The sequence below is a fragment of the Balearica regulorum genome, chromosome W (genome assembly GCF_011004875.1).
Source record: "Balearica regulorum gibbericeps isolate bBalReg1 chromosome W, bBalReg1.pri, whole genome shotgun sequence".
Taxonomy (NCBI): domain Eukaryota; kingdom Metazoa; phylum Chordata; class Aves; order Gruiformes; family Gruidae; genus Balearica; species Balearica regulorum.
The window spans coordinates 18,274,631-18,346,719 of NC_046219.1; the positions used below are offsets into that span (position 1 = coordinate 18,274,631).

Below are 72,089 nucleotides of genomic sequence, written 5' to 3' on the forward strand. Positions count from 1 at the left end.
AAGATGGATGGTTTTATGTTCCAGATGGATGAATAATAGTACCCTCTAATTTGTTATGGAAATTAGTTTTAGATGAACATAAGAAAACACATTGGGGTACAGATGCTTTATATAAACAATTAAACCAGAAGCTAGTAAGTCGAAATTTGTACACTACTGTGAAACAAGTAACCCAAAGGTGCGAAATTTGTTTAAAGAATAACCCGAATACCTCAAACAAGATTCAGATGGGTGTAATAGGAAAAGGTAATAGTCCGGGGCAACGTTGGCAAATAGACTTTTCCGAACTCCCCAGAAAAGGGGGATACAGATATGTGTTGGTGTTAACAGATACCTTCTCAGGCTGGCCAGAGGCATTTCTCTGTAGAACCAACAAGGCTAGAGAGGTAACAAAAACGTTACTAAATGAAGTAATACCACGATTTGGGGTACCCGCAACAATAATTGATTGGCAATTACACACCCCTCACAGACCACAAGCTAGTGGCCAAGTGGAAAAAATGAACCATTTGATCAAACAATAACTAGCTAAGATTTGTCAAGAAACAAACTTGCAATGGAATCAAGCCCTCCCATTAGCCCTACTAAGAATTCGGACAAAACCGAGATCTAAAGAAAATAGCCCCTTTGAAATTTTATATGGGAGGCCATATCAATTGCAATATTCAGGGGAAGATCTTACCTAATTTGGTGAAGGATACCTGTATCAGTACCTAATTAGTTTACAGAGACAGTTAAATATAATCGAACAAACTGTTCTAGCGACATGAGTTAGAGGATTAGATCAACCCGTACATCCTTTTAAACCCGGAGACTGGGTTTATGTTAAGAATTTCACAGGTAAACCATTGGAAGAGAAGTGGAATGGACCATTTCAAGTGCTCTTGACTACCTTCACTGCAATCAACATCAAAAAACAACCCACGTGGATTCATTATTCAAGGATCAAGAAGGCCCCTGCATCATGGACTGTGGAACCACAATGACCCCTTAAGATAAAAATAAAAAGGACATTATGATCAATTGGACACTACTCGTGATAATAATAATAGTCCTGAGCCATGTCAATCAGGTAGAAGGATGGAATCAAAATCTACACTTCTCTCTAGTCCAAAACATCACCCAAATCTTACATAAGAATGATTGTTGGATCTGCACCCAGATGCCTAAATATTCCAGCCACGAAATATCCTTAATAGGAGTTCCGCTTCCATCTAATGTCTCCCGGACAAATCCGGTTTATTAGGCCAACACCACCCTTAGAAAAGATTCCCAATCCAAATGGAACAAGGAATGGAAGGTAGATGTGATAGCGAATTATACCTTGAGTAATAGCTGTTTGGTAAGTTCAGGAAAGGGCACCTTTGTAGGAGAATATTCAAAATGTAACAAGTCCATTTCTTTAAATATAACATTGATTGATCCTGTTTTTCAAAGGTTGAACTATACTGGACTCCCGGTCCCATTAGGAATGGGATGGTATTGGCTATGTGGTACATTGGCTTTGAAGATATTGCCCCTAGGATGGAAAGGAGCTTGTACTCTTGGAGCTTTAGTTCCTAACATTACCATTGTTGACAAACTATACCCACAGGATGAAAGAACAACAACTTCCCTCAAAAGGATAAAGAAAACTCATAATGCTATAGCAGATAGGTTTACTAAGTTCCATAGTTTTGTAAGGTGGTTTCTCCCACGGCTAGGGGTAAGTGAACTAGAAAAAACTATAGTGAACATTTCAGCAGTAATAGAAAACATTGAGAACAAAACCATTGATGCAATACAGGCCTTGCAAATTGAAATAACTAGTCTGTCAAAAGAAGTGATTCAAAACCGAATGGCCCTTGATTTATTATTAGCTTCACAAGGTGGTGTTTGTGCAACCATAAATATAAGCTGTTGTATGTACATAGACCAAAGCGGTAGAATCTCCACAGATTTAGACGAAATCCGTAGACAAAGCAAAGTATTGCATAAAATAACTAAAGATGATACCTCATGGGGTTTTGAAGAAATTTGGCACAAGTTAACTTCGTGGCTACCTAATTCGACCTGGCTCTGGGAGCTATTTGGTTTTGTCCTGCTTATAGGACTGATGATAATCCTGACTTGTATATTAATACAATGTGCATTTTGGTGTAGCAGGCGAACTTCAGGAGAATATGAGAACTGGAAACAAAATAAGATAAGACACGCAGTAGAGTCAGGGAAATACTTTAAGAGAACATCGCAAAAAGATAATGTATTGTAGGCCTTCTTGCGAAAGAATTCACAACTTTAATGAAAAGGGGGGAATGAATAGGGGAATCTAATTAGCGTAGAACAATTTAAAAACAAATCAGAATATAACTTGGCAATACTTGAGTCAGGCCCCACAAACTCAGGCTTCGCCTGTCTCATGCTCCAGTACAAAAGAAAACAATTAGTAAAATAGTTGGAATGCAGAAACAGGATAAGAGAAGCCGTAAATTAGGGAATAGTCCTTGCGTATGAACTAGAAGAAGACACAAAGTTTGAGGCAACCCGATAAAGGGAGGCCCAACATGCCAACAAGCCTGGGACCACCTGGGCAGGATGGATAACAAGGTTGCTGAGCTTGCAAAATGGAGATAATGAAGAAGAGGTCACCCAACTCTGTACACTGAAGAAGAGGAGAAAGAGGAAGATTTGAGGAGGACGACCCCTGACGACCACCTGAAAAAGAAACTATGCAGACGTATCAGGACATTAGCATATATTCAGGAGTTCCCGGAATAATAATGAATATGTATTAAATTTATCAGAAACCTAATGAATATGTAAACTCTTTTGTAATATAAATCACGAACAATTTGTTTCTCGTTGAGACGCACGTTCATGGAAATATCCCGGTGCGACTCCCAGCGCTGCAATAAAGGATACCTGCTTAATAGTCACATTGGCTATTGAGTGAATTTTTTTGATTCAGTTAGATGAACTAACTCCATTAGCATAGTAAAACCACACCTCTAGAGGAAAAAAAGCCCCCCTACTCACATAAACCCACCCCTTACTGAGCATGTGTAGTAAAAAAATAGGATGCTCTAGCTTTAAACAGAGATGGGACCTAGCAAGGACCAATAAAAACAAGGGTAACTAAGTGTGATTGTAAAAGTAGTTACGAAAGTGCTGATAACGGTTACTTGAAATGTATAAATGCTTACCGTGTGATAACCAAGGTATGTTAGCTTTGTGGAGTGACCACCTAGCACCCATCTCTGTGCAGACATGAAATAAACAAATATCTTGGCTCTGTGTGTTATTGGCTCTTTGCACAGGGGGTAAAGAACCCTGTTTTGGGACAACATGGTCACATTTGTAGACTTTATCTTACCAGGAAGAGAATGAAAAGCTTACATTAATGTGGAAAAGAAAGTTGAGATTCTCAATCACTGGTCTCAGGATCCTGAGGCTTTAAGAAAGTCATCATTATATACTGGCATTACTCTTAAATATGCCAGTCTTTCAAGAAAACAAATCTCATTCTTTAAGTTATATACCTATGAAGAATTAAATGTCTCAGGTTATCATTATTGAACCAGATAACTTTTTACCTTTGGTCATAAATGTGATTTCACTTAGCAGACATTCTTTATTATCTTAATTTAATGACTGCTTGGCAACTATTTACTGTGTAGAGCGGAATGTGATCGCAGATCCATCTTTTAATTACAGATGCACTACTGAAGTTTGCATGAGAGTAGTTGTGTTTGGTTAGGAACCCAGTTTCTCCTCCCCAATGTAGACACCTAAAAAAATCTTTCAGGCAGTTAAATCCAAAATTACAATCCCCAAATACTACCTACAATAGTCAACCCCTTTAGACAATGCCTAAAAATCTGCTTAGAATGTTCTGGCCTGAATAGCTGAGGTCCTGTAAATTACTTCAATCCTCTGAGATCAAACAGCATAAAACTTGAGATAGCTAAGCTAGCATGACATATCCTAAGCACCCAATAACTGGATTAAAACTTTCATCAAATGTAGTTATGACCACTTATAAATATCCACTAGAGGAGTTACTTGCTTTATCCTGTGTTACCTAATAGTCTAAAACTTAATTCAGAAGCAATACTGCACACACCTGCAGTACCCAGTGCTGAGAAACCACAAACTGCAACTTTGTCACTATTCAGAACACAAGCACTTTTACATGTCTGGGTTTTTTTTATGCTGACAAAATATTTCTAATTAGAAAGATGGAGAGGGCTGGTTCTACCTTTAAAACAGAATATATTATTAATAATTGGAATTATATTGATCCTTATCATACTCATGAGGCATGTTGTCACACTAGTCAATGGTTACCGAGCCCAAAACACAAAGCACATATTAGAACATAAGCCGTAACTCTAAATGGAATCTTTCTCACAAATTTATTTAAAAGTGTAGCAAAAAGATAGGCCTGTAACGAAGGCCTACTTATATGTGATAAGAAACTATTCATTGTTACTTTAGGAAGAAGGCTAACAATTCTTAGAATGAGCACCTGCTACACATCATGATAAAAAGGAGGAGCTATAAGACACTTCAAGGTCCTTATATACATACTTTTCAGACAGGGAGGACACTAATTGCCTCCAGGAGCATCCTTATCTTCCTGAGGCATATAGCAAACAATTACCAACACCGAAGTATTGAGAAACTAGGGGAAAGGTAACTTGGGCCAGGGTCCCCACAACCACTGACCCATAAGCCCCCTACCCAAATGATACCCCCTACTCAAAAGATAGAGGCGGAGAAAGGAACCGAGCATGTGTTCTAGTTTGCACACTAGGTGAAGAAATAGGAACCAATTATTGTAATAGGGAGTGTACCACTTTGTAATCTTTGTAACATTTGTGTATAAATATGACAAGAGAACCAGCGTTAGGTGTGCCTGATTAGAGGAACTATCCTCCTGACACCCAGCGCTGCAATAAAAGGAAATGCCTGCTTCTTAATGCTAAATTGGTGTTAAGGAGTTTTCTTTTATTCCCCAGTTTCGGTGACAAAAGCATGGTAGTCTCCTGAACATTTAGTAGTAGGGCATCCTATTAATCACTCTGAGACTCACATTTTCAGTGCTTAACTTCACTTCTAGTCATAGTTCACCAGTTGTGAGCCTGGAAGCTGCATGACACCATAAAATGCCTCAGGCAAAGCATATTTTGCATAAACAGTTGCATAGATGTAAATAAAAAAGCACCTAATTTATACCGAGAAATTATAGATTGCGTGAAATAGGACAACATATACAAGCAATAGTGTAGGCAACCTGACAAGCTGTTCTCTGTAAACTGTCTCTTTAATAGCACGTTCTCTTTATCGATTTATATATTAGTATTTATACAGTTGCAAGAATTCCTCTTTCTTTTATCCTCCCGTATTGTAGAGAGCCGCCGGTCTACCCCTCCCCTGCACGCGAGGGCGCTTGAAGCATGAGCATGAGCCGCTGGTGGCACGCTGATGCCACGTGACGGGCACCCCCACCGCCCCTTTCCAGAGCGGGGAGGGAGATGCCGCACGACCTGTCCGCTCCGACCTCCGCGTTCCCCTCGCTCCTTCCAGGTTTGCGGGCAGGGGGCCGAGTCCGCCCGCCCGCCCGCCCCAAGGTCGGTCGGTCGGTCGGTCGGTCGGTCGGTCAGTCCCGCAATAGGGTTGTTGAGTGTGTTGCTTTTGTGGTGCGGCGGGGTGTGTGTGGAACGGGCACTTTCACTTTTTCCTGGTACAGGCGAGGAAACGCTCCTGGCCGTTGTTGAGGAGAAGACTGTAGTGTTTCACTTTCGCAGCACCCAGGGAGCGGCGGAAACGAAGGGTAGGCAGGCGTGTGGAGAAGGTAGGCGGTGCGGAGAGAGACCCCTGGGAGCGCTCCCAGGTAGGGGGTGGAGAGGTCGCGTGGCTCTGGGCTTCCTCCTGAGCGGGCGTGATGGCTGCCGGCCGTTGCGGCTGTGAGGAGCGGCTGAGGGTGAACTGCCTACCTAAGGTGAGTTAGTGGCCGTGGGCTATAAATAGCGGCGGGAGTGAAACGGGGCTGCCGCCGCCTGTGGGCCGAGTTGGCGGGGAGCGGTGGGCCGCCGCCGTCGTCGTGAACCGTGGGGAGGGGAGGGGAGGGGCGGGGCGGCACGGCACGGCACGGCACAGCACAGCACAGCACAGCGCGTTAGTGCCTCCATAAACTTGGTGGGATTATGGGTGAAGAACCCTTCCTTCCGCCGGTAGTCAGTAACCACCTGCTAGCGAGGGCGGCCTGGCAGCTGGCGGGGAGCGTGAACCAGCTTCTCTGCCTGGCGCTCTGCTTTTCCCGGTGGTGCCTTTCCCACTCCGAGTGCTTGCTTTGGTATGTCTGACATTTGTAAGCTGCTGTCCTGCTCAGGGTGACTCCTTTGGGAGCTCTGGCTGGGGTTTGGATTGTTTGTCTGGTTCCTTTGGGTGCAGGAGACTTTAACTTGTTAGAGTTGCTTGTTAAAGCAATGGTGTAGAGAGAGTCACAGAACTATTAATCTGTAGGTCAACTTATAATGTTAGTTCTCTCATGGGCTTACTGCTTTAGTTTGATATTTGCCTTACTCAGTTTGGAAAAATAGTAGGGTTTTTTGTTTTTTTTTTTTTTTTTTAAGCTGAAAAGAAAAGGTAGGGAGAAATGCTCATCTTGTTGCTAGTGTCAGTTGACTGGACTTAAGCTGCTGAGTTTACATACCTTCTGTCTTGTATCATTAATAATTCTTGCTTTGTTTTTACATGTGCAGCAGGAATTCTATATGTGGCAAGGAGTCTGTTGTGAGGTCTGGGTGAAACGGCGAGCCTTCTGTGTGTTGCTGTTAGTGGGTACTCAACTACTGTTTTTGGCAGTGTGTTACCACCTAAGGTGCATTCTGCAAAGATGCCGTGTTTACGAATGTTTAAAACCCACCAGATGCTCAGGTCTCAGGCAGCTCCAAAGCCAGGTAAATTGATGAAACTATTGTAAATAATTTTTTATTTTAAAACTTGAAGATAGCCTGAATTTTTCTTTCAGATATGTGTTAGTACAGAAAAGACTTAAAATAAAAAGAACACTCCTAAATGATGTCAGCAGCTTACTTGAGTCAGTCAGTTGCAGTACAATTTTACACTGGTTTTAAAGGGCTTATGCAGAAGGTGTTTGTGTTTATTATGAATATTTTGGATCCAAATAACCTTTCAGGGTAGGTGGTCAGAGCTCCTGCTGGCACCTTGCTTGAAGGGAGTATTTAAACAAATGCTTTTCTTAGTTAAAAGCCTGAGTTCCCCACAAGTTTTGGTAGTGTAACTCTTTGTGTGCATGCAGGGGAAAATAGAGCCCTCACAGAGAGCATATGCAAGCATGACTATATGTAGATGTAATTATCCCATAAAAAAAACCCCAACTTTGTTCAGGAAACTTCTATGTTGTACCACATCGACGAACTTTTGATCTGCATCTTTACATGTAGGGTGTGTTGGTATATTTGTACTGATTACATTTTAGTGCAGATAATGGACAGGTTCAGGTATGTCGTGTTTCAGCCCCAGCTGGCTGCTGAACACCATGCGGCTGCTCACTCACCCCTCCCCTCCATGGCGGGATAGGGAGGAGAATGGGAAGACAAAGGTAAACCTTGTGGGTTAGGATAAGGACAATTTACTGGGACAGCAAAGGGAGAGGGAAATAACAACACTACTTATAACAGAATATACAAAATGGGTGATAACACAAGGCAATTTACCGACCTGATGACCGATCAGATGCTCAGACTGTCCTGGAGCTGGGCAAAAAAAAAGCCTCTCCCTGACTTGCCCCCTTCTATGGTGAGCATGATGTCACATGGTATGGAATACCCCTTTGGCCAGCTTGGGTCACCTGTCTTGGCTCTTTGTGAAAATTAACTCTATCCCAGCTGAAAACCAAGATGTTATCCACCCCTTTCTCTATACCATCTACATCATGCCCAGATCTACACTTCCAATTAATCACTACCACTTTTGCTATCTTTTATTTATATAGAGAGATATATATACACACACATATGCATGCACAGATATCATTCCCTTAGTCTATGGGCCATCCCTCTAAAATGTCCGTTGAGTTCATTTAGTCCATGGCTTTGGGCTCCATCTGTCATGACAGTCTCTCAGGGCAGGAGTGATGTGTGCTGTTTGATTTTGTTGCATGCCGCGTACGGAGCTTGCGGCTGGTGTATCTGGCGTTGTCCACGCTTGCAGCCTGTGCATTGAAAATGTTGATTTCAAGGAAGTTGCTGGGTGCTGGTTGCTAAAGTCAGTTCTGGTTCCATCATTGCTGCACTTTGCTCAGTTTGATCAAAGTTCATCCTTTGTTAATTTGGGTGATTCTTACTCTAATACCATTGACACAGCATATAGCAATTGTAGCAATGCTGGCATGCAATGGCAGGGTAATTTAGCAATTAACATTATACAATTTAATTTAATGGCTATTTTCACCCAAAATCAAATCCCCTTGAGGTACACATTGGACTTGCCCATCCTTTTGCATCACCCACCAAGTGCATTTGGGTCCCTGAGCAAAAGCAGTCCTGCAGATGGGTTTTCCTTTGCCTGAAGCAGGGATAACACAGACCGTCTTCCCCAAGGTGTTTTTCATGCGCAATATGGGAACTTTATCCCTTTATACAGCATGTGAAAGTTTTGATTAGGCATGGCCAGCTCGATTGATAGACCTCCTAGTGTTGACTAACCAGGTGGAATTCGCTAAACGTGTAGCCCAATGTTTGAGGGTCCCACCACCCATTGCTCTCAGAGTAGGCTTTAGCAGTCCATTGTATTGTTGAATTTTCCCAGAGGCTGGTGCGTGATAGGGGATGTGATACACCCACTCAATGGCTTGCTCTTTGGCCCAGGTGTCCATGAGGTTGTTCCAAAAATGAGTCCCGTTGTCTGACTCAATTGTCTCTGGGGTGCCATGTTGCCACAGGATTTGCTTTTCAAGACTCAGGATAGTGTTCTGGGTAGTGGCATGGGGCACAGGATATGTTTCAAAGCAACCACCGGGTGGCTGGACCATCATAAGCATATGTTGCTTGCCTTGGCGGGTTTGTGGGAGTGTGATGTAGTCAATCTGCCAGGCCTCCCCATATTTATATTTCAGCCATTGTCCTCAATACCAGAGAGGCTTTAATCGCTTGGCTTGCTTGATTGCAGCGCATGTTTCGCAATCATGGATGACCTGTGAGGTGGTGTCCATGGTCAAGTCCACCCCTCGATCATGGGCCCATCTATATGTTGCATCTCTTCCTTGATGGCCTGAGGTGTCATGGACACACCATGAGCTATAAATAATTCACCTTGATGTTGCCAATCCAAGACCACCCGAGCCACTTGAATCTTAGCAGCCTGATCCACCTGCTGATTATTTTGACTCTTGGATACATGAGCATCTACATGACATACTTTGATAACCGGCTTTTCTAGCCGGGCAGCAATATCTTGCCACAATAAGGCAGCTCAATTGGGTTTGCCTCTGCGTTGCCAGTTTTCCGCTTCCATTGCTGTAACCACCCCCACAGGGCATTTGCCACCATCCATCAGTCAGTATATAGGTCAAGCACTGGCCAGTTTTCTCGTCACTGTCTCAAGCCAGCTGCATGGCTTTCACCTCTGCAAACTGGCTCGATTCACCTGCTCCTTCAGCAGCTTCTGTGACTCGCCGTGTAGGACTCCATACAGCAGACTTCCACCTTCGATGCTTTCCCACAGTGCGACAGGACCCATCAGTGAAGAGGGCATATGGCTTCTCATTTTCTGCCTGTTTATTATACAGTGGGGATTCTTCAGCATGCATCATCTCCTCTGGCGACATTCTGAAATCTTTCCCTTCTGGCCAGTCCATGATCACTTCCAGAATTCCTAGACGATTGGGGTTTCCTATTTGAGCCCGCTGTGTAATCAGTGCAACCCACTTACTCCATGTAGCATCAGTTGCATGATGTATAGAGAGGGCCCTCTCTTTGAACATCCAGCCCAGCACTGGCAGTCGGGGTGCCAGGAGGAGCTGTGCTTCAGTGCCAATCACCTCTGAAGCAGCTCGAACCCCTTCGTAGGCTGCCCATATCTCCTTTTCCGTTGGAGTGTAGTGGGACTCGGATCCTCTGTGTCCCTGACTCCAAAAAACCTTAGGGGTTGACCTTGAGTCTCCCCTGGTGCTTTCTGCCAGAGACTCCAGGTAGGGCTATTCTTCCCGGCTGCACTATAGAGCATGCTTTTTGCATCTCGTCCTGCCCGGACTGACCCAAGGGCTGCTGCATGAACTATTTCTTGTTTAATTTGTTCAAAGGCTTGTCGTTACTCAGGGCCCCATTTGAAACTGTTCTTCTTCCGGGTCATCTGATGGAGAGGCCTCACGAGACTATCATTTGGAATATGTATCCTCCAAAAACCCACAACATCTAGGAAAGCCTGTGTTTCCTTTTTGTTGGTTGGTGGAGACATGGCTGTTGTGTTTTTTTTTTTTTTTTTTTATCACATCCATTGGGATCTTATGATGCTCATCTTGCCATCTTATTCCTAAAAACTGGATGTCCTGTGCAGGCCCCTTAATCTTACTTCCTTTTATGGCGAAGCCAGCTTTCAGAAGAATTTGGACTATGTTCTTCCCTTCCTCAGAGACTTCCTCTGCTGAGTTGCCCCATACAATGATGTCATCAATGTATTGCAGGTGCTCTGGAGATTCACCCTTTTCCAGTGCAGTCTGGATCAGTCCTTGGCAAATGCTGGGGCTGTGTTTCCACCCCTGGGGCAGTCGATTCCAGGTATACTAGATGCCCCTCCAAGTGAAGGCAAACTGTGGCCTGCACTCTGCTGCCAAAGGGATGGAGAAAAATGCATTAGCTATATCAATTGTGGCATACCACTTGGCTGCCTTTGACTCCAGTTCATATTGAAGTTCCAGCATGTCTGGCACAGCAGCACTCATGGGCAGTGTGACTTCATTCAGGCCACGATAGTCTACTGTCAGCCTCCACTCTCCATTGGACTTCCGCATTGGCCATATAGGACTGTTAAAGGGTGAGGGGGTTCTGCTGATCACTCCTTGACTCTCCAGTTGACTAATTAGCTTGTGGATGGGAACCAGGGAGTCTCTGTTAGTGCGGTATTGCTGCCATTGCACTGTTGTGGTAGCAATTGGCACCTGTTGCTCTTCAACCTTCAGCAACCCCACAACAGAAGGGTCCTCTGAGAGACCAGGCAGACTAGACAATGGTTCAATTTCCTCCATCTCCAAGGCAGCTATTCCAAAAGCCCACCTGTAACCTTTTGGGTCCTTGAAATACTACTTTCGGAGAGGGGTTTACGCCAAGGATGTGCAGAGCCTCTGGCCCAGTCACAATGGGGTGCTTTTCCCGCTCATTCCCAGTTAAACTCACTTCAGCCTCCAACAGAGTCAACTGGTGGGATCCCCCTGTCACTCCAGAAATAGCTCGATGGCATTGAAGTACACTGTGCACCCGTGTCCACTAGGGCCTTATACTCCTGTGGATCTGATGTGCCAGGCCATCAGATCCAAACAGTCCAATAAACCCTATTGTCCCTTTCCTCCACCTGGCTGGAGGCAGGGCCCCTCTAATCCTGCTCATCATATTCGCTACTCACTTCTTGCAAAAAGGACTTAGAGGTCCCTTCAAGAGGATCAGAAGTGTGATCTGGCCTTCCACTTGGTCTGGGGGGCTGCCCGGTGGAAACAGGAGTGGCATTTTTCCTGGAAGAATCCCCTTTTGTGACTGTTTTGCCTTGCAGCTCACATACTCATGCCTCTAGGGTCAAGGTAGGTTTTTCCATCCCATTTCCTCATGTCTTCTCTGTGGTCACGCAGATAAAACCACAGGATACCTTGTGGTGTGTATGCTCTATATCCCCTCTCCGGAGCAGAGGAACGCTTCCTCCTAATAGCTGAAATACTGGTCTGTAGAGGTGAGGAGTAGGACCTATTATCTTTGAGTTTCCGGACCTCCTGGGACAGTTTCTCCACAGCCAAGACGAGGGAGGAAGAAAGACTCTTTTCATATTCCCAGAGTCAGTCAGCCACTTCATCCACTGTTGGTGCCTCTTCACTTTTCCAGTCGATTACTGCCAGTGAGTTGGTGTACGATGATGGTGTGCTCCATGCGAATGTCTGCCATGTGAGTCGGGTACATTGGACTTCATCGGGGTCTGTGGGCAACTGCATGTTGTCCAGGTCATAATAAACCATCTCCCACAGAGCTAATTCCCTCAGATATTGGATACCTTTCTCCATGGTGGTCCGCTTGCCTGGCTGACATATGACATCGTCACTGAAGGGATACCTTTCCCTCATGCTTCACAGGAGCCTCCTCCAGAGGCTGAGGGCCTGTGCCTTCTTCCCAATTGCCTTGTCAATGCCCCCTTCCCTAGACAAGGATCCTAGCTGCTTGGCCTCCCTGCCCTCTAATTCCAGGCTACTGGCCCCATTATCCCAGCAGTGGAGCAGCCAGGTAATGATGTGCTCCCCTGGAAGGCAGCTGAAATCTTTTCTCATATCTCGCAGCTCCCTCAGGGACAGGGATTGGGTGATCACTTCTGGTTCTGGCTCTTCTTCCTGTTCTCGTGATGGACCTGGTTCATCATCATCTTTCACTAAGCAAACAGATTTCTTTGTATTTCTTTTTGTGTATAGAAGCGAGTGATACTGGTATGGGTTGATCTTTTGGCTCGGCTACAGTGCCTGTTGCCGGGGCTTGGGTATCTGCCATCCCTGTCGGTCTGTTTTCCCTCTCTTCCCTTGATGACACTGCCTACTGTCAAGTAGTGCTTGGTAGATACTGGCCAGGCCCCAGCACAGTGCAGTAAGTTGTGTCTCCTTGGAATAGCCACAGCATTTTCCTTTCAAATATTCTACCATTTTATCAGGGTCTTGCAGTTGTTCAGGAGTGAAGTTCCAAACCATTGGGGGTGAGAAAGTCTCTAGATACCCACCCATACTCTCCCACATGCCATGCCAGCCCTGACTATTCAGCTTCAGGGAAGATCCCTGGGTGGTGTTCTTAAAACAATTTTTGCTAACCCTGAACAGGACTTGAAAAACATTCAGGAGACCTAGCAATAGGACCATACTGGCCTGAACATTCCAAGGGTACTCAAAATTCTCAAAAATTGTTGTAACCAACCAAAAGGGAAAAGGGGAGGTGAAAGAGTGGGAGAAGGTATCCCCCCCCTGTTTTCCCCATAGATTGAGTGCAATTATTAATCAATTCTGAAAGATGTTGTCCAAGGTAGGGGCATGACACAAATGCCACGTACAAATACCAGTTTAGGCTCATGGCCACTGATGTTATCATAAGTCGATATCACGCTGTACAATAATATAAGAATATGAACCCCTCTCCCAGAGGTGATAAACAGTGCTGCTGGGAATACATACAGGAAGTACAGGTTCACTTATCACAGCCATATGACCAAATAAAACATCACTGTGACCAGCAACTGTTTAAGTAACATTACAAATGTTTGTCACAACTTTGTTATTAACATGCTCGGGTCTGCTCTGTCATTATCTCAACCCTTTGTGCCCCATGTTGGGTGCCAAAAAGGACTGTTGTGGTTGAGCCCTAGGTGGGATGGGGAGGAGACTGGGAAGACAAAGGCAAACCTGGATTGGAATGAGGACAGTTTACTGGGACAGCTAAAGGGAGAGGAAAATAACAACAGTACTTAGAATATACTGAACCTGCTGATGAGGCTGCCCCTCCCCAGCTAGCTCGCTTTTATGGTGAGCATGATGTCACATGGTATGGAATACCCCCTTGGTCAGCTTTGGTCACCTGTCCTGGCTCCTTGTGAAAATTAACTCTATCCTAGCCAAAGCCAGGACAAGGTATTTTCAGGAGGAAAAAAAAAAAAAAGGCGGGGGGGGAGAGGAATGGGGGCATCTTTGCTTCTAGTTTATGATGTGAGCTGAGTGTATGAAAATCAGAATTTACTTTTTCTTTGTCCTGCACTATGCATAGCCTGATAGCTAGAAAACTCAAGAATATGTAAAACTGGTTTAATGATGTTTCTGCCCAATATCCTGCATGGATTATGTCTCCCTTGCCACAACCTCTCTGGGCAACCTGTTCCAGTGTTCCAGTTTGTGCCCATTGCCCCTTGTCCTGTCGCTGGGCACCATTGAGAAAAGTCTGGCCCCATCCTCTTGACACCCGCCCTTTGGATATTTATAAGCATTGATAAGATCCCCTCTCAGTCTTCTCTTCTCCAGACTAAACAGACCCAGCTCGCTCAGCCTTTCCTCATATGAGAGATGCTCCAGTCCCCTAATCATCTTCGTAGCCCTCTGCTGGACACTCTCCAGTAGTTCCCTGTTTTTTTATACTGGGGAGCCCAGAACTGGACACAATATTCCAGATGTGGCCTCACCAGGGCAGAGTAGGGGGCAGGATAACCTCCCTCGACCTGCTGGCCACGCTCTTCTTAATGCACCCCAGGATACCACACGGTCTCTTCTTGGCCACGAGGGCACATTGCTGGCTCATGGAGAGCTTGTTGTCCACCAGGACTCCCAGGTCCTTCTCTGCAGCGCTGCTTCCCAGCAGGTCAGCCCCTAACCTGTACTGGTGCCTGGGGTTGTTCTTCCCTAGGTGGAGGACCCTACACTTGCCCTTATTGAATTTCATATGGTTCCTCTCTGCCCAGCTCTCTAGCCTGTCCAGGTATCACTGAATGACAGCACAGCCTTCTGGTGTGTTGGCCACTCCTCCCAGTTTTGTATCATCAGCAAACTTGCCGAGGGTGCACTCCGTCCCTTCATCCAGGTCACTGATGACTATGTTGAAAAAGACTGTACCTGGTCCTGACCCCTGGGGCAGACCACTAGATACAGGCCTCCAACTGGACTCTGTGCCACTTATCACAACCTTCTGAGTCCTGCCATTCAGCCAGTTCTCTACCCACCTCACTGTCCGCTCATCTAGCCCACACATCCTAAGCTTGCCTATGAGGATGTTATGGGAGATGGTGTCAAAAGCCTTGCTGAAGTCAAGGTAGACAACATCTACCGCTCTCCCCTCATCCACCCAGCCAGTCATGCCATCGTAGAAGGCTATCACATTGGTCAGGCATGATTTCCCCTTGGTGAATCCATGTTGACCACTCCCGATAACCTTCTTCTCCTCCATGTGCTTATTGATAACCCCCAGAATAAGTTGTTCCATCATCTTTCCAGGGATGGAGTTGAGGCTGACCAGCCTGTAGTTTCCTGGGTCCTCCTTCTTGCCCTTTTTGAAGCCTGGAGTGACATTGGCTTTCCTCCAGTCCTCAGGCACCTCTCCTGTTCTCCATGACCTTTCAAAGGTGATTGAGAGCAGCCTAGCAATAACATCTGCCAGCTCCCTGAGCACTTGTGGGTGCATTCCATCAGGGCCCATGGATTTGTGGATGTCGGGATTGCCAATCAAGGATAAAACAGCAATTGAATAACAAATTAGTAGCAGTACTGCTGCCTATGTATACTTCTTCAGTGCTCTTGAATCAATATTTAACAGTATATAAAATAACTATGCTTTATTCTCACTTTTAGAAATATTAGTCTTTTTATTCTTTATTCTTACTTTTTAGAAATGGAGCCCAAGAGGGTATTCCATACCATATGATCTCGTGATCTGTGGTGTATGACAGGCACGGACTCTGTAGGGTGCAAGTACAGAATCTACTTTATTACAGAATTTCCTGATTATATAGTATTTCTTGTTAAAAGGGGAGGCTCTTTTATTCCCCAATCATCACCCGATTCGTGTTCCCCGCAAGATCTGCTATTCTGTTTTTCTCTTGCACCTGGCAGGCACCTGGCTGTCTGATCTCAGCTCCTTATCTCCTGGATTCGGCCAGTCACATGTTATTTACGAGCTACTGAAGAATGCAAGGCCTGTTCTGTGCATATCTTTTCTTTGAACCGCTGTTTTTTGCTGCTTTAGTGCATAGGTCGAAATCGCTCGTTTCCCACGCTGCCTTTACTAGCTAAAGCGTTGTTCTCCACATCTCCCCCTTTTTTGTTTATGACAACCCCATTGAGTAACAGTGTGTCCATAACATGTGCCTCTATCTTCTGCACTCGTCAGATAGCTGACCATAGAATCTGTAAAAAACACCAAGAACAAGAAAAACAACACAGTGGCTATGCCAATAAAAACCCACATTCGAAAATTTAAACCACTAAACCAAATTTTCGGATTTAGCCATGATAGGTCTTTTTTTAATGTGTCGAATACACTTTGACTCATTAGTTCCTGTAATTTTTTAATTTGGTCCCTCAATTGATCATATAAAGACTGAATATTATGTTGAAGAGATAAGTCAAATGTCCTTGTAAATGTTGTTTCACAATTCCAATCATGCTGAGTGTCATTCCATAGAAGAGGCATGACATGCAAGGCCTTATATTTATGTTAGTCGAGATAAGACTTATTTTATAAATCGCTAAAAGTTATACAACTCCTAAAGTCTGGTGAAGACAGGGTAATACAAAAAGATCCATTACATGATAGAATAGTAGCATTGGAGGTTAGAGCAAAAAATAAGGATGGGTTGTGCAGACCATGATTTCTGCTTCAGACAAAAGCGTTACATTAGCCTTAGTTGCGTTCTCCGTCATTAGTACTTGATATAATTGTTGCTTAAAGGGCCCATCCGCCAAATATTTGAATGAGCCGGGGAAAAAATAAATCTGATGTGTTAAAGCTATCATTATAATACATCTGCAATTCTATAAGCCACCATATCTTAATTGTGAGGTTGATCAATCCCAGATGCAACATCATCTTGGTGTTTCTTATCGTCCTGTTCATCTTCAGTATGCATTTTCACTTGCGCTGGCTTTACATACCTTGCAGGGATCCAATAGGGACCTGAGGGAAGAGAAACACAAGCATATCCCCGTCCCCAGGTAAGCAAGGGGACCGGTCCTTCCCATTGACCAGATTCCAAATTTTTATAAAACACCTGAGGCTTCACGGTAGAGGATTCCTCAGTTCTAAAATGTCTATCTACTGCGGAACTATATTGCTTAGATCCAGATAGATTAAGAAAATTTAGAACATAAGTAGCTTTGTCTAGTATTTCCTGTGGTGTTGTCCCTACTGGATTGCCCCTTTTTTGTTTATCAATAATAGATTTCAAAGAACGGTGGGCACGTTCTATTATTGCTTGACCAGTAGGGGAACGTGGAATTCCAGTAATATGTTCAACTCCCCAATCCCATAAGAATAACAGAAAACATCGAGAAACATAATCTGGGCCATTGTCTGTTTTAACTTTCTGTGGGACCCCCATGGTCACAAAACATCTTAAAAAATGCTTCACAATGTCTCTGGCACGTTCTCCGGAATGGGCAGTGGCTACCAGAAAACCAGAGAAGGTGTCAACAGAAACATGAACATACTTAAGGCGTCCAAAAGAAGAAATACGTGTGACGTCTGATTGCCACAAATCATTAACATTTAAACCTCTGGGATTAGTCCCTGGCAAAGGGGACAGGTGCTGACAATCCGAGCATACTCGAATTATATCTTGAGCTTGTGCGGTAGTTAAAGAGAAGTGCTTTCGTAATGAGTGTGCATTTTGGTGGAAAAATTCATGAGCTAATTTTGCCTGATCAAAACGTCGAGGAAAAACCGCAGCCATTGTAAATTGGTCTGCTATCGTATTACCTTCGGCAAGGGGTCCTGGTAAGTTAGTGTGAGAACGAATATGGACAATGAAATAAGAATGCTGTCTTATTTTTAAAAGTTGGGCTAGCTTTAACAATAAATCAAACAACTGTTTGTTGTCTACCTCTCGTATAAAAGCGGATTCTAAGCGCTGAACAATACCTGTAACATATGCAGAATCTGCAACGATATTAAGAGGTTCCTTAGAAAATAACCCAAAGGCACGGACCGCTGCAGCTAATTCTACAATCTGCGTCGATCCAGACAAGTGAGAAACATCTGAGGCCCACTCCTCGCAGTTTGCGTGACACCATACAACTGCAGCCTTACCTGTTTTGCCAGAACCATCGATAAACACAGTACGAGCATTTTGTAGAGGAACAGAACTCAACAAAGACCGTGGTTGAAGAGGTAAACAGTGCAGAGAACCTAATAAACGATGGCGTGGCAAAGAATACAAAACAACATTAGTATAATCAGCCAATGCAGCCTGAAAAGTCAAACTATTACACAATACAACATGAAATTCTTCTTTGGTTAATGGTAGATGAAGGAAGGTAGGATCTTGTCCTGTCAATTGTTGACATTTCAAACGACCCTGCGAAAGAAGTCTAGCAATCATTTCTAGGGCAGTGGTCAATGTTTTCGCAAAAGAATGTGGCAAAAATAACCACTCTGAAATGCGTAAAGCATGCTCTTCCTTCCGCACTTTCTCGTCCCACTGACCTAGGAGAGCATACGGTTGAAAGGAATGATAAATGATAAACAATCGAACTGGCAATTGCAGAGAAATTCGATGAGCAAACGTAAAATTAATTTTATCTATCACTGTCTGCAGCGCCGACTGGGCTGCTTCTGTCAATTGTCTAGGAGAAGTTAGTTCAGGATTCCCCTTCAACAACGAAAACAAGGGCGACAGTTCGTGTGTCGTTATTCCCAACAGTGGTCGAAGCCAGTTAATTGTCCCCAACAACTTCTGTAAGTCATTTAGGGTACTCACTGTAGTAGCAAGTCGTATAGACTGCGGATATACATGCAAATCAAGAAGTTTCCAGCCGAGATACTTCCGTGGAGGGAGTGATTGTACCTTTTCCGTCGCAATTTGGAGACCGTATCGCCGAAGCTCAGCTACTAAACTGTCGAAAACTTGGGAAAGAGATGATTCAGTTTCCACAGCCAACAAAATATCGTCCATGTAATGATATAACATGATTGCATCATATGTTTTGTGAATATTTGACAAGGCCTCACTAACAACAATTTGACATATAGTCGGGCTATTTTTCATTCCTTGCGGTAAAACCACCCAATGAAACCGTTGCATGGGTCTATCATTATTAATCACAGGAACTGAAAAGGCAAAACGAACACAATCTTCAGGATGTCCAGGCCAGTCCGATCGTTGAATAATAGAAATGTCTGCTCCGGTGTCCACTAGGCCAGTGAACATCCGACCGTTTATTCTACAAGTCAACATTGGTTGTCCTGTGGTAATCTTCTGTGTCCAAAAAATGCGAGGCAGACCTGTACTACCAAACCCAGAGGACCCCCTTTTGCCAACATGGGTGGAACTTTCAGTTTGAATTTGAGTGTTGGGCAGCAAAAGCAATTGTGCAATTCGCTCTCCAATAGGTATAGTACAAGGTGGCATAGGGGTCCAAACCATAATTTTTATTTCCCCAGTATAATCGGAATCTATGACCCCAGCAAAACAAATAAACCTGCTCTGGAAGTGGAGGAACGACCAAGCAATAAGGCACATAAACCCTTAGGCAAAGGTCCATACACTCCTGTAGGCACTAGGTGTACTGACTGATCTTGAATTACTGTGGATTGACTGGTGGCCAGGTCCAACCCGGCGCTGCCTGCTGTGGCTGGTCTGACAGACCCAACTGTAGTGAGTTGACAGCGTTCATCTCGCTTATTTGTGCCAGCCATGTCAAGGACTGTGCCGGCTGGGGCTGGGTCCTGTTGTGTATTCTTGGGGCACTGGACCTCGCGCCCCTCCTCCCGTTTCCCGAGGTATTCTCAAGGAGTGGATTGCCTTGTTTGTCAAACTTAGAATGACATTGATTACCCCAATGATATCCCTTTTGACAACGAGAGCATAATCGAGCAAGTTGTCTTCCTTGCCCTCCTTGTCCTCGTCCTCCTCTTCTCGCTTTCGGACAATCTTTCTTCACATGCCCTTCCTGACCACAGGAGAAACATTTAGTAGCAGCTCGTGCAACTACCAACTGCTGAGCTAAGGCAGCAGCTAGCATATCTGCCTTATGTTGCTCAGAGCCCACATTTTGGCATGCTCTAAGAAGATCATTCAAAGTTTTCCCTTGATTACGAATAGGATCAATGGCTCGCCTGCAGTCCGTGTCTGCATTCTCAATAGCAAGCTGAAACAATAACAATTCTGCTGCTTCAGAAGAGTCTATCTATCTGTCTCTGTATAGCAGTTTCTAAATGATCCAAAAATTGTATGTACGGCTCCTGAGGTCCCTGACAAACAGAAGCAAAGGACGACTCTCGCTTGCCGAAATCCGGCACCCGTTGGAGTGCCCTCAAGGCTAACCCTGTGGCTTGGGCAAGAACATTCCGCGATAGTCCAGCCTGTGCTATCCTGGTAGCATAATGCCCTTCTCCCATTAATTCATCAAGACCAATAGCAGTTCCTGCCGTTAAATTGTCCATCACCTGAACTTGCACCAGCTCACGGTATTCCGAAAACCACACAGTACTGTGCTGCAGACAACACAAGACGTAGGATGGATTTCCAGTCTAAGGGTGTCAGTACGTAAGATTCTCCTATAACCTGTAACAAGTTCATTGTGAACGATGCCTGCAAACCATACTCCTTTATCGATTTGCAGACCTCCTTTATTACATCATATGGTAAATGAACGTATTTGGGGGGTCTATTTGGTTGATACAACACAGGCATGGCTTGAAGAAGCGATATGTCCCCTCTTTTTAGTGCCTCTGTCCGGCACTCGTCAAGTAGTCCCCCCGAGATTTTAGACTGAACAGTTTCTTGTAATTGGTAACTCGGAGGGGGGGGTGCAGAAGGGGGCGGGCGTGCGCTGAGGGGAGTGGGGGTGTATCAGGGATAGCCCTGAGAGAGTCTTTTGTCTCTGTTGTTGCAAAATCTCTTCTGCCGTGAGGGCAGAAGCAGCCATCGCTTTTACAGGAGTAAGCGGGGGATATAAATCCGGCTCTCGTTCGGGGTCAACAGGACCTGGATCAAAAGGATCCCCAGGGTCTGCTCCACCCTCCGACAGCGGAGGTTCAGTCACCACCTCAGCATAGTGTGACTCCAACTCAGGATCGATTAATTCAAACGAACGAGATTCTTTTCTCATATTTGTCTCAGCGGGTGGTAATATGGAGTCATTAACTTTCTGCAATACCTGTTCAGCATGTAGCAGAGTCCTGAGAGCAGTATAAACCACACGCCAAGTAATCAATATATCCTCGGGGAGCTCCAACTGCACAAGCTGCTTAGCTTGCAGCTCCTCTCCAACCTTCTGCCATTGAGTGAGATCATATGAGCCTTTAACAGGGAACCACGGACAATAATCCCGAATCCATACAAGCAACCTCACCAACTGCAGCAGAGCGACCTTAAAGCCTAGTTCTCGTAAAATACGTTGTAAAATCTCTGTATGCAACTTCTGTTCTCGAGTCGCTGACTGTCCCATAATGAAGAAACGACAGTCTAAAAAACTTCCCCGCGGCTGCTCACCTGTTTCGTCCAGTGACCGGTGATGAATATGAGCGCTCGATGCAGTGCAGTTTCCTCCGTCCAGCTATGCAGGGGTACACCACCGGTAATTATCCTCACTGCTTTTCCTTCTTCTCTTTTTCCAAGTCCTTCTTCTATTTTTCAAGTCCTTCTTCTATTTTTCAAGACCCGATTCGGGCGCCATTTGTGGTGTATGACAGGCACGGACTCCGTAGGGTGCAAGTACAGAATCAACTTTATTACAGAATTTTCTGATTATATAGTATTTCTTGTTAAAAGGGGAGGCTTTTTTATTCCCTAGTCATCACCCGATTCGTGCTCCCCACAAGATCTGCTATTCTGTTTTTCTCTTGCACCTGGCAGGCACCTGGCTGTCTGATCTCAGCTCCTTATCTCCTGGATTCGGCCAGTCACATGTTATTTACGAGCTACTGAAGAATGCAAGGCCTGTTCTGTGCATATCTTTTCTTTGAACCGCTGTTTTTTGCTGCTTTAGTGCATAGGTCGAAATCGCTCGTTTCCCACGCCATCTTTATTAGCTAAAGCGTTGTTCTCCACAGTGATCAGCATAAAAGTGAACTAGTTGGGGAGGTGGTGGCTCTGAGACAGGTAGTCAGGTGAGCAGATTGCATCGTGTATCACCGGTTTTGTATATACTGTTAGAAGTACTGTTGTTATGTTCCTCTCCCTTTGCTGTCCTAATAACTCTCCTTATCCCAACCCATGAGTTTTGCCTTTCTTTTCTGATTCTCCTCCCCATCCCACCGGGGGAGGGAAGGAGTGATCAAGTGGCTGTGTGGTGCTTAACTGCTGCCTGGGGCTAAACCACAATAGTAATTTAGAAGAATCCTTGAATATGTAGCATACAGTCAAAACTTCCTTTCTCTTTTTTCTAAGTCAGTCTTTAATATTTGTTGATAATATTTTTCTACAGGATACTTTCTGAAATCAGGTTAAGGAGATAAAAACCCCTGTATTTATCTACATACAGCATTTTGAGTTTTCTTGTTAGTTTTAATTTAGGATCTTCTCTGAACACCCAGTTTGTAGATGGACGTTAAATGGAGAAGATCGCTTTTATAGTTATTTTTAATTGTTTGATGTCTATAGCTTGGAGATGTAGATTACCTACTTATTTTGTTTACTTGAAGTTTGAGACTGCATTGCACATGTCCTTTTTACTCAGTGGAGATTATGTTAAGGGGGTGAGAAAGCATAGTAATAAGAGTGGCTTGCTTAAAAATACAGTATTCTTATTAGTTTTTCTAAATTCTAATTTATGTACATTGCATACCAAGATTCTAAGGCCTGTGAAATCTAATGATCATACTTTTGATAGTGGCAAAATCCTTTTTGTGTTGATTCTTTGTATCTCTTACTCAGTGAACGATATATTCAAAATCATGTGACTCAAAAAGGTGCTCAAGGTATGTGTAACTCGGTCTGTTTTTGGAAAATGTTCTTGATGTCATAAAGTACTAAATTACTAAAACATACCCAAGGCAGTTGTTAAAGAGATTATCTGAACTGGAGGCTTAGAAAGGCAACTTGGAAGCTTTGCTCCCTCACGTAGTTTGAAACCCAGGGGAAGGATAGCAGATGTACTATCTCAAAAATAAAACCTAAATCAAGATATTAAGTTTATAATTCTGGATTTCAACGTTTCAAAACTAATGACTTTGAAATTGCTGAGTTCAACAAACCAAATCTGTGTTAATAATATAGCTTCCCTCAAACATATGCCTCTACGCGAACACACGGAGCATGGGGAACAAACAAGAGGAGCTGGAGACATGTGTGCGCCTGGAAGGCTATGACATTATTGGCATTACAGAGATGTGGTGGGATAGCTCCTGTGACTGGAGTGGTGGGATGGAAGGGTACAGGCTCTTTAGGAAGGACAGGCAGGGCAGATGAGGAGGGGGTGTCGCCCTCTATGTCAATGACCAGCTGGAGTGCATGGAGCTCCACCTGGGGATGGAGGAGGAGCCCACCAAGAGCCTATGGGTCAGGATTAAAGGGAGGGCAGGGACAGAGGACGCTATAGTGGGGGTCTGCTACAGGCCACCTGACCAGGGGGACCGAGCAGATGAGGCCCTCTATAGGCAGATAGGAGCAGCCTCATGCTCACAAGCCCTGGTCCTTGTGGGGGACTTCAACCACCCTGACATCTGCTGGAGGGACAATGCAGCTGAGCGCAAGCAATCCAGGAAGTTCCTGGAATGTTTCGATGACAACTTTCTCCTCCAAGTGATAGAGGAGCCCACGAGGAGAGGTGCCATGCTGGACCTTGTTCTCACCAATAAGGAGGGCCTGGTAGGGGCCGTGAAGCTCAAGGGTAGCCTTGGCTGCAGTGACCACAAAATGGTGGAATTCAGGATCCTCAGGGCAGTGAGGAGGGCAATCAGCAAGCTCACTACCCTGGACTTCAGGAGAGCAGACTTTGGCCTCTTCAGGGACCTGCTTGGTAGAATACCATGGGACAAAGTCCTGGAAGGAAGAGGGGCCCAAGACAGCTGGCTAATATTCAAGGGTCACCTCCTCCAAGCTCAGGAGAGATGCATCCCAACAAAGAGGAAGTCATCCAAATCCACCAAGAGGCCTGCGTGGATGAACAAGGAGCTCCTGGGCAAAGTCAAACACAAAAAGGAAGCCTACAGAGGGTGGAAGCAAGGGCAGGTAGCCTGGGAGGAATACAGAGAAACTGTCTGAGCAGCCAGGGATCAGGTTAGGAAAGCCAAAGCCCTGATAGAATTAAATCTGGCCAGGGATGTTAAGGACAACAAGAAAAGCTTCTATGGGTATGTTAGTGATAAAAGGAGGATTAGGGAAAATGTGGGTCCCCTCTGGAATGAAATGGGAGACCTGGTTACCCAGGATATGGAGAAGGCTGAGGTACTCAATGACTTCTTTGCCTCAGTCTTCACTGGGAAATGCTTGAGCCACACTGCCCAGGTCACAGAAGGCAGGGACTGGGAGAATGCAGAACCGCCCACTGTAGGAGAAGATCAGGTTCGAGAATATCTAAGGAACCTGAAGGCGCACAAGTCCATGGGACCTGATGAAATCTATTCGTCTGTCCTGAGGGACCTGGCGGATGAAGTGGCCAGGCTACTCTCCATCATATTTGAGAAGTCCTGGCAGTCTGGCGAAGTTCCCGCTGACTGAAAAAGGGGGAACATAACCCCCATCTTTAAGAAGGGTAAAAAGGAAGACCCAGGGAACTACAGGCCGGTCAGTCTCACCTCTGTGCCTGGCAGGATCATGGAGCAGACCCTCCTGGAGACTATGCTCAGGCACATGGAAAACAAGGAGGTGATTGGTGACAGTAGGCAGAGCTTCACTAGGGGCAAATTGTGCCTGACAAACTGGGTGGCCTTCTATGATGGGGTGACAGCGTCGGTGGATAAGGCAAGGGCAACTGACGTCATCTCCCTGGACTTGTGCAAGGCATTTGACACTGTCCTGCATGACATCCTTGTCTCTAAATTGGAGAGACATGGATTCGATGAATGGACCACTCGGTGGATAAGGAATTGGCTGGATGGTCGCACTCAAAGACTTGTGGTCAACGGCTCCATGTCCAAGTGGAGAATGGTGACGAGTGGCGTTCCTCAGGGGTTGGTACTGGGACCGGCACTGTTCAACGTCTTTGTCGGTGACACGGACAGTGGGATCGAGTGCACCCTCAGCAAGTTTGCCGACAGTACCAAGCTGTGTGGTGGGGTCGACACGCTGGAGGGAAGGGATGCCATCCAGAGGGACCTTGACAGGCTGGAGAGGTGGGCCCGTGCGAACTGCATGAAGTCCAACAAGGCCAAGTGCAAGGTCCTGCACGTGGGTTGGCGCAATCCCAAGCACGACTGTAGGCTGGGCGGGGAATGGATTGAAAGCAGCCCCGAGGAGAAGGACTTGGGGATATTGATTGATGAGAAGCTCAACATGAGCCGGCAGTGTGCGCTTGCAGCCCAGAAAGCCAACCGTGTCCTGGGCTGCATCAGAAGAGGTGTGACCAGCAGGTCGAGGGAGGTGATCCTGCCCCTCTACTCCGCTCTTGTGAGACCCCACCTGGAGTACTGCGTCCAGCTCTGGGGGCCCCAGTACAGGAGAGACATGGAGCTGTTGGAGAGAGTCCAGAGGAGGTCTCGAAGCTGATCAGAGGGCTGGAGCACCTCTCCTATGAGGACAGGCTGAGAGAGTTGGGATTGTTCAGCCTGGAGAAGAGAAGGCTCCGGGGAGATCTAATTGCAGCTTACCACTTTCTGAAGGGAGCCTACAGGCAAGATGGTGAGGGACTGTTTAACAGGGAGTGTAGTGACAGGACAAGGGGTAATGAGGGAGTGTAGTGACAGGACAAGGGGTAATGGGTTTAAGCTGAAGGAGGGTCGATTTAGATTAGATGTTAGAAAGAATTTCTAAGAAATTGGCTGCAAAAGCTGTCCCTAACTGTTTTTTCTCTTTCTTAAATATGTTATCACAGAGGCGCTGATTGGCTTGGAATTGGCCAGTGGCGGGTCCGTCTTGGAGCCGGCTGGAATTAGCTCTATCAGACACAGGGGAAACTTCTAGCAGCTTCTCACAGAAGCCACCCCTGTAGCCCCCCTGCTACCAAAACCTTGCCACACAAAACCAACACAAATGCACTTACTGCAATAGCTCTAATATATGATTATAATTATAGTGCTAGCAAAATACTGTCCCGGCTATTCTTCACCAAAAAGGTGAAATCGTGATGCTTACCAAGAAGGCGTCCCTATCTTGGATGGAGGAGAAGGAGCACAGCCCATTGACTGCCTCTTCGGGGTCTTCAGTTTCTTCTCTCCCCCCACGGGGGTAACTTCCTCAATATCCCTTATACCCCAGTCTTAGCTGTTCCCTCCCTGGGGTGACGTTTAACATGATTTGGGTGGATAGATGAGTACTATAGTCATATGTGTTTAGCATGTACTCCTTTTAGCTCATTATCATATTTAGGGGTGTCAACTTTAATATTCATTTCACGGATAATGAAGCAAAAGGTCTCACTCTGGGCACCGTGGCCTTCAAAATTCTGTGTAGAAACTGTCTATCTGTTTATTCCGCATTCTCTAGCCAAAACAGGGCCGTTAAGACTCCCTCCTTTGGCTGCTTCTCATATCGACCTTGCGGATCTCCATCCACAATGTTTGTATAAGAGATAAGTGGACACCTGTGGTTTTAATCTCTTAGGTGCGATTCCCACATCATCCACTCCGTGACTATAGTCACTCGATTCGAGATCCAAATCATGTTTGTATAAAGTCAATCTTTGAAGTTTCTTCCTCTTTACTTGGGTGTAGCTCAAATTTGGTCCACCCAGACACCATGCATACTTGACGAATTAATACCCAGGTTAGCATGGATTTGATGCAAGCTAATAATACACAAAACAAAACAATCACAATGATTATTATCAATATGAATTGTAATAAAGAAGCAAGCCATCCTGATAGTGAGAATACTAAACCATGTAAAAGTTTGTTCAATCATCCTACTTCCACGCTCCCTCTAAGGTCCCTACTCGCTTTCGCTACACGCTTCATGCTGTCTAATTGTTCATTAAGGTTTTGTGTTATGTTTGGTATGTGGATATAGCAAGTGTCATTGGCTAAGTTCAAGTATCCACACACTCCATTTTCATGCAATAACAACAAATCTAATGTCAGCCTGTTCTGTAATGTTATTTTCAATGTAGCCTGGAGTTGTATATTCAATTGTAAATTGAATAAATTCTGAATTGACTAAATTGTAACTGTGTCAAACATCTTTCATCCACGACAGGCAGATTTTAAACTGAAGGACTCGGGGGGGCAGGGTCCAAAGTGGCAATGCTCACACCACTGCAACCAACTGGGGAAAAAGCCAGGCCAACTAGAGCAGCGACAAATGCTCCTTAGCTGCCTCCCAAGATGAGAACCGGAAGACCAACCACTTCAAATGTATGTATACCAATTGTCGTGGTTTTACCCCAGCCGGCAGCTGAGCACCACACAGCCGCTCGTTCACTCCCTCCCCATCGGGATGGGGGAGAGAATTGGAAGAGATAAAGTGAGAAAACTCGTGGGTTGAGAAAAAGACAGTTTAATAGGTAAAGCAAAAGCCGCGCACACAAGCAAAGCAAAGCAAGGAATTCATTCACCACTTCCCATGGGCAGGCAGGTGTTCAGCCATCTCCAGGAAAGCAGGGCTCCGTCACGCGTAATGGTTACTTGGGAAGACAAACGCCATTGCTCCGAACGCCGCCGCCCCCCCTCTCCCTCTTCCCCCAAGCTCCTTATAAACTGAGCATGACGTCATATAGTATGGAATATCCCTTTGGTCAGTTTGGGTCACCTGTCCTGGCTGTGTCTCCTCCCAACTTCTTGTCCACCCCCAGCCATCCCGCTGGCAGGGCAGTGCAAGAAGCAGAAAAGGCCTTGGCCCCGTGTAAACACTGCTCAACAATAAGTCCATAGAACAAAAACATCTCTATATCATCAATGCTGTCTCCAGCACAAATCCAAAACATATCCCCACACTAGCTACTATGAAGAAAATGAATCCTCTCAGCTGAAACCAGGACACCATTACAATCTCCACCCCTGGTCCCTTCGAGTCAGACCATCAAGTTTACCATTGCAATGAACACCTCCCCTTGCCCCTGCTCCGGCTTGAACTTATCCTCAGACTGCAGTCCCTTAGGGGTGTACCTGCTCCAAGTGGAGCCTTATCCATGAGCCACAGTTTCTCCAGGGGTACACCTGCTGTGGCATAGACTTATCCACAGCCACAGTCACTTCGAGGTGCACCTGTTGTTCCAGCATGGACTTATCCTTGGCTCACAATCCTTCCAGAGGTATACCTGCTGCGGCACAGATGCAACCACGGCCCCAGACACTTCGAGATATACCTGCTGTGGTACAGATGCAACCATAGCCACAGACGCTTTGGGGTGTCCTGCTCCGACGTGGACTCATCCACATGTCACAGTCCCTTCGACTCGAGTGCACACAGGAGTTCCAGCCTGTCCAGGATGGCAGCACAAAAACAGCAGCGATGCCCTGGCCATCTGCCAGGCCAGGCTCATCGCCATTGCTGTTATCAAAATGTTCCCAGGCACAGCACAGTAAAATGATAAGAAATACAGCAGTACAGCGAGCAGCGAAAGCACAAAGCAGCCACTAACGAGCACTAGACTCTAATAGATAGTAAGGCAAGCAAGCCCCATGGCAAGCACAGGAGCCTGCCAATTAATAGCTAAACAGCTAATACTAAATAGCTAATAACAGCTATAAATTCAATCTAGCACATTCCGATCAAATCTGTCATTATCTCAAACCCTTCGTGCCCCACGTTGGGCTCCAAAAAGGACTGTCGTGGTTTTACCCCAGCCGGCAGCTGAGCACCACGCAGCCGCTCGCTCACTCTCCCCCGTCAGGATAGGGGAGAGAATTGGAAGAGTGAAAGTGAGAAAACTCATGGGTTGAGATAAAGACAGTTTAATAGGTAAAGCAAAAGCCGCATGCGCAAGCAAAGCAAAACAAGGAATTCATTCACCACTTCCCATGGGCAGGCAGGTGTTCAGCCATCTCCAGGAAAGCAGGGCTCTGTCACATGTAACAGTTACTTGGGAAGACAAACGCCATCACTCCAAACGCCACCACCGCCCCCCCTTCCTCTTCCTCAAGCCCCTTATCAGCTGAGCATGACGTCATATGGTATGGAATATCCCTTTGGTCAGTTGGGGTCAGCTGTCCTGTCTGTGTCCCCTCCCAACTCCTTGTGCACCCCCTAGCCATCCCGCTGACAGGGCAGTGTGAGAAGCAGAAAAGGCCTTGACTCTGTGTAAGCACTGCTCAACAACAACAAAAACGTCTCTATATTATCAATCAACACTGTTTCCAGCAGAAATTCAAAACATATCCCCATACTAGCTACTGTGAAGAAAATTAACTCTCTCAGCTGAAACCAGGACAGGTGATAGTTGAGACTCGAAAAAGCTGGAAGCTAGCTTGTAGTTAATGTTTCCCTCTTTGAATTTAAATACTCATAATGCATCGGCATTCCTCAATGGGTGATAATTGAGACTCAAGGTTGGCTTCACCCTGGCAGATGATTCTCACAAAGTTTGTGTCTTGAGAGGTGTCTTAGTTCAGGTGAGGGTACTGGTCACAGCCCACTGCGATCCAGGAGAGCTTCAAAGGGTCTCACTTAGAATCGCTGTTGATAGGGTCCGAGACAATTGAGTTTTGTCAGGTACTTTCCACTTTGGCCCAGCTCAGACGACAACATATTCTGGTATCTTCCACCAGTTGCGCAGACTCAGAATTTTCTGGTGTCACCCTCCCTTTTGGGCCACGCCTTAGGCACAGGTGCACCAGGTTGTCAGGAAGTGATCGATTATCACTAATGTTCCCAAGTAATAAGGGAACAAGATTGTTATGGTTGGAGCACAGATGTACCAGGCTGTTCTCGTTATCGAGGAAGCAAGAACCAGCCAAGAACATTAAGGGAGTGCCTTGATGCTTTGGTTTGTTGCTCTGATATTTGGCCCAAAAAAGGGGGGGGGGAGAGATTGCGCAAAGTATCGAGCAGCTCAAGAGAGGGAGGGGTTGCACCACCACACCGCCTCACCAAGTTGGCCAGCCTGCTGCCAAAGATTCCCTTGCCTCTTCTAGACAGGTGGATCCCATCCCTCCCTAGCAGGCTATAGTCATCGAAGAATGTCCCATTGTCATAAAAGCCAAAACCCTCACGATGGCACCAGCCATGAAGCCAGATGTTGACTTGCATTATCCATTTATTTCTGGCTGCCCCCTTTCCTCTAACTGGTAAAATGGAAGAAAAGATAACTTGGGCACCAATACTTTTCGCTTGTACCCCCAGAGCTTTGTAGTCTTCCTTGATTCTGCCCAGGTTCTGGCTTGCGGTGTCATTCGTGCCCATATGAAAGAGTAACAATGGATAGTAGTCTGTGATCTTGACAAGTTGTGACACCCTCTCAGCAGCATCTCGAACCTTAGCTCCGGGAAGGCGACATACCTCTCGTGACTCCTTGTCAGCCTGGCAGATGGGCACCTCAATGCCCCTCAACAGAGAGTCACCCACTATGAGCACTCGTCACTTCCTTTTGCAGTAGAATCAGAAGAGTAAAAGTGGGTGTTGTGGTTTAATCCCTCTACTCTGCTCTGGTGAGACCCCACCTGGAGTACTGCATCCAGCTCTGGAGTTCTCAGTACAGGAAAGACATGGACCTGTTGGAGTGGGTCCAGAGGAGGGCCACAAAAATGATCAGAGGGACAGAACACCTCTCCTATGAAGAAAGGCTGACAGAGTTGGGATTGTTTAGCATGGAGAAGAGAAGCCTCTGGGGAGACCTTATTTCGACCTTTCAATACTTAAAGGTGGCTTATAGGAATGATAGGGACAGACTTTTTAGTAGGGCCTGTAGTGATGGAAAAGGGATAATGGTTTTAAACTGAAAGAAGGTAGATTCAGACTAGATATGAGGAAGACATTTTTTACGATGAGGGTGGTGAAACACTGGAACAGGTTGCCCAGAGAGGTGGTAGATGCCCCATCCCTGGAAACATTCAAGGTCAGGACGGGGTTCTGAGCAACCTGATCTAGTCAAAGATGTCCCTGCTCATTGCAGGGAGGTTGGACTAAATGAACTTTAAAGGTCCCTTCCAACCCAAACAATTCTATGATGTAATGGTACCTTAGAATATGACACTTACTCATACATTTGTTCTCAAAGATTTTCTCTAAGACAAGGACATGTATTTCTTTAAATCAGTGGGAAACTGAGGCAGAAAGAACAGATTTGGAAAGACACCAAACTTTGTAGACCCAGTGGAGACACATGATCGCTCTTAGCTTCTATGCTAGAGGGAGTCCCTGAAGTCCCATAAAGCTATATTTGCAGCCCATAGTAGTGCAAGCAAGAGGATGATAAATGCACTTGTGCTCCCTGATTGAGCTCCACATGCAGGTTCCTGGAAGCAGAACATACACAGCTCAGAGAGACATAACCACACCATTAGACAACAGCTCAGGATAGTCCCAGGCCCTGTAATTTTGGGATTCACTCAATAAAAGTCTCACAACCAGCTTACACAATGTCTACCATATGATGCTGTGGTAAGGACAAGGGTAGTGTGGACCCAAAGCATTCTGCAACACCATCATGTCTCCCAAAAACCTGGCAGCTGAACCCAGGCACGTGGCCAGACACTCCCTCAGTCATACTGAGAAGAAGTCACATGAAAAACTGAGCACAAGGCCAGGAAAGCTATGACAAAAATTGGCCTACAGCTTGTCAGTTGGTTCAACTATAACCTCTCCTCAGAAGTTTCCCAATATGCCCTACCCTGCTTAGCTTGTGAGATTTGGCAAGATCCCTGAAGAAGGTGGTATGGCCATAGATAGTCTCCATTTTAAGATGTAATCAAGTGATATTAGTTTCTTCACAAGATTTGGATGTAATCGCAGAAGACTTTGAACTAATGTTTGCAAGAAGACAAATGTCTCCATGTTAATCCCAGAAGCAATAACAACAAGAAAATGCCTTTTTCAGTTGTTTCCAAAAGTTTTTTTGACCTCTTAGTCCTGGAGATTATGAATTCCAGATGGATGTACTGGATGCCAAATATATTAACTCAAATAATCAGTGCCCTGGGGACCCACGTCTCTAGGAGATTGAATTTATCAGTAGAATGTGCTGTAGAACCTGATTTCGGCACGCTTTAATATGAAATCAAGGCCAGGGGAAAGAATATTAGAATTCACCTTATATATTTTAGGAACTAAATTAATGGTTATACGTTATTTTTCTGGCTACAGTACTGCTGTCATAGGATTTGAGGACTGTTTTGTGCCCTCTTTCCTCTGAAAGGAATGAAAAGTGGGTGAGAAACCATGTTTTTCACTAGGACAAGCTACTGAAGAGACAGATAAATTTATCTTTCTGCTGGAAAGATAAATGGAGCTGTCTGTCCACCTGCATTTATGGGGAAACTCTGCAGGGTAATAATATGCTGTGGTACATTAAGTCTTCACCATCTGCAAAGAAACAGCTCCAGCTCATGTCAGTGGTCAAATAAGGCCCAGAAGAGCAAGGAAAAGATATATCGTAGTTTCCCAGAGAGGAGGATTTGGGCAGAGCAGGGAGAAGACAGGCCATTAAGGAACAGATCTCCATTGAACACACTTCTCTGCTAAAGCATTGTGCACATTATTTTCTGGGGCCTAACAAAACTTTCCATTTGGTGTTTTTCCAGACAGTACTGATAAATTGTTCTTGCCCACAGAAGATTTCCCTGATTAGGGAGAGTCCTCAGTTCAGCCTTTCTAGATGCTTTGGTTATATTTTTATTTGTATGGGTATGTTCAGTAAAATTCACAGAAATAAGATGTGATTTACTGTAGACATCAGATTGACAGCTTTAAACAACTGGTTTCATTGCAGAGGTTCCATAAAGAAACTAATCAACCTTGAATGTATAGAAGTCAACTATGGCAATTGTGGAAGCCCTATTGAATGCCTCTGGGTCAAGATAAGAGAGGTCGTCTCCAAGGGGGATCTTATAGCAGGCATCTACTACTGACATCCAAACCAAGACGATAAGGCTGACGAAGCAATATTTGGGTCACTTACTTAAGCAAGCTTCGGGTCAACAGAACCTGGTTCTTATGGGTGACTTGAACTGCCCAGACATTTGTTGGAAGAACAATACAGCAGCTCACATGACATCCATCAAGTTCCTGGAATGCATAGAGGACTGCTTCCTCATACAAATATTAGATGTGCCAACCAGGAATGAGGCACTGCTGGACTTGCTACTCACAAACCAAGAAAATCTGCTTTGTAATATCTTGGTTAGTGATAGCCTTGGCTACAGTGATCACAATATTGTGGGGTTTGGGATCCTGCTGAGCACGCTGAAGGTTAGTACTAAGACAAAGGTTTTAGATTTTAGAAGAGCAAACTTCAGCTCGCTCAGAACTCAGTTGGGAAGGATTCTGTGGGAAGCTTCCATAGAGGATAAAGGAGCTAGCGAGTGCTGGGAGTTTTTCAAGAACACTGTCCTGAAAGCACAAAAACAGTTCATCCCCCTTAAAGGTAAGGGAAGTAGGCAGAGCAAGAGAACCCCCTTGGCTTAACTGCGAGCTTCTGAGTCTGATCAAAACCAAAAGGGAAGTGTACCAGAGATGGAAAAGCAGACAAATACCCATTGAGAACTACAAGGGCATTGCCAGGTCATGCAGAGATGCAGTTAGAAAAGCAAAAGCTCAGCTCAAAGTGAAATTGGGCAGATTCTTCACGTATGTAAACAACAAGCAGAAGCAGAAGGAAAATATTGGCCCACTGTTAAACAGGAGAGGTGAATTAGTCACCAACAATGCTGAAAAGGCAGAGGTTCTCAACACTTTCTTCACCTCTGGCTTTACCAGCACAGTTGGGCCCCAAGCCTTGGCAACAAAAATCCAGGTCAGTGAAAGAAGACTTGGTATTTGAACTATTACAGGAGCTTGACCCTTACAAATCGATGGGCCCTGACAATATCCACCAGAGGGTGTCAAGAGAACTGGCTGACATCATTGCGAGGCTGCTCTCCATAACCTTTGAGAAGTCGTGGAGCTCAGGGGACGTCCCAGAAGACTGGAAGAAGGCTAATGTCACCCCCATCTACAAGAAGGGCTTAAAGGAGGTGTCACAAATGAGATTTTGTTACAGGGCTTTGCTTTAGCAGCAATTTAGGATTTATAGAATCATAGAATGGCTTAGGTTGGAAGGGACCTCAAAGATCATCTAGGTCCAACACCCCTGCTGCGGGCAGGGACGCCCTCCACTAGACCACCTTGCCCAAAGCCTCATCCAACCTGGCCTTAAACACCTCCAGGGAGGGGGCCTCCACAACCTCTCTGGGCAACCTGTTCCAGTGCCTCACCACTCTCACAGTAAAGAATTTCTTCCTAACATCTAATCTGAATCGACCCTCCTTCAGCTTAAGCCCATTATCCCTTGTCCTGTCACTACACTCCCTGATAAACAGTCACTCACCATCTTGCCTGTAGGCCCCCTTCAGGTAGTGGAAGGCAGCAATTAGATCTCAAGAGAAATATACAATTTTAAAACTCAAGTTTTCGTATTCACAGAAGTGAAATGTTGTGGTCATTATAAATTTTATATTAAAACATATAAACCTGTTTTCATATTGAGTGTGGATTGTGCCCAAGTACCAAGTATATATTCTAATGAATATTTTTATAAAAAGTCAGTTATTTCAGCAGATATGAATTATCAACATTTGTGAGCTGTGAGCTAATTTTTATTTGTATGGGTATGTTCAGTAAAATTCACAGAAATAAGATGTGATTTACTGTAGACATCAGATTGACAGCTTTAAACAACTGGTTTCATTGCAGAGGTTCCATAAAGAAACTAATCAACAATTGTCTGAAACTTAAAAATCACACATTATTACTTCTAAACTTTGTACAGAAAAGTTAAGTGATACATAGAGCAAATAATATACTTAAGACACTGAAGATACAGAACTTCTCAGAACATACCTCCATTGCTCTTTTTTATATGAAGTTATCAGAATATTTAAATTAGTGTTTGTTATTGTTTGTCAAGTGTCAACAACCCATTTTGCATTATGCAAAATAAAACTTTAAGACAATCCACTCCCTGACAAGACTTCAGTCAAAATGTTGGATATTCTCATGCTACATAGATTCTTACAGGGAACCAGATCATGCAAGCAAATGCAGCAAATATCAGTGCATTACTGAAAGAACATTGTCGTGGTTTAGCCCCAGCCAGCAGCTAAGCACAACGGGACCGCTCGCTCACTCCTCCGCCCCCCCGTCCCCGGTGGGATGGGGAGGACAATCGGAAGACAAAGGTAAAACTCATGGATTAGGATAAAGACAGTTTACTAGGGCAGCAAAGGGAGAGAAAAATAACAACAAAGGCACTTAGAACAGAATATACAAAATGGGTGATACACAGTGTAATTTCTCACCCAAGGATCGTACACTCAGACCACACACTCAGACCGTTCCAAAGCCAGTCCCCAAGCCGCTCCATCCGTCCCCTACTTAGCCCCCTTTTATGCTGAGCATGACTTCATATGGTATGGAATACACCTTTGGCTAGTTTGGGTCACCTGTCCTGGCTGTGTCCCCTCCCAGCTTCTGGTAAAAATTAATTCCATCTGAGCCAAAACCCAGGACATTATCCATCCCTTATTCTATACCATCTACAAAATGCCCAGATCCTACACTTTCCAATTGATCACCACCACTTTCCCTGTCTTTGAGATATATGTATACATGACTTTTTGGGCTCCATCTGTCATAACAGACTCTCAGGGCAGGAGAGATGGTGTGTGGTGTTGCATTGTTGCATGCTACATCCGGAGCTCGCAGCTAGCGTATCTGGTGCAGTACATGCTCACGGTCTGCAGGTCGAAGATGTTGAACTCCAGGAAGTTGCTGGGTGCCGGTTGCTGAAACCAGTTCTAGTTCCATCATCGCTGCACTTTGCTCAGTTTCATCAAAGTTTATGCTTCATTAATTTGAGTGATTCTTACTGTAATACCATTGATACAGCATATAGCAATTGTAGAAGTGATGACATACAATGTCAGGGATATTTCACAATTAACATCATACAATTTAATTTATTGGCTATTCTCACCCAAAATCAAATCCCCTTGAGGTACTCACCGGACTTCCCAATCCCTCCGCATCACCCACCAAGTGCACCCTGGTCCTTGAGCAAAAGCAATCCCATGGATGGGTTTGCCTTTGCCTGAAGCAGAAATAACCCAGACTGTCTTTCCGAACATATTTTTCATGTGCACTACAGGGACTTTATTCCCTTCTACAGTACATAGAAATCTTGATTGGGCAGGGCCAGCTCGATTGATGGATCCCCTAGTGTTAACTAACCAGGTGGCCTTTGCTAAATGTGTATCCAAATGTTTGAGGGTCCCACCACCATTGCTCTTGGTGTAGTCTTTAGCAGTCCATAGCATCGTTCGATTTTCCCAGAGGCCGGTGCATGATAGGGGATGTGATACACCCACTCAATGTCATGCTCTTTGGCCCAGGTGTCTATGAGATTGTTTTGGAAATCACAATTTTAGGTTGTATAATTATTAACAGCACTTGGTTATCAGCCAATTTAACAGAGTGATTCAATGGAATTTGTTGCAATCAAAATAGCAACTTAGTTAAAGATTCGAAAATGGCAAGGGTCACCCGAAACTTACAGCAGGGTTGCACACACAGATGGGAGTTAAATCAAATCACACATATAGCCAGGCAGACAAACATTCCTGGATCAAATTACACACAGACAGGCAGGCAAATAGTTCTGAACCAAATTGCACACACACACACAGAGGTTAACCTATGATTAAAATTTTCCTTTTCGTGAGTTTCATGAATTACTCACTTTTATGTGCTGGCATTCATCAACAGGCAGTTGGTGAACCTTGAGAAATCAGGCCTTTGAGTCCTTGCCAAATTATCGACAGACGATCTTTCAATCCTCGCGAAACAGCCAACACGGCTTCACTAAGGGCAAATCGTGCCTGACAAATTTGGTGGCCTTCTATGATGGGGTTACAGCATCCGTGGACAAGGGAAGGGCAACTGACGTCATCTTCCTGGACTTGTGCAAGGCATTTGACACTGTCCCGCACGACATCCTTGTCTCTAAATTGGAGAGACATGGATTTGATGGATGGACCACTCGGTGGATAAGGAATTGGCTGGATGGTCGCACTCAGAGAGTTGTGGTCAACGGCTCAATGTCCAAGTGCAGAACGGTGACGAGTGTCGTTCCTCAGGGGTCGGTACTGGGACCGGCACCGTTCAACATCTTTGTCGGTGACACGGACAGTGGGATCGAGTGCACCCTCAGCAAGTTTGCCGATGACCCCAAGCTGTGTGGTGGGGTCGACACGCTGGAGGGAAGGGATGCCATCCAGAGGGACCTTGACAGGCTGGAGAGGTGGGTCCGTGCGAACCGCATGAAGTTCAACAAGGCCAAGTGCAAGGTCCTGCACGTGGGTCGGCGCAATCTCAAGCACAACTACAGGCTGGGCAGAGAATGGATTGAGAGCAGTCCCGAGGAGAAGGACTTGGGGGTATTGATTGATGAGAAGCTCAGCATGAGCCGGCAGTGTGCGCTTGCAGCCCAGAAAGCCAACCGTGTCCTGGGCTGCATCAAAAGAGGCGTGACCAGCAGGTCGAGGGAGGTGATCCTGCCCCTCTACTCTGCTCTCGTGAGACCCCACCTGGAGTACTGCGTCCAGCTCTGGGGGCCCCAGTACAGGAGAGACATGGAGCTGTTGGAGCGAGGCCAGAGGAGGGCCATGAAGCTGACCAGAGGGCTGGAGCACCTCTCCTATGAGGACAGGCTGAGAGAGTTGGGATTGTTCAGCCTGGAGAAGAGAAGGCTCCAGGGAGATCTAATTGCAGCCTTCCAGTACCTGAAGGGGGCCTACAGGAAAGATGGTGAGGGACTGTTTATCAGGGAGTGTAGTGACAGGACAAGGGGTAATGGGTTCAAGCTGAAGGAGGGTCGATTCAGATTAGATGTTAGGAAGAAATTCTTTACTGTGAGAGTGGTGAGGCAGTGGAACAGGTTGCCCAGAGAGGTTGTGGAGGCCCCCTCCCTGGAGGTGTTTAAGGCCAGGTTGGATGAGGCTTTGGGCAAGGTGGTCTAGTGGAGGGCGTCCCTGCCCGCAGCAGGGGTGTTGGACCTAGATGATCTTTGAGGTCCCTTCCAACCCAAACCATTCTATGATGATTCTATGATTCAAAATCATGACTCGACGCGTCATAAAATGCACCATGCTTTGCCTTTTGACTTTGAAGTTTTAGTCATGAGGGGTGTACATCTTTAAACCTCAGCATGAGAAACTTCATTTGGTACCCAGGCCACCTAACCTGGGGCTTCATTTTGAACCCCATCAGGACACTACTCTAGGATCCCTTTCTCATCAAGGGAGAGAAAGAAGTGCCTTTGGAGGTCTGTAGAGGGAGATCCTGTCTGCTTAAGTTCTGCAGGAAGGATAGATTCTTTGAGTGCTTTAGGGTTTCCATACAAATTGAGTGCTTAAAGTAAGCACCGGATGCTCCTGCTTAAAAACAGAAAAGTGAGGTTCTTCATGAACTGGGATTTTAAGAAAAATATCATGTACTGGAATATTCTTGATAAAATCCTTTGAGCTGACAACATTATGAGTGAGCAGATAACAGCAATACAGGTTTTTTTGGATTACTTAGGGCCATTAAATGTCTACAACTGCAGATCTCAGAGTTTCCTTACCTTCTTCTTACCTTCTTCCTTAATCACAAACGATTAAAAGGTTTGTTATGTTATGATGAAATACTACTAATTGTCAAGCCACAAACTGTACTCCAGAAGTAGTTGAATACATGGTTATCCTGTGTTTATAAGCTGATTTTTCTAATAAATTCTCAAAGTGCAAATGATGAACTGATTTGGACTGCACATATGACAGTGGATGGACACACTGGATTGTGCCCGTTCATGTGTGTCTGGATGATCTTACTATTGTGAGTCTTATGGAGAGCTTGCTAAGAATTTGCAATGCATTTGTTTCCAGTCCTCACAAGCTTATCACACCCTTACACAAATAAAACAGGAAGTAAGAATCTTCTGACTCCTGCTGGCTAACATCACTAGGTACTTCTACCCCCTGTCTGGAGGCCAAAATGACATTTTTAATCATCATTTGTGATTATGAGGTGAATGTGTGTGACGGATGTTGAGTTTAGTTAACAACAGAGAGTAAAGGTAAGAAAGGAAATTCTTCTGTATAGGGGCCACTGATACTGACATGGGTTGGTTTTTTTGGCTCAGTTGCACTGCCTGTCACTGGGGTTTGAGTAGTGTCAGTGCCCATCGCTGGGGTTTGAGTATGCCCCTCTGTCTTCCCCATAGATTGGGTGTGATTATTAATCAGTTCTGAGAGATGTCGTCTGAGGTACGGACATGACAGCAATGCCACATAGAAATAACAGCTTAAGCTCATGACCATTGATGTTATCATATCATAAGTCGATATTGCACAGTACAGCAACATGAGAATCTGGACCCCTCTCCTAGAGATGATAAACAGCGCCACAGGGAATACATACAGTAAGTAAGGGTTTACATACCACAGCCACGTGAACAAACAAAACACCATTCTGACCAGCGACTATTTAACTAGTAGAATAAATGTGTGTAACAACTTTTGTTTTAACATGCTCTGGTCAGAGCTGTCATTATCTTAACCCTTTGTGCCCCACGTTGGGCACCAAAAATGACTGTCGTGATTTAGCCACAGCTTGCAGCTGAGCACCATGCAGCCACTTGCTCACTGCTCCCCTCCCAGTGGGATGGGGAGGATAATCAGAAGAAAAAGGTAAAACTCGTGGGTTGGGATAAAGATAGTTTACTAGGACAGCAAAGGGAGAGGAAAATAACAACAGTACTTAGAATATGCAAAGCAGGTGATACACAATGCAGTTTGCTTACCTGATGACCCCACAACCAGATACTCAGCCCACATTCAGCCCTTCCTGGAGCCTCTACTCCTCCTTGGCCAGCCTCCTTTATATGCTGAGCATGACATGGTATGGAATACCCCTTTGGCTAGTTTGGATCACCTGTCCTGGCTGTGTCTCCTCCTAGCTTCTTGTGAAAATTAACTCTATCCTAGCCAAAAACCAGGACAAACATGCACACAAAGGTTTATCTCCTGAGAACAGACTTCATTTAGGGTTTATAACTACAGGGAGGAAATGGTATGAATTTAAAGCTTTCTAACTTGAGTTTTCTGATTTTTAGCAGGCTTCTGATTGGCAGCATGAGCACGTGTTTCAGTTCTACATCCATCCTAACCCTGGATGGCTCATCAGCCTAGGACGGTTAAGGCAATCTATAGGTAAGAGCAGAAAGGGGAGCATTGTATTTACTTACCTTTGCTTTCAACAGCTTGTTTGGCCACTTGCACGCTGATGCCTTTCACCCCTGCCTTTTGTAGAAAAACTGGTTTTGGCCCTCCAACCTCTGGTACTCTACCTGAACAATAAATTAAATGGTGTTCAAAAGATATTCAGTTAAATATTCCTCACTTTAGTGTGGGTTCTCCTCTAGCCTACTGGAGGAATATGCCAGTTGGATACTAGAAAAAGATGAGTATCCAAACTGCACATGCTAGCTGTCTTGACCAGTGCCACAGCTTTAGAGAAAATATTCTTGAAGACTGTCCTTTGAAAATGGTTTGTTTTAATTAAAAAATTATTACAGCTCAAGCCATATGACCAAATTAATGTAAACAATTGGTTCCTATGTCTAAGTATAAATTTAAGATTATACTCCATTCACAGCAATAGTTCTACTGAGGAATACATCAGTTTTGTACAGAAATCTAACACCAACTCTTGCCTCAGTTTAGAAAATATACAATTTAGTTGTTATTGTGAACTGCTCAGTGCCCACATACTATGGACAATACAAGAAAAGTCCTCATATTTTCAGAACCCACAGTTATTTGCATTCTTACGTATTGCATATGTTTACATATTTATAATTTTTGTCTTTTTTCCTTTCAACATCCTTTATCATCCTCTTTTCATTCTCTGTTCCCATACCTTCTCTGTTCTCCTCAGTTGAGTAAGTGCTAAGTTGTTTTTCTTTTTGTCCTGTGCTCCTTCTAGAAACAGTATAAACAGTCTCCCATTTTTATTTTAATTGAATGAGGTTAACCACATTTGAAAGAGCCAATATCCAAAACCATGAATGAGTTCACTGCCAGCAGTCTTAATACCTGTGAGCTAAAGACTTTAGTTTCAACCTTTTGATGTTATACCACATTCAACCTTAATACGGGTTTAATCTTTTGTTTTAGTTGCAAGATGACTTGCCAATTGTTGCATTTCAGTACAAAATAAACCCATTTTATTGCATTCTTTTGAATTGCACTTGAAGGGAGAAATCTCACAAAGACCATTCTGTCCTGTGATGCATTCTGGTAGTACTTTCTTTGCAGAAGTTACATCCAAAACTTCTATGTCAGTACTTCAGATTTCAACAACAGCCATCATCCATGATGATGATGATAAAATACACAGGGTTCTTAGCAGACTGTAAAATGTTCTATAAGAGAAGATACAGCTCCAAAGCCTCCTTACTCTAGCCAGTTCCAGTTTATATCTACTTGACATTCTTTATTTGCATGCACTCTCTTTTATACATTGTTTAAATATACAGTAAGATTGCTGCTTTTGTAGTAGTATAAATAAAAACCTAGAGTAGGTAATCTCATTCTCAGTTCATTATTCAGTTGCATACACTGGATTAGCATAAGATTTCAGGTCAGCAACTGAGTTGTCAAGCAGCATTTTACAAAGAACTTTTTATCCTACTTTTATGGAGATTCATAAATGAAAGACAAAAAGTAATGGCTTCTTTTTAAGTAGTGTTTCAAGACTGTGTTGGTTTTGGTTGGGATAGAGTTAATTTTCTTCATAGTAGTGAGTATGGGGCTATGTTTTGGATTTGTGCTGTGTATTGGGTCTGGCTGAGATGGAGGAAAATTTTCCCCAGAGCAGCCCTCATAGTGCTGTGCTGTGTATTGGTAGCTAGCAAGGTGTTGATAACACACCAGTGTTTTGGCTATTACTGAGCAGTGCTGGCAAACATCAAGGCTGTCTCTCCAACGTTTCTCCCCCCCCTCAGCAGTAGGCTGGGGGTGGGCAAGAGGTTGGGAGGGGACACAGCCGGGACAGCTGACCCCAACTGACCAAAGGGATATTCCATACCATATGATGTCATGCTCAGCATATAAAGCTGGGGGAAGAAGAAGGAAAGGGGGACGTTCAGAGTGATGGCATTTGTCTTCCCAAGTAACCATTACGCATGATGGAGCCCTGCTTTCCTGGAGACGGCTGAAGCTGTGTGCTGATGGGAAGTAGTGAATGAATTCCTTCTTTTGCCTTGCTTATGCACGCGGCTTTTGCTTTACCTATTAAACTGTCTTTATCTCAACCCACGAGTTTTCTCACTTTCACTCTTCCAATTCTCTCTTCCAACCCACCAGGGGGGAGTGAGTGAGCAGCTATGTGGTGCTTAGCTGCCGGCTGGGGCAAAACCACAACAATGACTTTGATTGAATACATAGTTCATTCAAAATGGTAAAATTTTACTCAAAGGGTACTTTTATTTCTAATGCCTCAGTTAGGTTTTAAGGGATTTTTGACTCTTCCATCATCAGAAAGTATTGTTTCCAAAATCATCGTTTATTAGAGTAGTAAGTCTTTAAAAAGTACAAAGACAGGCAAAGAGGTGAACATCATATTCTTTTTAAAAGTTTTCTAAGGAATAAAGGAAAGGTAATTCAGTCTCTATCATCATGCCTGGATTTGCATTCCTTCCTCACAAACAGCTTTATTGATCTCTCTGTCATTCCTCCCAAAAGAACTACTTATGTGCATTGGAAGCCCTCTTATTATGTAACATGCCATAACATTGAAAACATGTAGGGGAATAGCTGCACCATTATGCAATGTACAGTACAGTCTATGAATCAGGGCTCCCTTACAATGGTCAATGCTTCACAACAGTTTGTTTTATTGTCTCCTGTAGTATCTCTCTGCTGGTAACTAAACATTGTAGAACAGTTTATATTGACTGCAAGGACAGCTCTTAAGGAGAAAATTCCTTATTTCAAGCCAAATATAGAGTTCATGGCTTAACTCAGGAATTGGACAGTACCAAAAATTTGTTAGGTTTTCTTCCCCTTTGCTCTGAATTGTCCAACATCCCCCTGCCTCCCCCTCCTCCCAAACCTCCCTCTACAATAATAAAATTTAAAGCATAGCCAGAGTGCTTACTATATGCTGACATTTTCTTAAAGGGGTGATGTCAGGGTAACTTAGACCGAAATTCTAGATTTAATAAAAACTTTTTAAACAAAAACATAAAGTTAATACAAAAATTTAAGATTAGTTCATATTTTAAGAGGCTCCTAATGTTGCTACATTTCTAAGAAACGTCTCACTATAAAAGCTAGTAAGTGAAACCAAATAGATTTTTAAAAAGATCCAACACACTAGCCTCCTCTCATTGTCTAAGCAGAGAAAAATGCAAGGAAAAAACTCTAAATAATTATTGGAATTTTAATTTTTAATGCTTTATCTTGCTAATCACACCCCATACGCATATTAGTTTTTATTACAGCATTTACAACTTGGTAACCAATATCCCTTTAAAGGAAAATATATGCCTTTTTTCTAACACTTAAGTTGCAATTGCTAATGAAAACAATAATATATCTTCCATTTCCACTAGCCAAAGGTCTATCTACTTTTCCTATGACCAATCATAACAAATACATCAAGAGTTATTGCTGAGCATGACGTCATATGGTATGGAATATCCCTTTGGTCAGTTGGGGTCAGCTGTCCCGGCTGTGTCCCCTCCCAACTTTTTGTGCATCCCCAGCCTACTTGCTGGTGGGGTGGTGTGAGAAGCAGAAAAGGTCTTGACTCTGTGTAAGCACTGCTCAGCAATAACAAAAACATCTTTGTAAACATCTTTGTATTATCAACACTGTTTCCAGCACAAATCCAAAACATAGCCTCATACTAGCTACTATGAAGAAAATTAACTATCCTAGCCAAAACCAGCACATCTGTGTTGCACATTCAATTTCTGTCTATTTTAAGCTTGCTTTTAAGATGTAGAACAGCATAAGAAAGTTACAAACTCCACGAGGTGTTTAGAAAATGCAGCTTATCAAGATAATATTACTCTCTCCACAGCTAACACCTATAAAGGTCTTCTGTGAATGACATCTCATATGTCACAAATAATGTCACAAATCTTTTGTGAATGACATAATACATCAGTTCCAATAGAAGAAGAACTTGCTAGCAAGAAAAAATAGTTTTTTCAATACAATAAGATACTATCAAGAGTAAAAGCAAATCTGTAACCAATAATCTCCAAGGCATGGGTGACCCAAAGCAAATAATGCTTAATCCTCATGATATGCAAAGTATTTTGAAGATTTGCAATTGGGATTATCTGAGCAGTTATGAGGGGTTTTTTTAAAAAAATGCTTCTTGGGTTTTATTGAGAATTCTTGGTGGAGGCGATGCATCTGTGGGATGTTAGTCCAACAGTAACAGCTTTATTGTGACCACTCATCATGGCCAGAGAGCTCTGCCTTCTGAAAAGATGGATAACAGGGGAGGCCCAAGGTGCTTTCCTTGGTCATGTGCTGCAGCCTCAGAAACTGCCTTCAGCCACCCACTGCAACCATCCAAATTGGCAGGAGGGCTTTGTTCCTCTGACAAGAAATGAACGTTGGTCCTTTAGGCAATCAGCAGTGATAAACAAACCTCCTGCCCGGAGCTCTGTACAGCGAGGTATTAAAGAACAGTGATTGCAGAGCTATAGAGTCCTAGTGTAAGGCAACCACGGAGGACACTGCATAAGGAAGCCCTCTCCACTGCTGCGTCACACACTGAATTACCTCGGGCAAATGGCTACAGCTTAGATCTTCAAGGAAGATTTTTATGGCACTAAATCCAGCCTACCTCTAGATGGATTTATACTTACAGGCACCTGTATGACTACTTAAAAGTACTTAAAAAGTTAAAGTCTGACTTCCAGACTGGTGTTTCTCTAGCCAAGTCCCTTGAGAAACTTTCCCCTTTCTCAGGGTTTGCCTTATAGATACTTATTTGTGCAGCATCGGTTTCAGATATCTCCAGACACAGCCAGCAGAAGCAATAAATGTGATTACAGACCTACTACTTCATAGTAGTGAGTATGGGGCTATGTTTTGGATTTGTGCTGTGTATTGGGTCTGGCTGAGATGGAGGAAAATTTTCCCATCAATTATAATAGAAATGGATCAGCTTTGAGGTCTTTGAGTGTAGATCAATAGTTATTTATTTTTTGCTTCTTTGCTAGGATTATTCGTAGATCGATAATTAATCATTTGTATTGCATCACTGCTTTCGGTCACTGACTATGTGGGCAATACTGAAGTCAAGGGTCTTCATTTAGTCTCTGCCTTTCAAATAGGAAATTTCACTAGAGAGTTGTATTGGATCTGGCTGAGATGGAGTTAGTTTTCCCCATAGCAGCCCTCATAGTGCTGTGCTGTGTATTGGTAGCTAGCAAGGTGTTGATAACACACCAGTGTTTTGGCTACTACTGAGCAGTGCCGACACAGCATCAAGACAGTCTCTCCAACATCCCCCCCCCTTGGCAGTAGGCTGGGGGTGGGCAAGATCTTGGGAGGGGACACAGCCAGGACAGCTGACCCAAACTGACCAGAGGGATATTCCATACCATATGACATCTGCTCAGCATTAAATAGCTAAGAAAAATGAGGAGGAGGAGGGGCCATTTGTTATTTACAACATTTGTCTTCCAGAGCAACTGCTACACATACTGAAGCCCTGCTTCCCAGGAAGTGGCCGGACATCATCTGATGGAAGTAGAGAATAAATCTTTTGTTTTTCCTTTGCTTCTGTGTGTGACCTTTTGCTTTTACTGTATTAAACTGCTTTTATCTTGACCCACGAAGTTTTTTCCATCTTATTTTTCTCCCCTCCCTGTCGTGCTGAGGAGGGGAGTGATAGAGTGGCTTGGTGGACATCTGGCATGCAGCCAAAGTCAGCCCACCACAAGAGAATATAATTTACCTTGTAAAAGCTGTCATCATTATGTTATCTACTGTATCACTGTTAACATCATATACTGTCCCATGAACAGCTAAAGCCCATAGTATTTTTTCTACGTCACACATCTAATGTCTTCATCCTTTGACTTTGTGCAGGACTTCAAACACAGAATTAAAAAGCAGGATCTAAACAGGGTGACATTCCACTAAGCTGGAGAAGAACATATTTTCAACTTTACTAGTAAAAACTGAATTTCTGTTCTAATTGATGAAAGGCATTGCCATATCCGAAATAAGCTGTGAACTGAGAGAAAGAAAAATTTCCATGTTTTAAAATATGGAATCAATCATTATGACCTGTGAGCAGGAAGGTTCATCACACTGGTAGTTTTATTTGTTGTTGTCCTGGTTTCAGCTGAGAGGATTGATTTTCTTCATAGTAGCTAGTGTGGGGATACGTTTTGGATTTGTGCTGGAGACAGCATTGATAATATAGAGATGTTTTTGTTCTATGGACTTATTGTTGAGCAGTGTTTACATGGGGCCAAGGCCTTTTCTGCTTCTTGCACTGCCCTGCCAGCGGGATGGCTGGGGGTGGACAAGAAGTTGGGAGGAGACACAGACAGGACAGCTGACCCAAACTAACCAAAGGGATATTCCATACTATATGACGTCATGCTCAGTTTATAAGGAGCTTGGGGGAAGATGGGAAGTGGGGGGCAGCGGCGTTCGGAGCGATGGCGTTTGTCTTCCCAAGTAACCATTACGCGTGACAGAGCCCTGCTTTCCTGGAGATGGCTGAGCACCTGCCTGCCCATGGGAAGTGGTGAATGAATTCCTTGTTTTGCTTTGCTTGTGTGCATGGCTTTTGCTTTACCTATTAAACTGTCTTTTTCTCAACCCACGAGTTTTCTCACTTTAACTCTTCCAATTCTCTCCCCTATCCTGATGGGGAGGGAGTGAATGAGCGGCTGCGTGGTGCTCAGCTGCCAGCTGGGGTAAAATCACGACAGTCCTTTTTGGTGCCCAACGTGGGGCTCGAGGGGTTTGAGATAATGACAGATTTGATTGGAATGTGCTAGATTGCATTTATAGCTGCTATTAGCTATTTAGTATTAGCTGTTTAGCTATTAATTGGCAGGCTCCTGTGCTTGCCATGGGGCTTGCTTGCCTTACTATCTATTAGAGTCTAGTGCTCGTTAGTGGCTGCTTTGTGCTTTCGCTGCTCGCTGTACTGCCGTACTGCTTATCATCTTACTGTGCTGTGCCTGGGAACATTTTGATAACAGCAATGGCGATGAGCCTGGCCTGGCAGGTGGCCAGGGCATCGCTGCTGTTTTTGTGCTGCCATCCTGGACAGGCTGGAACTCCTGTGTGCACTCGAGTCGAAGGGACTGTGACCTGTGGATGAGTCCACGTCGGAGCAGGACACCCCAAAGCATCTGTGGCTGTGGTTGCGTCTGTGCCGCAGCAGGTATATCTCGAAGTGTCTGGGGCCGTGGTTGCATCTGTACCGCAGCAGGTATATCTCGAAGTGTCTGGGGCCGTGGTTGCATCTGTGCCGCAGCAGGTATACCTCTGGAAGGACTGTGAGCCAAGGATAAGTCCATGCTGGAGAAGGTACACCTCGGAGCATCTGTGGCAAGGATAAGTCCATGCTACAGCAGGTACACCTTGAAGCATCAGTGGCTGTGCATGGGGTCATGCTGGAACATTTCAAAGTGTGTGGCCATGGACGAGCCCATGATAGGGCAGGTTTATTTCTGAGAGGACTGAAGCGACTGTGACTGTGGGCAAGGCCACGCTGGAGCAAGTGTATCTATGAAGGCATTGTGGCCCATGGAGAAGGCCATGCTGGAACAGGTGCACCTCGAAGTGACTGTGGCTGTGGATAAGTCTATGCCACAGCAGGTGTACCCCTGGAGAAACTGTGGCTCATGGATAAGGCTCCACTTGGAGCAGGTACACCCCTAAGGGACTGCAGTCTGAGGATAAGTTCAAGCCGGAGCAGGGGCAAGGGGAGGTGTTCATTGCAATGGTAAACTTGATGGTCTGACTCGAAGGGACCAGGGGTGGATATTGTAATGGAAATACCTTTAAATTGTTGTAACCCCTGATTTGAGTTGCATGTTACAGGAATTACTGTAGCAGTAATCACCTGAACCAATGGAGAACAAGCCTTACAGGAAGCAGCGCAAGTGCAGCAGTGGACCTGACCTGAGCTGGTTTTGGTGCCCAGTAACTCCACATGTCAACCACCTCTCCTGTCCTGAGTGACCACCATGGTGGATGGAGCCCAAGGTTGTGGACCAAGTGAACCCAATGGACATTTTGTGGACATTTATGGACATTTTAAGAGGGTGGTCCACAGACTAAGGGAATGATATCAGCATATTATATCAAGGGATGAGAAGGGTGATGGTGCTTAATGAGGATGTATTGAATTGTGTGGGACCTGAGCATGACGTAAATAGTATGGAATAAGGGGTGGATAACGTCCTGGTTTCAGCTGAGAGGATTGATTTTTCTTCATAGTAGCTAGTGTGGGGATACGTTTCGGATTTGTGCTGGAGACAGCATTGATAATATAGAGATGTTTTTGTTCTATGGACCTATTGTTGAGCAGTGTTTACACGGGGCCAAGGCCTTTTCTGCTTCTTGCACTGCCCTGCCAGCGGGATGGCTGGGGGTGGACAAGAAGTTGGGAGGAGACACACACAGGACAAGTGACCCAAACTGACCAAAGGGATATTCCATACTATATGACGTCATGCTCAGTTTATAAGGAGCTTGGGAGAAGATGGGAAGTGGGGGGCAGCGGCGTTCGGAGCGATGGCGTTTGTCTTCCCAAGTAACCGTTACGCGTGACAGAGCCCTGCTTTCCTGGAGATGGCTGAACACCTGCCTGCCCATGGGAAGTGGTGAATGAATTCCTTGTTTTGCTTTGCTTGTGCGCGCGGCTTTTGCTTTACCTATTAAACTGTCTTTATCTCAACCCACGAGTTTTCTCACTTTATCTCTTCCAATTCTCTCCCCCATCCCGATGGGGAGGGAGTGAACGAGCGGCTGCGTGGTGCTCAGCTGCCAGCTGGGGTAAAACCACGACAGTTGTGCAAGCAGTCTAGCTTCTATTGACAAGATTAAAACATTGCCTAAAAATGTTTCCAACACTGCTGGTTAGATATAGCCATAAATGGCTATTTATGAAGCAGCTTTAATAGGTGTGATAATACTTTGCATTCTTATCTAAGCCAGAAGACTTATAAATATTAATTGAGCTTCAGAAAATTATTGTGAGGTAAGTATAATAAGTATAGCGATATTAAGTTTAGAAGAAAGATTATTTGAAATGTTAAGCAACTTGCCAAAAGTCATATTGTAACCCAGCGCCTGACCTGGGAATACAGCTCTCTAGTTAATACTCTAAGTCATTAGACTGCACTACATTACAGTTCACTGGAATTGTAAATGAACTCAGAGCAGCACTAACACATATAGAAAAGATGCCTTAATGTCTTCTGTCAGCAAATTACAAGGTGGCAAGTCAGTCACACTGGAACTTAACAGAGACTTTGATGCTGAAACAGTTGGATTTAATAATGCAACTAATTATACTTGATGTGGTGTTATATGACAGGGTTCTCCAGCACAGACAGAAATGACATGTTTGTTTTGAGAGTAGGAAAATCCCACCTTGGGAAAGTCAGTTGAGTATTCAGGCTTGATTTTGAAGCCTTTGATGAGAGAAGCATGTCTGGTCTAATCTCCAAGTGACAGGTTCATAAACGCACACACTACAGTTGATATGCTAATGGCCATATTATGCTCTGCTGATTTTCTTTGCCCTGCTCATTCAGTTTCTTTAGAGACATCCAGAGATGAAAGAGAAAAATGCACAGTATGTTGCAAAGACCAAAAAGAGGGTTTTTTTGCAAACTCTTGTTATCAAGTAAAACATTAGAAATTTACAGCAGCTCATGTAACTTAATGTCGTGGTTTAGCCCCAGCTGGCAGCTAAGCACCATGCTGCTGCTTGCTCATCCTTCCTCCCCTGGTGGGATGGAGAGGAGAATCAGAAGAAAAAGGTAAAACTCGTGGGTTGAGATAAGAACAGTTTACCAGGACAGCAAAGGAAGCAGAAAATAACAGCAACAGTACTTAGAATATACAAAGTCAGTGATACACAATGCATTTTGCTCACCTGATGACGGGACACCTAGCCACCCCATGCCCAAGCCACCACTCCTCCCTGGCCAGCCCCCTTTATATGCTGAGCATGACAATTTATGGTATGGAATGCCCCTTTGGCTAGTTTGGATCACCTGTCCTGGCTGTGTCTCCTCCTAGCTTCTTGTGAAAATTAACTCTATTCTAGCCAAAAACCAAGACACTTAAAGAAGCCATGTAGTATGAAAGAATAACAGTCTTTTAGATGAAAATCTGTCAGTGTCCATAGGAGGTAAACGTACATTAGTGAAAATACAGTGTCATTGAGAACTGCAGACGTCTGTCTTTGCTCACATTGCTGGTCACATCTATGGAAATAATTTGCTATCCGTTATGACTGTTTCCTGCTTTATGTCATGATGTGACTTATAAGCAGAAGGACAACTGGCTTCGCTTCTTACTAGGGAATTCTTCCAGAGTAGGATGAAGCAAGTCTTCAGCAAGTGGTGAAAACAAGGGTTGCTATGATGCTGTATCTCTTATTGGTAGCTGCCACAGCTGGACTGAAGCTCTAGGCAGCTGGGACAAAAATCAGAGTAGTCTATGAACTGTGTTAATGTAAAGCAATTGAGTGAAAAGGACACTGATTTTCTCTGCATCCAGCAGGGTAGAAAACTGTCTTTGTAGCCCTTAGCAACAGCTGGTACAGAACATTACCAAGTCCATCATACAAAAATCTTTGGAATTTTTGTTTATTCTGCTTCACAATTGACGTGGTTTAGCCCCAGCCGGCAGTTGAGCACCACGTGCCGCTTGCTCACCCCTCCCCCGGTGGGATGGGGAGGAGAACGGAAAAACAAGGGCAAAGCCTCAAGGGTTGGGATAACGACAGTTTACTGGGACAGCAAGGGAGAGGGAAGCAATCAGCAACAGTACTGATAACAGATATTCACAATGGGTGATAACAGAGAACAATTTACCGATCTGATGACTGACTGACCGGACACTCAGCCCGTCCCAGAGCTGCGCCAAACCTGCCCCTCCCCGACTAGCCCCGTTTTATAGTGAGCATGATGTCACATGGTATGGAATAGCCCCCGCCAGCTTGGCTCACCTGTCCTGGCTCCTCGTGAAATTAACTCTATCCTTGCCAGAACCAGGACAACAATCAAGTAATTTCATAAAGATAGTTTCATTCGATGACCCACTGGAAAATCATCTCTCTTTAAGATCTCTGAGTTTAATACTTGAAATATGTTTTTCTCTTACAAAAGATAAAGTGAAAATGCTAGTCTTGCATTCATAGGCAAGATGTTCTTGCCAGTTTTATAGACATAAACCCATTAATCTTACCATTAACTGTTTAAAAACAAAAGTCCATTAGAGCCTGGGTTGCAAGAAAATTATATAGCTCTTGTAGCTATATTTTCTCATTTTCAAATGTCTTCTCTTGTGTCAAAAGCTTAACTACATTAATTCAGGGATATGTCATGGTGTGGAAAAGGGCACTGAGCTGGGATGCTGGGATTTATCCCCAGCAGTGCCACTCTCCTGTTTGGTGGCCTATGGTGAGTGACCTTCCAGTGTAGCATGTCTAAATACTCCCTGCCTTTTGCCAACTCAGAGCCTATGAACTGTCTCCCCCACACTAGAAAAAATGGGATTCTATCTTGATTAGGCATTAAGAGGCATTCAAATGATGATTAATAAAGTTTATTTGTACATGTTGATAGTGAAAAGTAAGACAATGGGTAGGAATCCACTTAATACTCTAAGATTCCCCTCTCTCCTTCTATGCTCCTCTTCTCTCTTTCTCTCTCCCTCCCCCTAAATGTAAAAGGGACCAAAAAGGCTACGAATAGGAGTTCTGCTCTCCCCTATGACCTTGGTGGGAACTGAAAATCTGAAAATACAGCTCACAGCTGATAATGGATTTGGAAGCTGACTCCTGTTACTGAAAACACACTGCTCCTCCTCAAGCCTTTCCTTCACTTTGGACATATCTGTTAACTGCCCAAGGGAGCTGCATTCTTCTTTGATTTGAATGTCTGGAAAATCTTCACCTTACTGTAATACCACACGACTCAGATTTGCAGCCTGTTCTTTTTTACATGCTGTGCTCATAAATGCTCATCAAATATTTACTCTTTGCTGTCTATTGTAACTGTCCCCCAAAGTACCGTCTGTCAAATAGATTCAGTTATAAATCTAAAGGATTATTATGGTACTATAAAATTGCCTTCAGCTGACTGGGTCACAGCAGTAGATAAGTTGTGACAATGTTTACATGTATTTTCTGTTGGACAACTGTATTCTTTGGATTCTTGTTGCGTGCAAAGGATCCAAACACAGCCAGAAAAAAACCCCATATGATTTAGTTAATATTTGTGCCATCCCTTTGTGCTGTTTCATCTACCTATTTAGGTGATTACATGCATGGTGTAGTCCTAATGATATCTAAGGTACTCCATTCTTCAATGCAGATTGTCCTTATATGCACTCTATATGTCTTGATGATCAGCCTTCAGCTCTATCTTACTAGCAAAACATTTGGTCCATTTCTTTGTGCTCTTATGAAGTCAGCTGGATAACAAACAGCTTGTGTTGCTTAATGCTCCTGTCCCCTCAGTGAACTTGATGCCTCAGCCAAGTGACATTTTATTTCCAGTCAGTGTGGAACAATGAGAGCTGGACACAGGACACCACACAGTTTTGTTCTCTTTAGTCTTTCTCTGGTCCCTAGGTCAATAGATACTGGGATTGCAGTGAGACTGGTGTACGTCATGTGCAGGGCCTCAGAGACCTTCCTGGCAACCTAAAGAATGGATCATCCTCATGGACTTTGAAGATCCTTTTAATCATTGGTAGGCAGTGTGTGATGACTGTTAAAAGCTGTTTTGTGGATGGGGTATAAGAAAACAGAATAGCTTTCTCAGAGCTCTGATTATCCCGAGCAATTGATGTTTGAGCTGTTATAACAGAAAGTGTTTAGTAATTTGGCCAGACTCTTCTCAATGGTGCCCAGTGACAGGACAAGGGGCAACGGGCACAAACTGGAACACAGGAAGTTCCATCTCAATATGAGGAAAAACTTTACTTTGAGGGTGATTGAGCACTGGAACAGGTTGCCCAGAGAGGTTGTGGAGTCTCCTTCTCTGGAGATATTCAAAACCTGCCTGGATGCAATCCTGTGCAACCTGCTCTAAGTGATCCTGCTCTAGCAGGGGGGTTGGACTACATGATCTCCAGAGGTCCCTTCCAACCCCTACCAATTTGTGAATCTGTGAATCTGTGAATTTGGCCTAATTTGCATAATACTCGTAAATTAACATAGTAAGTTATAAAAAAAGAGTAAGACAGTTTCTGCCCCAAACTACTTTTTCCAGGTAGATACTTTATTAGTGCAGCTCAGTTCATAAACTAAAATAATGCAACGCCTTCTTCCCATGTTGTAATTTACAAAAATTGCATCAATAGCAAAGAAAGAAAAAAAGAGCATTCAGGCACAGACAGATGAGCAGCTTTACAGATGAAAAGTAACAGAGATGGATGGAACCCTGAAAGAAAGAGAACAAGAAATAGCATTCAAAAGGAAAATATCTTTTAGTAGTATATACTTACTTTATAGGAGACTGGGCTAGAAAACAAAAAGACAGAAATCCTAAATCCTGCAGCATAGCTGTCTCTAAGTTTGTGCACTTCAAAGCCCTAATTACAAGGCCTATGTTGGTCTTAATACATTATGTTATCAGAGAATGTGTACTAACAACTTAGAAAATAAGGAAGTAGAGGGGTTTCAGAGAGTTATTTCTTTCATACAAGCCAAGGTAATGGGTTTGCTTACAAAATAGGCGATGTACAATTTGATTCAATTGATTGTTGTCTCACTTTTGTGATTTGGTTTTCTAACTGAAGTGAGAAGCATGTCTAATACTGTCAAGTAGAATCATTAATAAGAGAAGGTATGACAGTGCTTTGTTTTTAGAACTTAATTAGACTTGTAATTAAACCATCAGTGAGACAAAAATAAGACAAATAAGAATATTACATTGTGCCAGAGGAAAGTTTAGTAGCATGAAAGAAAAGTTGAAAAGATGAAATAAAAGGTTTGAAGGGATAAACACAAGATATAGAATGAAGGAATAATTAGTACCAAGAGGATTTGCATAAGCATCAATACATGCTGTCCATCATACTCTGAGCTTGTCATTGATATTAATGGAAATGGTGGCTCAATCCTTCAAAGATGCTGACTCTGCAAAAACTAAAACACTAGAAGGCCCTGAGAAACAGAGAACCAGGAAAAGTAATGCAGAGTAAGGAGGGGATACAGACATGGAATCAAACATTAAATGCAGAGGAGGAATGGAACGATTACGTAGTGAAGTCGAGATTGTAAAAGATATAAAAAGTGATACTGGCAAATTAAATTAATACTCTGAGATTAAGATAATAGAATTTCCAGGAGAGTGGATAGCGCCTGAGAGACAAGAAGTCAGTAAAGGAAGAAGGGCCTCTAAGAGCAGCCTGAAAGAATTTACTGCCAGAAAAGTCAGAAATTGCTAAAATTTCTTTTAAAGCTGTGTCCCTGCAGAAAGGAATTCAATATAAATGAAGAATCTGGCAAACTATGGATCACTTGAAATATTATGTAAAAATGCTCCTGAATCTTAAATACAATTACATAAATGTTAACCTATAGATTCAGTGAGAAAGGTGAGTTGACTCTCTTTGAATGAAGACCTAGCTTGGAAGCAGAATGCTATAATGAAGCCCTTTCCTCCCTGTGAGAGTGGACCTTTGATGACCAAATTGATTGAACCTCTAGGTTTTGGGTACTGGGGAGTCTAGCTCTGCGCCTCAGGAATCTGAAGCAATACTACAACTCTTGGGCAGTCAACTCCATCTGTACGGTGAGGTTGGGTATCGTGGTTTAGCCCCAGCTGGCAGCTAAGGACCACGTGGCTGCTCACTCGCTCCTCCTCCCCAGGTGGGATGTGAGGGAGAATCAGAAGAAAAAGGTAAAACTCGTGCATTGGGATAAGGACAGTTTACTAGGAAAGCAAAGGAGGAAGAAAATAACAACAACAATACTAAGAAAAGAATATGCAAAGCAGGTGATATACAGTGCAATTTGCTCACTGCCTGGAGTCCAATGCCCAGCCCATCCCCGAGCAGTGACTGCTCCTCCCTGGTCAGCTCCCTTTATATACTGAGCATGACATCATATGGTATAGAATATCCCTTTGGCTAGTTTTGGTCAACTATCCCAGCTGTGTCCCCTCCCAGCTTCTTGTGAAAATTAACTCTATCCTAGCTGAAAACCAGGACTTTATCCATCCCTTATTCTGTAACATCTACGTCATGCCCAGACCTACACTTTCCAATTAATCACCACCACTCTTCCTGCCTTTGAGAGAGAGATATATATATACACACACACATGCAGATATCATTCCCTTAGTCTATGGGCTGCTGAGTTCTTTTAATCCATGACTTTGGGCTCCATCTGTCATAACAGTCTCTCAGGGCAGGAGAGATGGTGTGTGGTGTTGGATTGTTGCATGCTACATCCGGAGCTCACGGCTGGTGTATCTGGTGCAGTCCATGCTCATGGTCTGCGGGTTGAAGATGTCTGTATCGAGTTTGCATGGCAAGGTTTTGGTAGTGGAGGGGCTACAGGGGTGGCTTCTGTGAGAAGTTGCTAGAAGCTTCCCTTATGTCCGATAGAGCCAATGCCAGCTGACTCCAAGATGGACCCGTCACTGGCCAAGGCCAAGTCAAACAGCAATGGTGGCAGTGCCTCTGTGATAACTTATTTAAGAAGGAGAAAAAAAAACCCCAAACAACCACCAAGAGCAATTGCAGCCAAAGAGACGAGTGAGAATATGTGAGAGAAACAACTAGGTAGACACTAAGGTCAGTGAAGAAGGAGGGGGTGGAGATGCTCCAAGCAGCCAATGGAGAAGACCATGGTGAGGCAGGCTGTCCCCCTGCAGCCCATGGAGGGAGGATGAGGGGGTGTAGAGATTCCACCTGCAGCCCGTGGAGGACCCCATGCCGGAGCAGGTGGAGGCACCTGAAGGAGGCTGTGGCCCCGTGGGAAGCCCATGCTGGAGCAGGTTTGCTGGCAGGACTTATAACCCCCATGTGGGACTATGCTGGAGCAGTCTATTCCTGAAGGACTGCACTCCGTGGAAAGGACACATGCTGCAGCAGAACTGCAAGCCTGTGGGAAGGACTCACGTTGGAGAAGTTCATGGAGGACTGTCTCCCGTGAGAGGGACCCCACGCTGGAGCACGGGAAGAGTGTGAGGAGTCCTCCCCTTGAGGAGGAAGGAGCGGCAGAGACAACGTGTGATGAACCCATTCCCCGTCCCCCTGTGCTGCTCGGGGGGAGGAGGTAGAGGAAATCAGTAGTCAAATTAAGCCCCGGAAGAAGGGAGGGGTGGGGGGGAGGTGTTTTTAAGATTTGGTTTTATTTCTCATTACTTGACTCTGATTTGACCGGTAATAAATTAATTTTCCAAAATTGAGTCTGTTTTGATCGTGACAGTAGTTGGTGAATGATTTCTCCCTGTCCTCATCGTGACCCACGAGTCTTTCATTATATTTTCTCTCCCCTGTCCAGCTGAGGAGGGGGAGTGATAGAGCGGCTTTGGTGGGCACCTGGCCTCCAGCCAGGGTCAACCCACCACAATGTCGATTTCGAGGAAGTTGCTGGGCGCCAGTTGGTGAAATCAGTTCTAGTTCCATCATTGCTGCACTTTGCTCAGTTTCATCAAAGTTCATGCTTCATTAATTTGAGTGATTCTTACTGTAATACCATTGATACAGCATATAGCAATTGTAGAAGTGATGACATATGTCAGGGATATTTCACAATTAACATAATACAATTTAATTTATTGGCTATTCTCACCCAAAATCAAATCCCCTTGAGGTACACACTGGATTTCCCCATTCACCCGCATCACCCACCAAGTGCACCCAGGTCCTTGAGCAAAAGCAATCCCATGGATGGGTTTGACTTTGCCTGAAGCAGGAGTAACCCACATTGTCTTCCCCAAGATATTCTTCTTACCTACTATGGGGACTTTATCTCCTTCTGTGGTGCGTGGAAGTTTTGATTGGGCAGGACCAGCTCGATTGGTAGACCCCCTAGAGTTAACTAGCCAGGTGGTCTTTGCTAAATATGTATCCGAATGTTTGAGGGTCCCACCACCCATTGCTCTCAGTGTAGTCTTTAGCAGTCCGTTGTATCTGTCCTGATTTTGGCTAGGATAGAGTTAATTTTCACAAGGAGTTAGGACAGGTGAGTCAAGCTGGCCAGGGGGCTATTCCATACCATGTGACATCATGCTCACCATAAAAGGGGGCTAGTTGGGGAGGGGCAGGATGGTGCGGCTCCAAGACAGTATGAGTGTGGGCTGACCATCCGGTCAGTCATCAGATTGGAAATTGCTTTCTGTTATCACGCATTCTGTATATTCTAAGTACTGTTGTTGTTGTTTCCCTCTCCCTTTGCTATCCCAGTAAACTGTCCTTATCCCAACCCACAAGTTTTGCCTTTGTCTTTCATTCTCCTCCCATTCCACTGGGGGAGGGCTGGGCATGGTGCTTAGCTGCCGACTGGGGCTAAACAACATCAGTATCATTCGATTTTCCTGGAGGCTGGTGCATGATAGGGGATGTGATATACCCACTCAATGCCATGGTCTTTGGCCCAGGTGTCTATGAGGTTGTTCCAAAAATGAGTCCCATTGTCTGACTCAATTCTCTCTGGGGTGCCATGTCACCACAGGACTTGCTTTTCAAGACCCAGGATAGTGTTCTGGGTAGTGGCATGGGGCACAGGGTATGTTTCCAGCCGTCCGGTGGTTGCTTCCACCATTGTAAGTACATAGTGCTTGCCTTGGTGGGTTTGTAGGAGTGTGATGTAATCAATCTGCAAGGCCTTCCCATATTTATATTTCAGCCATCCTCCATACCACAGAGGCTTGACCCGCTTGGCTTGCTTGATTGCAGCGCATGTTTCAGATTCATGGATAACCTGTACAATAGTGTCCATGCTAAAGTCCACCCCTCAATCACGGGCCTATCTATATGTTGCATCTCTTCCTTGATGACCTGAGGTGTCATGGGCCCGCCATGAGCTATAAATAATTCACCTTGATGTTGCCAATCCAAGACCACCTGAGCTACTTCAATCTTAGCAGCCTGATCCACCTGCTGGTTGTTTTGATATTCCTCAGTGGCCTGACTCTTGGGTACGTGGGCATCTACGTGACTCTAGCTGAGCAGCAATATCTTGCCATAATTCGGCAGCCCAGATGGGTTTGCCTCTGCGCTGCTAGTTGCTCTGCTTCCACTGCTGTAACCACCCCCACAGGGCATTTGTCACCATCCATGAGCCAGTAGAGAGGTAGAGCATCAGCCACTTTTTCAGCAATATCTAAAGCCAGCTGGATGGCTTTCACCTCTGCAAACTGGCTTGATTCACCTTGTCCTTCAGCAGCTTCTGCAACTTGTCATTTAGGACTCCATACAGCAGCCTTCCAACTCCGATGCTTTCCCATGATGCAACAGGACCCATCAGTGAACAGGGCATATGGCTTCTCATCCTCTGGGAGTTTATTATACGGTGGGGCTTCTTCAGCATGTGTCACCTCCTCCTCTGGCGACATTCCGAAATCTTTCCCTTCTGGCCAGTTGCTCATTCTTATTCCAGGTTTACAATCAGACTGTAATTCGGAATGTGCATTCGTCAGAAACCCCCAATGCCTAAGAAAGCTTGTGTTTTGTTTTGTTTTGTTTGGTTAGTTGGTGGAGACATGGCTGCTATTTTGTTGATAATATCCATTGGGATCTGACGCCACCCATCATGCCACCTTATCCCTAAAAACTGGATCTCCTGTGCAGATCCCTTGACCTTACTTCATTTTATGGCGAAGCCAGCTTTCAGAGGGATTTGGATTATTTTCTTCCCTTTCTCAGAAACTTCCTCTGCTGCTCTGTTGCCCCATACAATGATGTCATCAGTCTATTGCAGGTGCTCTGGGGCTTCACCCTTTTCCAGTGCAGTCTGGATCAGCCCATGGGAAATGGTGGGGCTGTGTTTCCACCCCTGGGGCAGTCGATTCCAGGTGTACTGGACGCCCCTCCAAGTGAAGGCAAACTGTGGCCTGCACTCTGCTGCCAAAGGGATCGAGAATATGCATTAGTTATATATAGTTATATATTAGTTATATAATTGTGGCATACCACTTGGCTGCCTTTGACTCCAGTTCATATTGAAGTTCCAGCATATCTGGCACAGCAGCACTCATGGGCGGTGTGACTTCATTCAGGCCACGATAGTCTACTGTCAGCCTCCACTCTCCATTGGACTTCCACACTGGCCATATGGGACTGTTAAAGGGTGAGTGGGTTCTGCTGATCACTCCCTGACCCTCCAGTTGAGAAATCAGCTTATGGATAGGAATGAGGGAGTCTCGGTTGGTGCGGTATTGCCGCTGGTGCACTGCTGTGGTAGCAATTTGCACCTGTTGTTTTTTGATCCTGAGCAATCCCACAACAGAAGGGTCCTCCTAGACACTGGGCAAAGTAGACAACTGTTCAGTTTCCTCTGTCTCCAAGGCAGATATCCCAAAAGCCCACCAGTAGCCTTTCTGGTCCTTGAAATACCCTCTCCAGAGGTGGTCTATGACCAGGATGCACGGATCCTCTGTGTCAGTCACAATGGGGTGCTTTTCCCACTCATTCCCAGTTAGACTTGCTTCAGCCTCCAACAGAGTCAACTGTTGGGAGCCGCGTCACTCCAGAAATACAGATGGGTTCTGCCCCTTCATAGTTTGATGCCATTAGGTTACACTGTGCACTCGTGTCCACTAGAGTCTTATACTGCTGGGGGACTGAAGTGCCAGGCCATTGAATCCACACAGTCCAATAAACCCTACTGTCCTTTTCCTCCACCTGGCTGGAGGCAGGGCCCCTCTAATCCTCTCCATTGGATTCGTTACTCACTTACTGCAAAAATGACTTAAAAGTCCCTTCAAGAGAATCATAAGTATGATTAGACCTTCCACTCAGTCTTGGAGGCTGCCTACTGGAAATGGAGTGGCATTTTTCCTGGAAGAATCCCCTTTTGTTATTGTTTTTCCTTGCAAGTCACGTACTCATGCCTCCATCCCACTTCCTCATCTCCTCTCCATGGTCACATAGGTAAAACCACAGGTTGCCTTGTGGTGTGTACTCTCTGTATCCTCTCTCTTGAGCAGAGGCACACTTAGTCCTAATAGCTGAGGTACTGGTCCGTAGAGGTGGGGAATAGGCCATATTCAGTTCAGTTGTAGTGCCTGTCATTGGGGTTTGAGTAGCCACAGTACCTGTCGGTCTGTTCTCTCTCTCTTCCGCTGAGAGTGCTGCCTAATATCGAGCAGTGTTTGATAGATACTGGCCAGGGCCCAGCACAGTGCAGTAAGTTATGCCTCTTTGGAATAGCCACAGTGTTTTCCTTTCAAATAGTCTATCACTTCATCAGGGTCCTGTAGTTGTTCAGGAGTGAATTTCCAAACCATTGGAGGTGAGAAGTTCTCTAGATACCTGCCCATATTCTCCCACATTCCATGCCACCCGTGACTATCCAGCCTCGGGGCCAATCTCTGGGTGATATTCTTAAAAAGAAATATTTATAACCCTAAACAAGACCTGAAACACATTTGGTCTTCCAGAGACTTCGCTGACAATAGGCATTCCTAGCACCATGCTGCTCGGATATATTTCCAGAGAGCCTACCTGGTGGTGGAGCTCTTGTTTCTAGTCTTTAGGGATAAAGTAGCCAGCAGACGAGGAGCTTGGGCTCAGCCAAGCCACAATCACTTTTACTCTGGAAAACACTAGACAGATATAAAACAACATCCTGTCTGTACCCTCTTCCTCTGCTTAGTGTGATCTCATCTCTCCCGGGACTCCTGGTTTGGACAACATCTTTCCTGACTTTTCATCATGCATGTGGTAGTGGATTGGCCTTTTTACTCACATGATCAACGTTAATCATGGTCTCTGTCCTTTTGTTCACATACTTCAACTGGAAGCAGTCTAGTTTGCATACTACCCACCCTCCCCTGGCTTCTTTACACAATCTGTCAAAGCAAAGAGCTTACTGGTAGAAACCCCCTTTTTCTACTGGAGAGATATTATCAAACACCAATGGATCTTGAGTGCTCTCTCATTGCTAATCCACTCTGAGGTCTCCATATGCCAGTGTGGGATGCCGTACTTGTCCAGGCTTGTTGGTGCCGAATACAGGGCCATTATGACCCAGCAGAAGGGGCCCTGGGGGAGTCCAGCTTGGGTGAGAGCAGGGATTGAGCAACTTGCTTATCTTGCACTGATAAGCACTGGACCTGAACAGGGGCAGGAGATGAGCAATTTGTTCATCTTAACAAGATGCAGCGCCTGACAGGTCTGCTCCTTAATCAACTAAGTGACGCCTGGGGTGAGGGGGAGCCTTCACAGCTTGACGTTACTTTGGTAAAACTAAACAGACCACCGCTCCTCTGTACTGAACGCCTTTGTTCTCCGCCACTTCCCCCCCCAGCCCCGATCAACTGCACAACAAGCCTTGTTAAGGGCCAATCGACACACAATACCTGACTTAGTCCCACCTCGCCAAAAGTATAAATCTGGCATTTAGAATCCTCTTTTTCTGAGGACGAGAACTCCAACTATCCGGACGGGTCGACGGGCCTGGACCTCTCTCCTCCCCAAGCAGGGACGCCTCTTTGGTAAGACTTGCGCCTCCGATTATGTCGGATGTTACCCCGGGAAAACTATCATTAACAAAAGTGCTGAACTATTAACTAGAGCTCAAAATTGTTGCAGTTAGTGCATTTATCAACGGCAATTCCAAACTTTTATATCTGTCGCTTCAATAAATTACCTATTTTTCTTTTCAGCTTGACGAAACTGTTTCAGTGAAAGTCCTTGGTGGGGCTCTGACAGGCAAACGTTGACTCTGATAAGTGGCTACACACATAACCCTTTAGGCATAAACCATTGACCAAGTCTGGGACTAAGACTGGACCTAGCCGCACCTAGGCTCCTCTCTGAGAAGGAGTTTAGAAAGCAAGGGGGTCCTTTCTGAACCTCGTGACTCAACGGGAGGGCCTCCCTCAGCCACATATCAGACTTGTACCCTTTTACGTGACAGCCAGCATGAGTGCTGTCACTATTCAGAAGAGAATGAGCTTGAGGCTCAGTTGGTCACTGGTGATATTGCAAAGCAAGGATCTGAGGAAAAGTTACATCAAAATGACATTTCCAAAGGAGTCATTCCTGGGATAATGTAAACAGATCCCAGTGCAGAAGTCCAGTTCTTGTCTCTAAGTTAAAAGAAGAGGAACTAGGTCATTTCAGTGCAAGTATCGCACACTGGTACAGCATAAAGTTTTGCTCCCACAACCCACCTGTTTTACCCTTTCCATACCATAAAATTAGTACTCATACATTGGCAACTTCCTGATGTATTTACAAACCATGCAAGTCAACTGCTCACCCACTTCACACTGTTCAGGTGCTTTCCAAGTCACTGGAGAGGCTGATGTGTGCTCATGTTCTCCAGAGCCCATGGTTTTGCTTGAAATTTGTTCCTCTATTGACATTTTTCAAAATGTTCATTTTGTAGATGACTGAAAAATCTCTTAGATTGTCTTGATCTAGATAATTGTGAAGATGAATTTGCATCACAGAAAAACACTGCTACTATGTTTGGCTTTAGCTGAGATCCTTGCTGGCTGTTTGAGCAGAGAGGCCAAGGATTTAATTTATCAAGGGACTGAATTTTTTTGTTACCTCTCCCATGATTTGGTCTCCATTCAATGGAGGACTCTGTCCAATGCAAAGTCTGGCATTGTTTTCAAGCAACATAACACTTGCATCAAAGAAGAAAGGGGGGAAAAGGCACTTAAAATGTTCTTTCAGTTTTTACTTGTAAACACCCCCATGGCAGTAGTTTACTGTGATGATCTAAACATACTATTTTTTAGTAGTGTTTTAGAACTCTAGAGAATTAAACTTTCTGAAGTTGAGATGAATGGACCAAAGCTGGAAATCTAGAATGGGTCAGTGCAGATGAAGGTGATAGAGAGGGTGACAGGTGAATGTATTTCTCCCATAGTGTTAGATTACTTTTTACCTACTGCTGTGCTTTCATAGAGGAACATTTGATAAAAGTACATGATTCCAGTGGGAAAAAAAATCCAAATAGTGTTTTACCATCTTTTATTTTTTAGCTTTTTGGGGAGTGCTGTCTGTTAGAAAGAACATAGGAGCTGTTAGAAGGAACATAGGAGTTGTTTGAGCACTGTGCTGTCTCAGTACACAGAAAACTACCTTTTTTCTGCTCAGTTAATGAAAAGACTCCAGTAATGTTGGTCATGTCTGGTAGAAAAAAAATAAGTACTTATTTCATATTTTGGGAGTGTCGTGGTTTAATCTGGCTGGCAGCTAAAATAACCACACAACTGTTCACTCACTCCCCTCCTTGTCCCCAGTGGGATGGGGGAGAGAATCAAAAAGGAAAAAAAGTAAAACTCATGGATTGAGATAAAGACATTTTAATAGCACAGAAAAGGAAGATAATAACAATAACAATAATGATAAAAGATTATACAAAACAAGTGATCCACAGCACAATTTGTCACCACCCGAAGCTGATGCTCAGCTAGTTCCTGAGCCACCCCGCCTCCCAGTCAACCCCTAGTTATATACAGAGCATGGTATTCCATATGGTATGGAATATCCTTTGGTCAGTTTGGGTCAGCTGTCCTGGCTGTGTCCCCTCCCATCTTCTTGGGTGCTCCCCGCCTTCTTGTTGGCAGGGCAGTATGAGAAGCTGAAAAGTCCTTGACTGCTTAGCAACAACTAAAAACATCAGTGTGTTATCAACATTATTCTCATCCTAAATCCAAAACATAGCACTATACCAGCTGCTAGGAAGAAAATTAACTCTATCCCTGCCAAAACCAGGACAGAGGAGCTATTAATATTTTTCTATCCTAATGCTTGAGATATTTTTTTTCCCCTGTCTTTCCAAACAAGTCATGGAGGCTTATTTTAGCTGCATGCCACATTATGGATATTTGAGATTAAAGTGACTGCAGTGGAAAGAACAGCCGATACTGGGGAAAAAGCATTATAAATCATTCCTGTTTCTAAATCAGTTTTGTCTCTATTAAATTGATTTCAGTGTCATTCATGACTAGTCCCTGAGTTTGTTAATTTTCCAACGTGAAAACTAAAATGGATATCTTTTTAATAGCTATAAGAAAACAAAAAATATTCCATTGCACACATCTGGATGAACTGAAATCCAGCTTTCCAGGCAATCCATTCTCTCTACTGCTATTGTGAGAAATAATCGTACTGTCTTATTTAGGATTATTTTAAATACTCTGGGCTTATTTGCAAGAAGTATTATTTCCTGATTTATAATTCTTGCAGCCCTATTGACTTATACAGAGAGCTAGACAGCGTCAGACTCATTGCCATTCTCAAAGGTATGTAAATAGCAGCTGTCAGTACAAACAAGACTGAAAAGGACCTTCCTTTGGAGGCCATGCATGAAGTCTGGCTGCTTACATAGTGTTGGAAGGAAAGTGACTAACGCATTCTCTGCAGACACTGATCCAAAGCTGGTCTGTCATGACAAGACATCTCTTTGTCAGAGCATTTGGAGAGGTGCTTGGAGTGCGTTTTGCTATTTTTATAGAGTATAAACTCATGCCTGGAGTAACCCCACTGAAGGTAGTAGAGCTATTGTGGGAAGTTGAGTTCTTTTTGCCATATGTACAATCTGTGTTGTGTGGAGTATGTAGATAGTAGAGTTGGAAACTGGAGGATCACAGGCTGCTTGTGTGGTAACTGTAAAAGACATAATTCTGTGATATACAGTATTGGACCCAATTACCAACTAGAAAGCACAACTGGATTACTTCATTAGAAAATATAGCCAGGTAGCTCGGCATTTGGTCTTATAGAATCTCTTGTAAGGTTATTATTTCAGTCTGCGTCAAATTGCATACTTCTAATTAACCAGATGGGAAATGGGAGCATTGCGTAAATGATAGTATCAAACCATGGAAGCACTGTGTAGGAGAGAGGAGATGATAATAATGTCTTACCCAGGAAGTCATCTGTGAAACAGATCTGATGGAGTCAGAAAGCATGGAAGATGCTTGAGAAGGCAGTGAAAACTGGCTTTTATTCACAGCTCCTTTGGCAGGAGCAGTGCTCTGAGAGAAAGCAGAGAATTAAAGGTTTTCTTTTTTTTTTTAAAGCAAAGTCCTCACTGACAAAAAAAAATATGTTAGAAATTGACTGTATATTCAGAGGACAGATGAAACAAGGGAAAGAGAAAAGCTTATTTATTTAAATAGCAAATTATTTTAGTTATCCATTTGATGTGCACAGTTGTCAAAATATCACCATAAATATAGTGGTAGCTCTCTGCTCACAACAGTTTGTGTTTTTGTAATATCTTGTATAGTGCAAAGTATTGGTAGGACACATGCTTATATCTTGGTCCCAGCTGTATGTAGAGCTGGATGCAGCCACATACTGATAGAGGGAAAGAGGTGGAGTATGACATAGTGTTGCAAAAGGTGATAGTCCAACTCTTGCATAGACAAGAATCACTGTTGAAAGGAGAGCAGTTGCTCTTGCAAAGTAATCTACAAGCCTGCATGTGAGACTTCAAAGTTACAGTGATTTGTCTCTTCTTTTTCATATGTTGTCAGGATTTACTTTCCTGTTCCAAAGCACTCTGCTTGGCAAGTCTTCTGTTTTGATTTTGGCAGGGCATTTCTTCCTAATGGCTTCTATCAATACCAGTGCATACACTGTTTGCTACTATTCCTACTGTTGTCCATAGAAGTTCCAGCTAGAATAAAGGCAAAATATAAAGGAAGAAAAAAAACCATGTGTACAGTTTTTACCTAAAGGGCAGTGTGGTGGGTTGACCCTGGCTGGATGCCAGGTGCCCACCAAAGCCGCTCAACTGCTGATACAGGCAGTTGTACAACAAGCTAGGTACAAGCTTGTACTCAGATGCAGACAGCTGTGCCAATATGCTTCTGACAGGGCAAAGGTTTGCCAGAATAAACCCTCCTCTACATCTCTGCTATTGCTAGTCCAGAAAATGCTCTGCAACATTACAGAATCAACAAGGTATCAAGTAAAGATGTGGAATAGAAAATGTAGATTTCGCTGAATTCTTCCATTTGGAACCTCTCTCAAAAGAAATTGCCTCCGAACCTTGTGTGTTTATTTTCTGCCATTTGCAAGTCCCCATCATTGTTGTTACCAATTTATCTGTAGGTGGAAGGGAGCCAGTGTTTTCCTCCTTCTTTCTAGTTCTGTGGTTGTAAGTACTCCTCCTAGGGGATGTTTGTTCTTCTTCACTGTATATGTTTCTTTTTTTACTTCATTATTTGCTGGGTGCACTATTCTCCAGAATATCCAGAGGTACATATTATATAGTTTCCTCTTTCTTTTAGAATTTGAGAATCTAAAAAGCCTTAATATCTGATGTCTCCACACCTGTAAATTTCCATAATTTATTTTGCTTTATTGATTTTATTGCTTTCCTTTATCTTACATAAAATGAACTCTGTGTTGTATATTCTATGTATAAAATGATTAACAAAAGTCTCCACAGACCTTTCTCTTCCATATCCCTAAGCAACTTTTTCTCAAACAATTTTAGTGTTATATTTGGTTTACATGGCAAGGTTTTGGTAGTGGGGGGGCTACAGGGGTGACTTCTGTGAAAAGCTGCTAGAAGCTCCCCCTAGGTCTGACAGAGCCATTACCAGCTGGCTCTAAGACGGACCTGCCACTGGCCAAGGCTGAGCCACTCAGTAACAGTGGTAGCACCTCTGTGATTACATATTTAAGAAGGGGAAAAAAAAACCCTACTGGGAGCTTTTGAAGCCAGAGAGAGGAGTGAGAAGATGTGAGAAACTTTACAGACACCAAGGTCAGTGAAGAAGGAGAGGGAGGGGGTGCTCCAGGCGCCGGAGCAAAGATCCCCCTGCAGCCCGTGGTGAAGACCATGGTGAGGCAGGCTGTCCCCCTGCAGCCCATGGAGGAAGGATGATGGGGTGGAGAGATTCCACCTGCAGCCCGTGGAGGACCCCACGCTGGAGCAGGTGGAGGCACCTGAAGGAGGCTATGACCCCATGGGAAGCCCATGCTGGAGCAAGCTCCTGGCAGGACCTGTGGACCCGTGGAGAGAAGAGCCCACGCCAGAACAGGTTTGCTGGCAGGACTTGTGACCCCATGGGGGACCCACGCTGGAACAGTCTGCTCCTGAAGGTCTGCACCCCATGGGAGAGACCCATGCTGGAGCAGTTCGTGAAGGACTGTAGCCCATGGGAGAGACTCACGTTGGAGAAGTTTGTGAAGGACTGTCTCCCGTGAGAGGGATCCCACACTGGATCAGGGAAAGAGTGTGAGGAGTCCTCCTCCTGAGGAGGAAGGAGTGGCAGAAACAGTGTGTGATGAATTGACTGCAATCCCCATTCCCCATCCCCCTGTGCCACTAAGCGGGAAGTACGTAGAAATCAGGAGTGAAGTTGAGCCCGGGAAGTTGGGAGGGGTGGGGGGAGGTGTTTTAAGATTTGATTTTATTTCTCATTCCTCTACTCTGTTTTGCCTAGTAATAAATTAGATGAATTCCCTCTCTAAGTTCAGTCTGTTTTGCTCGTGATGGTAATTAGTGAGTGATCTCTCCCTGTCCTTATCTCAACCCACGAGCCTTTCATTATACTTTTTCTCCCCTGTCTAGTTCGAGAGGGGTAGTGATAGAGCAGCTCTGGTGGGCACCGGGCCTCCATCCAGGGTCAACCCACCACAAGTGTGGTTTAGATGACAGCATTCTTAAGAAGGAAACAATATGTAAGGATTGAAAGAAAAAAATATGTGGGCATCAGTGTGGAACAGGAGGAGGAAAATAATTGGAAAATAAAGAGGTCATAAAGAAATTAATTTGGAAAAAGAGATAAATTAAAATACTTTTTAAAGTAGACTGGAAGTTGAGGACAGAGCTTTGTGAGGAGATAAGGGTTTATGCAGAGCAAGACTGGCAAAACCTTACAAGATTATTCTGAATTAGATTTAGAGATTAAAACAGAAGCATTCAGAGAGAGTCACAGTCTGCAGAGTACATATCTTGCTCTAGGTAGCTTTCCTTTCAAACTGTTGTGTGAGTTACTCTTACTAAAATACACTCTCCTGTTGGCTTCACCTGGGCTGGCTAGATCAAACACATGTCAATGGAACTGGAAGAAATGTTTCCTCATTAAACTTCTATCAAGCAGTTTTGCAACCTGTTGTAGAGGCACAAGGCTGCTTTTCAGTCTTCAATATAGACTTAGGAACAGGATCGGGCCATAGTGGTGGGGTAGGGCCACAGCTCTAATTATCTTTTAGATCATCTTTGCAGTAGCTTGGCTAAGTTTTAGGTTCCTGTTCTTATCCTTTCTGATGTATATTGCTTTTAGGTCAGAATTCTTGAGTTGCTACTGTTCCTGACTTCTGTAGAAGCAATGGGGTAATGACAATTTTTAATGATTCTTTGCTAAAGGCAGGCTGTTCTTAGACATATGCAGAGCTCCTAGAGGAAGCAGCGAGGAAGTTGAACAACATTCATAGAGAGGAAGTTAAAGGAAAGGAAAAATAAATGTTTCCTGCAATAATTACTAGGCTCTCAATTAAAATTCAACCTAGGTTGTTGAAATCTAAAATTGTTGTAATGTATGTGTGTCGTGGTTTTACCCCAGCCAGCAGCTGAGCACCACACAGCCGCTCGTTCATCCCATTGGGATGAGGGAGAGAATTGGAAAAGTTAAAGTGAGAAAACTCGTGGGTTGAGATAAAGGCAGTTTAATAGGTAAAGCAAAAGCCGCGCGCACAAGCAAAGCAAAGCAAGGAATTCATTCACCACTTCCCATGGGCAGGCAGGTGTTCAGCCATCTCCAGGAAAGCAGGGCTCCATCACGCGTAACGGTTACTTGGGAAGACAAACGCCATCGCTCCGAACGCCGCTGCCCCCCACTTCCCATCTTCTCCCAAGCTCCTTATAAACTGAGCATGATGTCATATAGTATGGAATATCCCTTTGGCTAGTTTGGGTCACCTATCCTGTCTGTGTCCCCTCCCAACTTCTTGTGCACCCCCAGCCATCCCGCTGGCAGGGCAGTGCAAGAAGCAGAAAAGGCCTTGGCCCCGGGTAAACACTGCTCAACAATAGGTCCATAGAACAAAAACATCTCTATATTATCAATGCTGTTTCCAGCACAAATCCAAAACATATCCCCACACTAGCTACTATGAAGAAAATCAATCCTCTCAGCTGAAACCAGGACAATGTGAAAGATAATTTAGTGGGGTCACATGGGAGTCCCACCTGGCACTCTATGTTTAAGGTCAAATTAGGGAATAGACCTTGTGTCTATTAATAATGCATTTGTGATGTTGTTCAATACCTGCTCCATGGATCAAGAAAAGATTCTTAGCCTTCATGGCTGTCAAGCCAAGCCTTTTAATGAATATTAGATATCTGTGTTGCAAAGTAGTTTTAGATCATGAAGAGAGTCTTATCAACTTTACCATTCACTGACTTGTAAGAAGAAAGTGAGGTGTGAGCTCTTTATTTTTGTTTGAAATAGTGTCATCACAAATATACACCATAGCTGCAATGTATGTATCTCTCAATGCAATTTGAAAGTATGGCACAAAATTCAATAAACTATTGCAGGATAACTGGAAGGAATGAGTTTATCATCTCATCCAAAATGTAATTAGAAAGCAGACATAACACCAGCAATGGTGACCCTGTCATTATAAAAAAATATATTGATGTACGTGATGACTTTGGTTTTACTATCTCTCTTTAATGATAGTGCCAACAGAGCACGGTATCACTAAACTAAAGCTTGCTCTTAATAGTCAGGAGCCAAGTACCTTTGGAATTCATTGGTAATGGTGGGGCTAGTTTGGACTTCTCTATCAGGTCCTTATAATGTGTTAAAAAAATTTCCAGGTTATACTTAATTTGGGATCAGATCAGGACCTGCACTCAGATTTTTTGCATCACCCATGTTTGTTTAAACTTAGTACAGATTATAAATGAGTGTTCTCATCATGACCTGCCTGTTGTCCTGTTTTTTGACTGGGATAGAGTTAATTTTCACAAGAAGATGGGAGGGGGCACAGCCAGGAGAGTTGACCCAAACTAGCCAAAGGGATATTCGATACCATGAGGTCATGCTCAGTATATAAGGGGGCTGGCCTGGGAGGAGGAGCCACTGTTAGGGGTCAGATTGGGCATGGGGCTCCAGGGGTGAGCAAATTGCATTGTGTATCACCCGCATTGTATATTCTTTTATAAGTATTGTTGTTGTTATTTTCCGCTTCCTTTGCTGTCCTAGTAAACTGTCCTTATCCCGATCCATGAGATTTACCTTTTTCTTCTGATTCTCCTCCCCATCCCGCCGCAGGGGGGTGGTGAGGGGTGAGCAAGCGGCCACGTGGTGCTTAGCTGCTGGCTTGGGCTAAACCATGACACCTGCCCTGGTTTACCTTATGAAATCTGAACATATCAAACACAAGGTAGTGAAGACATAAGTGTAATCCTTCAATGGTAATCATCTTTTATTTTCCATTCCATTTATTAACAGAAGTTCACTCCTAAAAGAAGCAAACAACCAAGTTGCAATTTATAATCATTACCTGAATGCCAATAAAAGTCCTCATGTGCTGCATGTGCAACCCATAAATACCGGTCTGCTAAGTGTTTACCATCTGTTCTGTAAATAATCACTGTTGCAGCATTTAAATCAAAAACATACTTAGAAATTTCTGTGCTCATTATCAGAGCAGTTCAGCTCATCACACTATTTCAAAATAGGTCTTCATTATTTTCCATCTAGGAATATTACAAGCAAGTAACAAAACAGGTGTGTACACACTTGGGACATCTGAGAATATTTTCAAACCTCAACAGTATTTCTGCTTATGCTAGTTAGACTTTTTTATACAACCAGTAATGATGGACTGTTTGGTAATTGTGCCACTGCCAGAAAGAGAAGCAGCAGCCTTTTTATGGATTGCACAGGGATTCAGTTCAGGCTTAGTCAACTCAACCTCAGAGCCACTCAGTTTACACTGGGTGCATTTAGTGGTTTAGTATAGGTATTAGCTTAGTCACTGCCATCCTAATATGACTTCATTATCTCATTTGTATAGTCCTGCCAGTAAATGGATATCTAACCTTACACTAGAGATGACAGAAATTATTTCTTTAAACCCATTTCTAATTTTCCAGTAATTTTGATTTTTGGCCAGTTTGAAATGTTAGGAACATGTATTTGGAAATGAATGGTTAAGATTATAAAATGTTTGTGCTTTCAGTGCTATAGTGTTTTTAGTGAATTAGCCTCAAAAAAACCCCAACCAACCAAACAAAAAACCACAGAAATGGATGCCATTAAATGGAATTTGATAAAAATCAGAAAGGAATTATCTGACCAAAGTAGGCTAGGATAGGAGTGAATTTCTCTTGTATTTCTCCCTGATCTTCTCTGGTATGTCACCCACAAGAATACAGTGGAAGTCAATAGTCTCTTGCAGTGTGAAAGTAGGGCCTGGTGTGATTGAAGTCCTTTCCTGGGGAGGTGCTGACTGAGCTGA

The 72,089-nt window shown here is 44.2% G+C and overlaps 1 long non-coding RNA gene across 2 annotated transcripts; it reads left to right on the forward strand.

The window, feature by feature from the left end:
• Positions 1-5,637: 5,637 nt before the first annotated feature.
• Positions 5,638-46,054, forward strand: LOC142599229 (uncharacterized). Of its 2 annotated transcripts, none has more exons than XR_012832851.1 (3): positions 5,638-5,836; positions 6,747-6,944; positions 45,918-46,054. It is a non-coding gene; the product is annotated as an uncharacterized LOC142599229 (long non-coding RNA). The 2 variants fall into 2 exon arrangements; XR_012832852.1 differs by lacking the exon at positions 5,638-5,836 and adding an exon at positions 6,166-6,337.
• Positions 46,055-72,089: the final 26,035 nt, after the last annotated feature.